At 39.0% G+C, this 72,089-nt stretch overlaps 2 protein-coding genes across 7 annotated transcripts; one reads left to right on the top strand and one right to left on the bottom strand.

Annotated features, from left to right (window-relative positions):
- Window positions 1–219: 219 nt before the first annotated feature.
- Window positions 220–39,576, top strand: LOC134537009 (ATPase family AAA domain-containing protein 2-like). Of its 3 annotated transcripts, none has more exons than XM_063377182.1 (13): window positions 220–339; window positions 3,796–3,965; window positions 5,392–5,540; window positions 8,530–8,778; window positions 17,568–17,786; window positions 20,049–20,239; window positions 22,231–22,411; window positions 24,440–24,625; window positions 26,240–26,387; window positions 29,134–29,217; window positions 34,025–34,225; window positions 37,735–37,898; window positions 39,419–39,576. In XM_063377182.1, the coding sequence occupies exons 2-13, from the start codon at window positions 3,797–3,799 to the stop codon at window positions 39,458–39,460; spliced, it is 1,983 nt and encodes a 660-aa protein (XP_063233252.1). In that variant the 5' UTR covers window positions 220–339; window position 3,796; the 3' UTR covers window positions 39,461–39,576. The 3 variants fall into 3 exon arrangements, with proteins under 3 accessions (XP_063233252.1, XP_063233253.1, XP_063233251.1); XM_063377183.1 differs by having other exon boundaries at window positions 37,738–37,898; XM_063377181.1 differs by lacking the exon at window positions 39,419–39,576 and having other exon boundaries at window positions 37,735–38,278.
- A 1,674-nt stretch (window positions 39,577–41,250) lies between these two features.
- LOC134537010 (uncharacterized) lies at window positions 41,251–63,060 on the bottom strand. 4 transcript variants are annotated; one of them, XM_063377185.1, is made up of 8 exons: window positions 62,948–63,031; window positions 60,981–61,242; window positions 59,285–59,531; window positions 56,888–57,260; window positions 54,779–55,164; window positions 53,911–54,326; window positions 50,682–50,777; window positions 41,251–47,629 (listed from the first exon to the last, which is right to left on the bottom strand). In XM_063377185.1, the coding sequence occupies exons 1-7, from the start codon at window positions 63,027–63,029 to the stop codon at window positions 50,729–50,731; spliced, it is 1,815 nt and encodes a 604-aa protein (XP_063233255.1). In that variant the 5' UTR covers window positions 63,030–63,031; the 3' UTR covers window positions 41,251–47,629; window positions 50,682–50,728. The 4 variants fall into 4 exon arrangements, with proteins under 4 accessions (XP_063233255.1, XP_063233257.1, XP_063233254.1 ...); XM_063377187.1 differs by lacking the exon at window positions 50,682–50,777 and having other exon boundaries at window positions 62,948–63,060; XM_063377184.1 differs by lacking the exon at window positions 62,948–63,031 and having other exon boundaries at window positions 60,981–62,886.
- Window positions 63,061–72,089: the final 9,029 nt, after the last annotated feature.

Genomic DNA, 72,089 nt, shown 5'->3' on the forward strand with positions numbered 1-72,089 from the left:
CTTAAAAAAATATTAGTATGATTCGGTTAGTTATATTTTAAAACGTATATAATTAATTGTTTAATAATATAAAATTTTACATCCGATTACAGTAAATCCGGAATAGGCGAAGAGCTATTTATGTGATAGATTAAAAAAAATGTATGCTTCCTTTGTACTGTTTGTTGATACCCACGTTAGTATTTATCTGTGGCTATTAACAACATAAAAAAATTGCTCATTTCTAGTAAATATACAAAGTTAAGCACAACTTTCGCTTGGAACTCGTCAAAATTCATTGATCATTTTCAACTTCGACTTAAATTTTCAGGTAGAAAGTCATCTTTCCACACACACACTGTAAGTACCTGCTATGGTAGATGTAATTTCGTCAATTATGTCAAGATATATCTTTTATTTGACACAATTATTACCTCAAACATCTTGTAGGGAGAGGTCCTGGATACAGAAGCTACCCTTTGATGATTTTCGACCCGTGGCTGTCCGCCTATTTATAATCTGTTTTCGGTAAAAAAATTCTTACGTCAATGCTTTTCCGCAAATAAAATAATAACATTCAGAGAATTGTGTCTTTCAGTACTACGGACGTTCGTTGTTCTACCCCGAAGACAGCGATAGTAAATCCCTTACTGGTTTCTGAGAAATTGTCTTTAAATATTAACATTACAAAGCCTATGCATTGACGTGGCCACCACCATTTTGTGCTTTAATTGCGTTGCCGATTCTGTGGTTCTCCGTATATAAAAACGTGTATATTTTGGATTTGGATTTTGTGACTCAGTGGAAGCTAAATAAAAACTATAACAAACACGTGGGTCCCTACCGTGCGTACAAACCCTAGTGTCAACCATTAACAGGGATTTTAGTACGTAACCTGTTGTAAAAAAGTATTTATTACGTTTGATACTAGTATGTAATGACAATTACTTTTTTTTACGTCAGGTTACGCGCCTCTATACTGCTAAAGAAAAAAATTGGTTGTCTGTAAAGTCGGTTTACAGACGATAGTTTTAACGTGACGTCATAACAAAACATTGATGAAATGATTGCATACTTTATGAATAAAATTGAATCATTTTATTTTAATAATAAAATAATAAATACTTGAAGTTATACTAGTAATCAGATTTTTAAAATGCAAGAATAATTAACCTTTATTGCCGAAATTGTTGTTGTAATAAGCAATGAAAACCACATTAACTTATCACTTCACTTTATAAACAGTCGAGTGGAAGAGAGATAGATGCGGCGCAAGCGTACAATGAGCGTAACGGGACACAGCGTAACGGAACAATGTGCGTACGGGACACTTTTTCGTGCGTGCAGCCGGCGTTCATCGATTTATTAGACGTTGTCGTGTCAAAAAAAATATTTCTGTCAAAGGTGACGCTTGTGTTTGGATGCACACTATGGACGGTAATTTTATTTTATTATACGGTTATTTTAATTTCCTTGTTCTGGTGTGCTTTGTTGCCAGATACACCCCACAGAGCACCAATTTTTTAGACACAAGTTTGTAATGTACAAAAAAAATGTATCTCAAACATTGTATTATTTAGAATAATATTTGTAATGAGAATTTTGGAAATACGCTAACTTTTTGTAGGTATTTCATCAAGAGTTTCATCTGAGCATCAATTTTTTATTTCTAGGGAAACGTAACTTGATGCAATCTTGGTTTCAACGGTTATTGTCATCTTTGTTCATATAATTTAACATTAAATTGTTTGGCAGTGTTTGAGAAAAGTAAATAGTTTGTTATTAATAGTGGCCGACTGCTACAAATAGTTTCTCCTGTGAAAAAATAATTTATTTTTAGCATTTGATAATTATTACTGTAAAAAGCACTGCAACTGTAATAATACTGTAAAGAGAAACTATATTATGGTTTTATAAAAATCAACAATTGAGCAAAATAAAAAAATGTATGTTTAAAATTATAATTTATCAACGATGTTCAAAATGATATTATTAATGTTATCAAGTTTTGTGTATAGCTCTGGCAACAATGGGGGCTATTCACTCTGTACTGCAATCCAAAGCTGGACTCAACGTCCATCCATGCCGACCTCCGTAGTGTAGTCGGATGCACACCGGCTCACGGTGCGAGGGGTCCTGGGTTCGAGTCCCGGGTAAGGCATGGGTGTTAATCTACGTACGGCAATTTTATCGATGATATGATAATGAAAAAAGGCTCCGAATAAGATAGAAATGAACCTATGGCCGTTGATGCACAGCTGTAGGCCACAGAGCACTAAAAAAAAAGTTCATCAGCATGTCTGTCAAATACTCTCTCATTTCATGCTGCTAAGAGACTAGAAGGCTTAAATAGTGGCGAAAATTTATCTTGTACAAATATATTAGACTGACGACCGTGAAAGTTACGCTGGATTATCAATGATCCGTTCGTCCGTCGTTATATTTTTATACTTGGAAGCTGCCAACAACTATTAAGGCTTATATGTATTTCCGAGGAAATTTCTCTTGTAAAGGTTTGCAAGCCTGACGATCAAAACAAACAATCAAACAAGCTCTAAATATGTATTTAAACATATTTTCGATTTACCGCGCATTATTAATTACATTCGTGTCTCAGACAATTATTATTGTTTCAAATATAAAACTCAGAACGTATTCACAGGCTAGTTACGGAAGCACCTTAACAAATAAATAAAATTAAAATTAATTAAAATAAAGATATGCCTTTCAGACATTTTAAGGTTATAATTTCATCCGTCTGTCCGTCGAAAGTTAAAGTTTAGCAAGGTTTTTACGAACAGAAAGGTTGAAATTTTTCGGGTCGTTTGATTGGCTACATTGCATGTAACGTGATTGACGTAAGGACCGGTGAGACGGGTCCTGCTTTAAGAACTTAATAAATCATTAAAATTAATTATTTTCGCTATGACATTTATTAAAATTATTTTAATTTGTTCAAAAATATGATTGAACGTAAATATATACCATTATTTAATGGAAGCAGCTAATCGAATAAACGTCTTTAAAAAATCTTGTTGAGATAGTACAGGTTGTTGACATGTTTGTGACGTTATTTCACTGTGCCGTATGACCGTCCGTTGAAAGTTAGAGCTCGCCAGTGTTTCGACTGGCGGACGGACGGAACTTCCCGTGCCATCCTACTGGCTCCTGGATCACGTGACGGACGGATGGGTAATGGACCGGTGGAAGGGTGGCGGACGGATGGACGGGTGACGGACGGGTGGGTGACGGGCGGGTGGACGGGTAGCGGATGGGTGGACGGGTGACGGACGGGTGGGTGACGGGCGGGTGGACGGGTGGCGGACGGGTGGACGGGTGGTGGACGGATGGATGGGTGACGGACGGATGGATGGGTGACGGACGGATGGACGGGTGACGGGCGGATGGACGGGTGACGGACGGGTGGGTGACGGGCGGGTGGACGGGTGGCGGACGGATGGACGGGTGACGGACGGGTGGGTGACGGGCGGGTGGACGGGTAGCGGACGGGTGGACGGGTGACGGACGGGTGGGTGACGGGCGGGTGGACGGGTGGCGGACGGGTGGACGGGTGACGGACGGGTGGACGGGTGGCGGACGGATGGATGGGTGATGGACGGATGGACGGGTGACGGGCGGATGGACGGGTGACGGGCGGATGGACGGGTGACGGACGGGTGGGTGACGGGAGGGTGGACGGGTAGCGGATGGGTGGACGGGTGACGGACGGGTGGCGGACGGATGGATGGGTGACGGACGGATGGACGGGTGACGGACGGATGGACGGGTGATGGGCGGATGGACGGGTGACTGCAGCATGTCGGAGGCGCGAAGCTGCGGCGGCCGCAGCTACCCGGCGGTGGGCGGGCTGGAGTGGCACCTGGACCGACTACACCAGATGGTGATGGTGCCCACGCTGTGCCGCGAGGTGTACGACCGCTTCCACGTCAAGCCTCCCAGGGGCATCCTCTTCTACGGCCCACCAGGTACCGCTTGTCACTCCACGGCGTGACCCCTTGTCACACCACGGCACGACCCCTTGTCACACCACGGCATGACCCCTTATCACACCACGGCGTAACCCCGTGTCACACCACGGCATGACCCTTTGTCCCTCCACGGCATGACCCCTTATCACACCACAGAGTAACCCCGTGTCACGCCACGGCACGACCCCTTGTCACACCACGGCGTGACCTCTTGTCACACCATGGCATGACCTCTTGTCACACCATGGCATGACCTCTTGTCACACCACAGTATAACACCTGGTCACACCATGGCATTACCCCATGTCACTCCACGGCATGACCTCTTGTCACACCACGGCACGACCCCATGTCACACCACGGCATAACCCCTTGTTACATCGTAAAATATTTGTATGCAATATATTTAACAATAGAGTTGTCTTACAATTATTTCCGTCAAAAAGAAAAGTGTTTTAAATAATGTCACACTATCAAAGTTTTATTTTTGGTCTGATTTATCTCATACCTTTCATTTTTAATCTAATTTTGAAATTGAATATAGCATCACAGTGCTGGATGTAATTTTGAACTAGGGATGCTATTTGTGTATTTAAAAAAAAAATTTTTTTTGAACATGTTTAAATTTAACTCACAATAATATTCGTGATTATTTTCGGGGCTGAGCAGAGGAAGTAGGGTAGTTTGAAAGTAAAACAAAATAGTAAATTGAAATTGTATTTATTTACTGTGAATCACTTTCGAATACAATACACGTCCGCTGCGGAGCTTGCTTCGAGGCTTGCTTGCTGCGCTGGCTGGCGGCCCCAGGCAGGGAGGCTCAACCCGTGGGGAAGGGTGGGAGGCGGGAGGACGAGCCTCGTGAAGGGACGGGGCAACCTCCCCCCCCCCCCCCTCCGGTGTGTGTGACCTTTGAAAATATATATATATACTGTATAGAAGTCGCCAGCCCAGGTTAAAATTTCTAATACGGTTTGAGGTAGTTGGTTAATTCACCGCCGCAATCGCCACCATCTCTAGGGCATCGACTTGCGGTGGTCCCTAGCGGACAAGTGTCGAACTCTTCAAACACCCCTTCCCCACCCTCCCACAAACATGCTTTGTCCTCCACCCACCCTCTACCCCTCCTCTCATCACTACAGTTTTTTGCGACGCACAAACTCCCGTTGAACGACCTTGAGCTGCAGTGAATGTTTGGGTTGGGGGGGGGGGTGTGCGGGGGGAATGACAGCGGGTGACAGTGCTGCGCTCTAACGTGTAAATAACAACCTAAGAGGATACAGGGCGTTATGGCAGCGCACTGCTGCAGCGGTGAAGTTCCCAAGCTGCTCGTCAGGCGCTCATGAAAAAACGTAGAGTAAATCCTATCCGCTCGCGACTTCTATGCGGTATATGTATTAAAAGGTGTGACGGGCCCCTGCAGGCACGGGCAAGACCCTGGTGGCGGGGGCGCTGGCCCGCGAGTGCAGCCTGGCCGCGCGCCGGGTGGAGTTCTTCTACCGCAAGAGCGCCGACATCCTCAGCATGTGGCTGGGCGAGTCGGAGAAGGCGCTCACCGAGCTCTTCGAGGAGGTCAGCCCCCCCCCCCCCTCTTCATTTCACAGACGAGAGAGACACACCCCGAGTTCCCCCAAGTTCCCCCAAGTTCATGCTCGCTTCCCGGGTTCTATCTCATTGTCTAAACCGGTGTGGCATTAAATTTCGCGGTCGATTAGGACAAGTTAGCTACATTATAAATACTTTTAAAACATTGTTGACGGTTGGCTATATTAGGTAACTAGCCTATAGCTACATTGAAAATACTGTAAAATCATTTTATGGTCGCTTAGCGAAATAACTTTTTTAACATGTAGCTATCCAGGGCTATGAAACCGTTTGCAATGATTTCACAGTATCTTTAACGTATAGCTATCCTACAACCAAATCAACCGTCCACAATGTTTTAAAGTATTTATAATGTATTTAACCTAACCTAATTGACCATTAGTTATCATGAGTTACAATGAACAAAAAAAAAACTCGAAGATGCACGATCGGACGTTTGGCAATCTCGTCTGTGAAAAGAAGGCTCCCCTCTTGAGAGTCACGCTCAGGTGACACCACGACGGGAATCCCTCTTTTCGCAGACGAGAGAGCCAAACGTCCGATCGTGCATCTTCGGATTTTTTTTTTGTTCATTGTAAATAAATATGTGCGGTGTTGTTGATAAAAGGATACTAATGGTCAATTAGGTTAGGTTACCTACGTTATAAATACTTTAAAAACATCGTGGACGGTTGATTTGGTTATAGGATAGCTACATAAAAGATACGGGGGATAAAAAGTGTGAACTTCGGGGAACTTCGGGTGTTTGGCTCTCTCGTCCGTGAAAAGAAGGCTTATCCCACCGCGATGCGGTGCGCCACGAACTGTGTCGTCCTGCCCTCGTGGTCTGCGCGCCAGAACCGAGGACCCGCTAGGAGTCCCAGGCCGCGAAATACGAGTTCGATGTGCGGATGTCTGTGATAAAAGATGACACCGGGTCACTTATACCTTTGAATATATATACTGTATAGAAGTCGCCAGCCCAGGTTAAAATTTCTAATACGGTTTTGAGGTAGTTGGTTAATTCACCGCCGCAATCGCCACCATCTCTAGGGGCATCGACTTGTGGTGATCCCTAGCGGACAAGTGTCGAACTCTTCAAACACCCCTTCCCCCTCCTGTTGAACGAAGTTGAGCTGCAGTGAATGATGGATGAGGGGTGCGGGGAATGACAGCGGGCGACAGAGCTGCGCTCTAACGTGTAAATAACAACTAAGACGATACAGGGCGTTACGGCAGCGCACTGCAGCGGTGAAGTTCCCAAGCTGCTCTTCATACGCTTCTGAAAAACGTAGAGTAAATCCTATCCACTCCCGACTTCTATACAGTATATATATTCAAAGCTTATACCAAGGTGGTGTTAAAATTTGCCTCATTAAGCGGGTTCGTTGGAGGGACTCGAACCCACGTGCTACTGAGGTGCAATGCGATGAATAAAGAATTGGAAGGAAATAAGTAAATGAGATTTGGTAACCAAAAAAAAAAACGGGTTTTGAATCCCAATGTGCCCAACCTCCTCATCCCCTTACCGCACAACTCCGAATAATTTTTAAATTTTCTCCTGATTCCTCATCACAGTTTACCAAACTTACTTAAAGTATTATATTTCTCCAGTGCTATAGATAGCAGGGTACTTATCTGTTGCCTTTACCACCTACCAACTCAATTATGATACATTGATATATTTAAGAGCTGCATAGGTTATCTAGGCCGTCGCTATGTTGTGCTTTAATTGCGTTACCGATTATGTGGTTTTCCATTTACGTTACATTGCGTTACTAAATCCAAATATATACGTTTTTACGCATGAAATTTGTAAAATTAACCTGTACATTATAGATTCATAACGATTATAAAATCATTGTATCAATATCGATACATCGTAATCGATTTGATAGGTGTGAAGATCGATTTTGTCGGTGGTAGATGGGAAGATAACAGATAAGTATCGATGACGGGATGTTTTTGAACCATAAATGTAATGTACTAAATATTTCAGTTCTAAATGTACTAAAATTGTATTAGAAAATTAAATCTGTCCCTCCCCTGACCATCATTCTGGATCCATCCAATGGGATAAATTTATTGCCCCCCCCCCCCCCACTCCTTCTCTGAAAACCCCAAAAAAAAAATCAATAAATATGTATAATTAACACACTGTAAAAAATATTCTCCTTGAATTAACAGAGAACCTTGGTTACAAATTATACCGGGATCTTTGTAAATGACCAGTTATCTTCGTTAAATTACATGTGCTATGATTACTTGATTTGAACATGAATCCACAAGAACAACAATCTTGGTATAGTATCAAAACATTTTAAAACTTTATAAGAATCCTACAAAAACAATCTTATTACTTCTACGAGTGTTATTACCACATTAACAGAACTCTGAAGTCTAAATACGGGAAAGTTTTTACAAAGATCCAGTTTTCTGAATCCTTCGCCGAAAGGTCCGTACATCTACTGTTATTTCTAACAGTGCACCAACAAAAGGAAAGAATTTGAATACAAACAGCAGGACCATGTGGTTGTTTCTCTCTCTCTTCCCCCCCCCCTCCCGCAGGCAGTTTCGGAACAGTTATGATGCAGTTCGTGCGCTAGTGTAGGCAGGGTGTCTTAAAAAAAAAAAAACAGTTAGGTTAAAGGATTCATAAATTTTTTTCCTCTGTGATATTCAGTCGTTTAAGCAAAACATTTTTTTATCAAAAACATATACTTAGTGTTATGATACGTGTTTTAAAAACGATTCAGGTGAATATTTAATAACAATTTATGTCCGAGTTTCGTATTATAATTGTATTTGGAACTTGAGAACACGTGAATTTGCTCGTTACCGAGATTAGTTGTTTACGCATCTCTGGCAAGTACCTACTGAAAGACTCGCCCACTTTTTTTTTTGTTGTTGTTGTTAATAATGAGGTTTCGCTGTTTTTCGTGTAATCGGATGGCGGACGGCTTTGCCCCCCGACAAGGCCCGCAGGCGGCGGCCGGCCATCATCTTCTTCGACGAGATCGACGGCCTGGCGCCGGTGCGCAGCGCGCGCGCCGACCACGTGCACGTGAGCATCGTGTCCACGCTGCTGGCGCTCATGGACGGGCTGGAGGACGCGGCGGAGGTGGTGGTCATCGGCGCCACCAACCGCCTGCACGCGCTGGACCCGGCGCTGCGGCGTCCCGGCCGCTTCGACGCCGAGCTCTTCTTCCCGCTGCCCGGCGCGCAGGTGAACCATCATGGGGGGACGCACCGCGACGGCCGAAATACCATAACGCCGATTGTCAAAATTGACCACAACGCCGACAGCTAGAAAACTGCTGTGTGGTACCACAACGCCGAAATAACAAATGAATGAATTTGTGGATTTTTCTTAAATGTACCTTAACGTCGAAATACCACAATCAAACCTAACCTTACCTAACCTAATTTAAACTAGTGTAATATAACCTAACCTAACTTAACCTAGCCTATCCTAGCCTAGCCCAGTGGCGTAGCCAGGATTTGTGTATGGGGGGTGTTAAGAAGCATGGTTCCCCCCCCTCACCCTCGTAATAAAGTGGGGGGTCCGGGGGTCCTCTCCTGGGAAAATTTGGATTTTAAGGTGTAAAGTAGTGCTATTTTAGCAGTTTTCGGTACTTAAATTGAAATATTGTAATGGTAAAAATTTTATTAATTTAAATATGAAATTTGTTTGAGTGATGAATAAGAAATTTATTAAAGTTTTGATGCTAAGGGGGGGGGCAGGTTTGAACCCCTAAACCTCCCCCCTGGCTATGCCCCTGGCCTAGCCTAACCTAATCTAACCTAACCTAGTCTTACCTAACCTAGTCTAACATAACCTAGTCTAACCTAACCTTTGTGGCAGTCCTGCAATGACATTTTTCGATGTTAGTGTATTTCGGAATTGTGGTAATTCAGCGTTGTGGTAACGACCCCATGCCAGGGATACAGATGGAGCATCAGCCGTTCAGACGTAAAGCCATTTTTTCCCAAATTTTTCCTGAATTTCACATCCCGACATGTCGAATGTGTGTTTATATTTGTATAAGCTGTTATGGCCTAAGCTTTTATTTAAGATTGTAGTTAAGCTGTACGGTAAGTCCAAAACGAATCTTCATATTACAAATGTGATGATAAGAGTTGACATTTTTCTCCAATTTAACCTCCAATACAGGCACAGCTGATACATTTGTATACACACGGACACTATATTGGTAGGTGAAGTACACTGAAATCCCCCTCTCCTTTTGGCTTCACTCACCTCGACCTTTATCGGACCTTATGCTCCATCTGTATAGTTCCCTGATCTATGGTGCACACAACCTCTCCTAGAGGTGGGTTGTTACAGCAATTTTCGGTATCTGTTCCAACCAGTTACTGTGCCGTCGTCCGGGGTCTCGGGCTCGAGTCCCGGTGTGGCTCCTAGTGGGAAAAGGCGGTTCTTGATCTGTGTTGTCCGGGTGGGCGCCAGACTAGCTCGTTTCTAGTCGTGAATTTGGGGTCGTGGATGTATGTGCCCCTGCGTGGCCCACTAGGGCCGGCGGCGGTGTTGCGTGAGATGATTTTAAATAAGAGACGTGGAGTTGAGGTGGTGGTGTCGTACCTTTTATTCAGAGGAGCGAGTCGTACACAATACAACACTCTACAGAGGTCCCCGGGGGGTTTTTACTTGTTATTCCGTGGCGCCTTATTGTTTGTGTTCCGCGTTACGTGGCCTCGGATGCTTTTATGTCTCAGACGTCTCACTGGGTACGCAGGTAACGTAATTTCATAACACAAAGGCGGGACACAAAATACACTGAATTAAGGGGGCGCGTACAGGTTACGTGGCACTCGTTACTCGGGTAACGTAAGTTAGCAATACAAAATACGGGATACAAAAATACACTGAATTAAGGGGGTGCGCACAAGTTACGTGGCACTCGTTACTCGGGTAACGTAAGTTAGCAATACAAAACACGGGATACAAAAATACACTGGATTAAGGGGGCGCGCACAAGTTACGTGGCACTCGTTACTCGGGTAACGTAAGTTAGCAGTACAAAATACGGGATACAAAAATACACTGAATTAAGGGGGCGGGCGATTGGAGACGGCCAATCCTGTATGCAAATGTCTCGGCGCGGGTGTTGTGCCCACTGTGGTGAAACACGCACCGCAATTAAGTTTGTCCAAGTTCCCTTGCGGGTTTGTGGTCAGCGCCGTGCGCGTGACCTTAAATAAAGTTCTGTACGTTGCGGGAGACGGCCCGTGCCGTATGCTGAAGAGCAGCCCCGCTGACCAAGTGTGGTGCGGGGTGTCCTTAAGTTGATGTGGCCGGATTAGGTCCTGGACCGAAAAAAGGGACCGGGTACTCACGGAGAGGTTAAGTAATAAAAGGGGTTTGGTTAATTAGTGACTATATTTACCGGACGTTACTTTCAATGTAGACAAAGGATGTTGCCTCTCCGTGGGACGTAGGTCCGCCCCGGTCCATGAGCTGCGCTGAACTGCCGAACTGGCATGGCGTCCGAGGGAGGCTCGGCTTCTCTCGCGCCAGGCGTGACCTCATTACGCTAGACTCCAAACGGATGTGTCTGGAAGAGATTTTATTGTCGCTAAAATCCTAATTTAATGTTTCAGGAGGAATGGGTACGGTTCTTCTCTTGTCTACTCAGGTTTCCGCAGTTTTGCCTTTAATTGCTGTTCGGCTCGCCTGACTCGGGTGGGCCATGGCCAGGGGTGTGTTCCGTTAGCGGGAGCGTATACTGGCGGGTGCAGGTCGGGCTCTGGGGTGGTCGTCGGCCAGACGACGTCAACTGATACAGTAATGTACTGGTTATAAGTAGCTGATACTTCTGTATCAGCTAAGCAGTAGCGGTCCCAGGAAGAAACAAGGTATCAGCATTCTCGTTACAGGTTACACATCCTCCGTGCCGTCACCACCAGCGTAAAAAGGTATCAGTTTTCTATTTCCACGTTCTTCGTAAAAAGGTATCAGTTTTCTCATTCTACATTCTTCGTAGTCGTAAAAAGGTATCGGTGTTCTCTTTCCACGCCTTTCGTAATCGGTGTCTTCAATCTTTGCAAGGAGCACGCACTGCGCACTGAGCATCTTAGGCTTCCCCCTCCCCTACATTATTTCCCCTCAACCCTTATTCGTCGTGTCGCTCCCTCCCCTTTCACAAGCTCCGCCCAAGTGACCGTCATCTGCGATCGGGTTCTGCGCACATTGGCCGTGGTGTTGTTCCAGGTGAATTCTAAACTGATACTAAAGTACTTGATACTTGAATAGTGTACTCGTTTGCAGTACTTGATACAGGCGAGCATCAGTTACAAAGTAGCAGATTGATACTCTGCAACCCACCTCTAACTTCTCCCCTTCCCCGCTGCTTCCGGGCCCGCACCAGGAAGGATGTAGCCAGGGGGGAATTCAGTGGGGTCTGGACCCCACCCTTCTAGGGTCTAAAAACTAACAAGCGAAGACATTAGAAAATTACAGCAAACTTAGTTAATTAACATTACAGAGAATACTTTTGAAGGATTATTGTAATCCATAGTGGGATACTATGATGTATTTCCTCCCCATCATAGCCACACATTGTGTTTTCAAGCAGGCTATATTTATTGCTGGTTCGCACGTGTGTTACTGTAAGCATATATTTAACACAAACCTCTCATGAATATAATAAAGTTAATACACAAGACATGTTTTAATGAAACCATCAAACAATGTACTTGATAACAAATTAATTAAAAATATATATACAATTCTAAACATGAAATGTTCAGTTTTAATTCCTCAAGCAAAATTATTACTTAAATTTCTGTTTAAAGCATTGGAGTTATAAAAGTTTATTATTCCCCTGTATTTTAGCATGACAATATTTTGAGATTAGATTATAAAAAAAATTACAAAATATAATGCCACGGTCATACCGGACCCACCAGGAGAAACCATTTCTCAAAGTGTTCTCGGCACGCCCGAATATTTACTTTAGTGTAACTTGGGATTTTGTTTATGCATCCTTGATGTGCATGCAAACAGCTCGCTACAGTAATGACAGGAAGCTTACAATCAAAACCTGTATATAGGTAATTTTTAAGGAAAACCATTTTTCTAGAAATAAATTTAAAAAGTTCTAAATGTTATCAGTTAACCTATTTATTGAGTGGTTATTTTAGGTTAGGTTAACTACATTCAAAACACTTTTAATATTGTGAATGGTTAGTTAGGTTTGGGTAGCTACATTTCTAAATACTTTAAAGGAGTGGATGGTTGGCTGGGTTCGGTTAGCTACATTAAAATACTGTGGTTGGGAATGTAAATTTAAATGTAAGTAACTTAACGTAATAAATTTCCCTAACCATTTATAACAAGTGCTACCGAAGTTGCACGAGCAAGCGGTATATTTCAGTAAACATCGTATCTATTCGGGCATCCAAGTTAAACGAAGACACCAAGGTTGATTTTTCAGCCCCTCCAACTCTTCTTACCTGGACCCTTCTTCCTCTTGTCCAGTAGTTACCTGCTTGCTTAATGCATGTTAATTGATCCCCGCATGACCCGGCCAAGGGTTTTCCCTGTGTCTATGCAGGTTTTACCTGGGTCACATTAGCTAGCTTTAAGCTAGGCGACCAATGGGGCGTCAGTCATGGCGCCAATTGCAGCCATGACTGGCCAGTAAACCCCAATAAGCACACGATGCACGCGCCCTTGTCCTGCATGGTTAAAAACCCGCATGGTAGAGTGTATAGGCTTCGGCCTGAGACACACTTAGGTCCTCTCCTAACCTGGACCCTCCCCTACACACTTAGAATTAACTTAGGCTAGGAAAAAAAAAATAATTTGACTTTTAAGAAAAAATCTGATTTAATTTTCGAAATCTACTACAGTTTACTTGTTTAAAATCATTCATGCTAAATAACTTATTTCTTTGACGTTTTGAATGTAGGAGTCGTAGTAATGACTTTGGGTTGGTGTCACTGTTCGTTTAAAAATTCGAACAGTTAAAAATAGTTCGAATTTGAAACGAATTGTTTGTCGACACTTTGAGTTCTTTAAACTTTTTGATATGGATAAAGTTAAGACGAAAACTTGTGGAAGAAGAATTTGGATGCTGCATTGTGAAAATTTGAAGCCTAAAACCGACGTGAAATATTTTACTTTCCCTAAAAAAATATCTTTGAAAGAAATATATGGGGATTTTAGGTTATATGTATTTGCTGAACTTACGAATAACTTACTACTTTGATGGATAGGTGATAACCTAAGTTTATCTACGAACGATTATATTATGAAAACCAAAAAAGGAGGGAGGGAATTAAAAATATCTCCAACAAACTGGAAAATATTAATCGCCTTAGATCCGATACGATATGAGGCCCTAGATTTTGTGGTATTGGGATAAAAAAAATCCTTAACTGTAACTGTGAATTTGATTTTCATACATACATTTAATAAATTAAAAACAGTTAAAAAAAATTTTTCAACCCATTATTTAACATTATATATGAGTAAAACTAAGTATTTGAAGTATATTATTGATAGGTTTATTTTATGCTGGTTGTTGATTTTTTTACACTACATTGTGGCGGTTATCCGAGAAAAAAATAGAGGTTCAACCTGGTAGTGAAATCTCTCTCTACTTCCATACTCCTTGCTCCTTAACATGCAAATAGAAAAAGTAAGAGAAAGTGGAACAGGTTGACTGGGTGTAATTTACTACCTAGAATACCTGATAGAGTGAAATACAAAATGGCTGAACACACTAAGGTACCATGTTAATTCCATCAAACTCAACAAGCAGTGTAGGAAAGTGGAGCAGATGCCATACTGTTATAGAGTAACTTTCTGCCGCTTGGCAGGCCCTCGTTGATGGTGTGCTAAAGTGCATTAATGAAGCCTTTTGCTACTCTTATCCAAGAATTTAAACTGTAAGTTACATAAAAAACTAAACCATTAAAATTCTTTCAGAATTAACCCTGTTTAATTGATGTCAGTTATGAAATTGTCTTTTATTCGGTGACATAATGCCACTAGATTTTTTGGTGGGTATTTGCTGATTACACAGTACTTAATAACAAAAGTAAGCCTACTGTGGTTGATTTAGAACATAGTTAAAACCACCAAAACACCCATAGACAGAAAACTGGTCTTGGTAGAGAAGCAGTCAGGTCCGCTGCTTTTGAACTTCGCGCGCCGCGGCGGGCGTTGGCGCTTCCTTCCTCGCTTTCCCCTCCCCCTAACTAGTATATTGTCGGTCTTGGCCTCCCCTCCTGGGGTTTGGCGCATGCGTGCAGGGCCGCCGAGAGGGGGGGGCAAAAGGGGCAAATGCCCAGGGGCCCGGTAGCCTTAGGGGCCCGGGCGCCCGGCTGGGAAGTGGAAAATAAATGGCTGGAAAAACATTTTCCCCCTGCTATTAAAACATCTTGTACTATATATATATATAATTGTTTTGTGTGTTCCTAAAACTACAGTCGATAACCAATAACCTAACCGAGCAGTAGGTACTTGTAACATTCAGTTCACACCAAAATACTTTAGTAGTAGAAGAAATGGGATCGTTACAGGGACGTCGGAACAGGGGGGGCAGCAGGGGCGAGTCGCCCCCGTGCTGTTATGCATGTGTGGGGGGGGGGGGGGGGGGGGGCGAGAGTAGCATTTCACCCCCTCCTTTTCCCTTTTCTCCTTTTGGTCCTAGTAGTATTTTTCTCAACCAGTAGTTACAAACGTTGCATTGGTGATCACATTGATTAGGAAATCAAATTTATGATTGTCAATATACTGTAAAATGATTGCAAATTCCTAGATGGTATTTTATTTAAATTCTACTACATCTACTGTCAGAGTAGTATTTAATACATACTACGTCATCAAATTCTTGGAATGATATATTTAATATTTTGGTTCGGAAACTCATTAAATAGCACAATTTTGCATCTAAAATTCCAAATTTTTCCGGGGGAGGGCCCCCCGACCCCCCACTCTATGACTGAGGTAAGTGTGATACATCTGTTCCTGTTCGCCCCCCCCCCCCCCCTTCCCACTAATGAAAACGTTCCGACGTCCCTGGAACGTTATAAATAATTAATATGTATTACAAATTTTTCAATGTAATCAACATGATTCAGTGTGTTTGATGTTTTCGAAGTAATAAAATTGATTATTACTTTACATTATTTTAATAATATTTACATTCAGAATAAATTATTATACTTATGTATTTTAAACACTCATATAATAATGCAATTTCTGATTATCATTTAAGATTTTTTGTTTTATTTTTTTAGTAATATACACATCAAAATTAATTATTATTTGTATTTTGATGGGATTAACAATGTAAAAGTGCACTGAGATAATACATGCAAATGCTCTCTCTTTTTTTTGCGTAACTAGGAAATCGTTATGTATGTTCAAATGAAGAATGCAATTTTACGATACCATATATATTTTTGGTATAGGCCTACGTAGTAGTGGTATGCAAAAAAAAGGAAGGGGGCCTACTACCCCAGCTGCCCAGGGGCCCACAAATTCTCTCAGCGGCCCTGCATGCGCGCTGCATCATGCCGATCATTTATAAGGCTTGGTTAGCCATTTGTAACGCTTGCTAGCACTTGTTGTTTCGTGTTCTTGTTTCTCGGTAATAATTTCCCCTTGCAGACTAACTATTTGAATGTGTTCATAAATTACTGAATCGCTGCGGCGATAGTTTGTTATAATGCTCTGTTATTTTGTGTACGCTTGGTGCGTTTGAAACTTAATAACGTGAAACATTACTACGTTGTTGATTAAATTAATTATATATAGTACTGATATTATTTGTAAAGTTGAGGTATACGTAAAGTATTATTTTTTTGATACTTATTAAAAATAAAAGGAATTGACTACCTGTTAAACTGGTTTCTCTCTGGATTTTTTTTTGGAACACATATAGCACCCAGTTATTCCAAATACTCTCTCTCTCTCTCTCTCTCTCCCTCTCTGTTAGGATGTGCCTTCATTGGAGAGGCCATCAGTAGGTTCACCTATTCAATTGTGCATAGCAGCAACCACAGGTAGCTATTGGTAAGGACCGGAAAAATTCGCGGGTTCAATGACCTGCAGGATGAACTCCATAGTTCTGCGTACTCTCGGTCAAATGCCACCCACTCATTGGCTGCTGTCTTGTGAGACGTCCGAACGTAGCAGCCTGTGATTCGATAAAAGCTTCGATCGGGTGTTTCTCATTGGCCCAGAGTCATCCAGTTGATTTGTGAGCCAATAACAGAGGCAGCGCTGAGGTATAACTATTTGCAGGGGCGTAGTCAGGGGAGGGGGTTTTAGGGGTTCAACCCCCCCCCCTCCCCCCTAGCACCAAATCTTTAATTAATTTCTTATTCATCACTCAAACAAATTTCATATTAAAATTAATAAAAATTTTACCATTACAATATTTAAATTTTAAGTACCGAAAACTGCTAAAATAGCACTATTTTACACCTTAAAATCCAAATTTTCCCCGTGGGAGGACCCCCCGGACCCCCCCCCCCCCCGCCTTTAATACGGGGGGGGGGGGCGTGCTTCATAAACCCCCCCCCCCCCCTCCCCCACCCCATACACAAATCCTGGCTACGCCACTGAACTATTTGTATTTTAACCTATCGCTAGAGACCGGAAAATTTCGCGAATTCATTTCGCGACAGGCTGAAATACAAATAGTTATACCTCAGCGCTGCCTCTGCCATTGGCTCGCAACTCACCCGGGGTGACTCTGGGCCAATTGAGAAACGCCCGACCGAAGCTTTTATCGAATCACAGGCCGCTACGTTGGGACGTCTCCACAAGACAGCAGCCAATGAGTGCGGGTGGCATCTGACCGGGTGTAGGTAGAACTACGGAGATCATCCTGCAGGTCATTGAACCCGCAAATTTTTTTCCGGTCCCTACGCTATCCGCGAAATGGAACTCCGCGAATATTTTTTCCCGGTCTCTTAGCTGTCGGACAGGTCTCGACAGGTGTGTGTCTGTACCGCGGACACTGGCTCCCGCAGGCGCGGCTGGAGATCCTGAAGCTGGTGCTGGGGTCGTGGCGGCACGCGGACCGGCCGGACGAGGACTTCCTGCAGGAGCTGGCCTCGTGCACGGCCGGGTACTGCGGCGCAGACCTGCACGCGCTCTGCCGGGACGCTGTGACCGTGGGGCTGTGCCGCCAGTTCCCGCACCTCGCCTCTCACCGCCGCTTCAGCCGGCCCTCCTCCTCGTCGCTGCGGGTGAGGCGCGACCGAGAACCGTCAGGGCATCCCCTCTTGCAGTGGCGTAGCCAGGATTTGTGTATGGGGGGGGGGGATTAAGAAGCATGGTTTTCCCCCCCCCCCCTTAATAAAGCGGGGGGTCCTGAAAAAATTTGGATTTTAAGGTGTAAAATAGTGCTATTTTAGCAGTTTTCGGTACTTAACTTTAAATATTTTAATGGTAAAAAATATTATTAATTTTTTAATAAAAAAAATTGTTTGAGTGATGAAGTAAGAAATTAATTAAAGATGTTTTTATCAATCCAAGTGCCTTGTCCACGTCCACTCAAAATCATAAATCAAGCTCGAAGCTCGACAATACAAAAAAAAAGAATAAAAAAAAAAGGGTTGGGTTTCGGCAGAACTCATCTATTCCTGGAAACAATTAGCTTTAGCTTGAAGAGTTACATGACACAATGTCGTTGTCTCAATTCTATACACACACAGCGATCCTTACACTTTCGGAAGCCCAGTCAACACCTGCTTATAATTACCGCGCTGGTTAAATACAGTAGGTGTAAGATATTTGAAAACTTGGGACCTGTCGAAGGGAAGGAGAATCGGTAGGGCTCGCTCACTCTTCCCCTCCATTGCAGTGGCCGGTGATAGCAGTAAGACACCCAGGCTTTTAGCTAACCTGCTTTCGGTTAAAAAAAAATATTTGCCGCTAAGGGGGGGGGGGGGTTTAGAACCCCTAAAACCCCTCCCTTGGCTACGCCCCTGCCCTCTTGAAATAAAATCTCCCAAATGGAGTTATAAATTTTGTGAGTAACTGGCTTGGTTTATCCAATGGAATTTGATGAAAACCACAGTTCGTATCTAACTATACCTCGGATTTACCAGCAGCAAGTGCAATTGCGGGGGAGGGAGAGGGTTGTATTTACTCTCCCCAAACCCCCGAAATGAAATCTTGAATATATTTCTGGCCAGCAGGGAAGTTCCAAAAAGCGTAGAGCAGTACTGGCAGTGCGACTGTATGGAGCGACAGCCAAGCGCAAAACATTATAACGATTAGTTGCCAAGAAAAGGAATGAGCACAAAGATATTGGGTTTAGGTTTTTTTTTAATATGCTACACATTTACCATAACTGTATGCTTAGTACACGATAGGCGACAGCCAGTCCCTTATTTTTAGGGTTATAGATTTTGGTGTCCTATCCATTGCCGATCCTTTGCCCGAATACTGAGCATGCGCAGGGCTCACTTTTTCGTTGATTTCGTCCAGTTAGCGGACCTGCATCAGGCACCATTAACTCAAATATAGTCACTTTGGTGATCATCAGGTTAAGTACCCAGCGTGTTGGTGTACACATGAAACTTTATGATGGTGAAACTCTCCTGGAATACATTTTGTACACTTTAAAGTACTTGAGAAAAATTTTTAATGCGGTTCTATCTTTGTCGATAGTAATGTTATCGCTTAGTATTTTTGCAATAACAATTGTATCGATGGTTGCAAAATGTCTGCTAGAATGTGTGGAAACGAGTTTCTAGCGTCACGCTGGGCACTGTTTGTTAAAACGGTTGCCAATTTGTTTCCTTACTGGGATTCAGTTTGTACACGTTTTGCAATACCACCCTAAGACTGAGTTTAAAGGGCACTCACTTTGCACTCTTCCATTCTACTAAGTTGCACAAGCGTCATGGTCAACTTTCATATATATACGGCTCACAACGTTTTAGTTAATATAGAGAAATGTTTTGTAAGAGTACCCAGAGGTGCCCCCCCCACCCCCCCTAACCTAATAATGCGCCCCCCCCCCCTCGAAATTTTTTTTGCCATTTTCTCAATGATTTACTCAATTATTTTATAATATAAACTTTTTTAGTATTATATTTTATCACATTTTGCATTAATTAAAACTAATTTTCTAATAATAATTTTGGTCATATCAGGTAATATTTCCATCCTGAACCGACAGATGCCAAACTGCTTTTGTTGAGGAAAGTGCGGGGTTGCCAATTTGATTCATTCACAAGATCCCTTTCAATTATCAAAGCACCAGAAACGTACTTTCACATTAGAAGCTATAATTATGTAAATAATTGATACATTTTTCTCGTCTTTTAACCTCCCCCCCCCCCCCCTGAAATTTTAATGACGCAGTCTGCGTCGTTACCCCCCCTTGTGGGCACCCCTGGAGTACCTGCCTCACAGCATCACTATTTTTTTTTTGTGAGTAAATTACAAGCGGCCGTAAACAGAAGTGAGTGACCGTCCGCGCGTTGTGTTCTGGCCAGCGAGTGCAGATCAAGAAGGGGGACTTCCTGGAGGCCAAGTCCCGCATCGTGCCGGCCACCCGGCGCGCCCGGGGCTGCGTGGCGAGGCAGCTGTCCCCTTCGGTGCAGCCCCTCTTCGCCGGCATGCTGGACCACGTGGTCCGCGCGCTGCAGTTGTTCTGCCCCTTCCAGTTCCTGCACCCCGAGCAGAGGTGCGCCTCCACCCCTAGCTCGCATCACCGTTTCCCCTGGACAGCGTACATCCACTCAGTGTCCGTACAGGCGAACCAGGCAACCGCCCAGGGCGCCAAGTAGCTGGGGGCGGCGCAGCACGACACATAACAGCTGATAAGAATTCAGTGGCGTAGCCAGGATTTGTGTATTGGGGGGGTGTTAAGAAGCATGCCCCCCCCCCCCTGTGTATTAAAGCTGGGTGGTCCGGGGGGTCCCCCCCTCCCGGAAAAATTTGGATTTTAAGGTGTAAAATAGTGCTATTTTTAGCAGTTTTCGGTACTTGAATTTGAATATTGTAATTATAAAAATTTTATTAATTTTAACATGAAATTTGTTTGAGTGATGAATAAGAAAAAATTAATGAAAGATTTGTAGCTAAGTGGGGGGGGGGGGGGGTTAACCCCTAAACCCCCCCCCCCCTGGCTACGCCCCTGGATATGATATGTTTAACGATTATTGAAACTAGATGAAAATGGATTTTTGTAACAGTTTGGAATGTTCATATTGATATAAGTAATTATTTAAAGTCCACGGTGACCTGTTTATGATTTGTAATAAGTAAAAAAAGTAAAAAAAAGACAAGCCTGCTTACATTTGATTGTTGACAAAATATTAGGCTTACGTGATGTATTTTGAGGCAAGGAAAAATTTTTTTTGGGTGTCCGGCCCGGGGGGGGGGGGGGGGGTGTTGTGGCAATTAAGGTTTTTCGCCTAGGGCGCCAATTTACCTTGCACCGGTCCTGCATCCACTCACTGCCAGTGGCGGATCCAGGATTTTGGTTCGGGAGGGGCTTGACCCAGCTGAGGCTAGGCTTTATCAAGGCAAACACTAAAAACAATTAGTGGACCCAGATGCTTTTGGAGGGGGCTTGAGCCCATTAGCCCCCCCACCCCCTCTGGATCCGCTACTGCTCACTGCACACAGTGTCTCAGAAATGTGTTCAGATCAAATTCAAATGGTTTTTTATTAATCACAAATTTTTTCAATTTTACAGATTTGGTATTTACAACGAGACATTCCAGCACTCAGTGCTCTTTTGCTTAATCTAATTGACATATATATATACACACAGTTTCTGTAAGGAATTATTTAAAAACATGATTTGGATAAAAGGAAAATTTAAAAAACCTTTCATACCTATTGTAGAAATGTGTTCTGAACTTGTAATGTTTTTTGCAACATCACAGAATTGTGACTGATACTTAAATGCTGTGTTGGGTTAAAGTACTAAAAGTAAATCCGTGATTTAACGCCGTAGGAGGTACAACATCAAGGCGAGCTCATGTCTTGAATCGAGTAGGACTGGCCATGCCAAAAAACTTGATTTAAACTTGTTCCAAGCCTAAATTAGACGAATAGGCTACAATCAAACAAAAAAAAATTGGTTGTCTGTAAAGTCGGTTTACGGACGATAGTTTAACGTGACGTCATAACAAAACATTGATGAAATGATTGCATACTTTTATGAATAAAATTTAATGATTTTTATTGAATGATCACTATTTTGTATGGATACAAAGAAAGAGTAAACTGAAATCTACAATTTAATTGATAAATTTACTTTTATTTGCACTCATTAATTCAAATATGTTTATTAATTTAACGAAGAGATTATTTTAACTATAACTTTTATACACGTTTGCCATTTTAACTTCTTCCAATCTGTGCTATTCTGTTAAGGATAGGACGATGATAGGAAAAGCTGGAAAACGAATGGTTAGTGTTTCAAGTTTAATGCGCCTCGTAAAAAGTCAAATCGATGGTTGTTCCAATCGAGTGGAAGGGAGATAGATGCGGCGCAAGCGTACAATGAGCGTAACTGGACACAGCGTAACGGGACAATGTGCGTAATTGGACACCTTTTTCGTGCGTGCAGCCGGCGTTCATCAATTTATTAGACGTCACGTCAAAAAAAATATATATTTTTAAATCCAGAACCAGTGTTATAGAATTGGCTGCGTCTTCCAGACAGATGCAGACGCCCACGCACAGCAGCCGGCTGCTTCTGGCGGGGAAGCCGTCCCAAGGGCACACGCAGCATCTCGCCCCTGCAGTGCTGGACCGCCTGCAGCATCTGCCCGTCTTCCCTCTGGACACGGTCACTCTCTGCGAGAACTCTGCGCCTCAGCCGGAGGGAGCCTGCGTACAGGTGCGCTGTCAGTGCTTTGATCTGACCCGCAATGCACTCGCGCTGATCAAATAGTGTTTGTTTAGAAAAAAAAGTGTCACCCCCATGGTCTTTTTAGACCGTGGGTGTATTTTTTGTCATTAGACGGCACAATAAGCTTAAAAATGAGAGGTAAATCATGGCATTTGATAAAGGAATAAGGAAGATCTTGCATGCCTACAGAAAAAACATGCTAGAGAAATAATATATAAGATGACGATATGGTTTCCACGGCAAAACTATGCAATTAAAATCTGAGTTCGTGGTGGAATGCAAACAATTATTACACAATCAGAATAACTTAACTATAGTTAACTAAGAGATTCGATGTCCCAAAACTGGTATTCTTGTCAACCTACCCGTGTCTGAGATATTTTGTATCTAGAAATCATTAACTGAATTGAATTCTGTTACCAATACACATTACACCAACTTTGAAATTAAATGTGACATACAATATCACTTAGTGAAAATAAAAGTCTACATTTTCTAATTTAACTAACTTCCTGAATCCAAGGCACTACTTGGTTAACTGCCAGTTAAAATTGTCTATTTTCATACAGTGATTAGTAAGAAGATTAATGTAAAATTTTATAAAAAACATATTTAAATGGAAAAATTGCTAACCCTACAAAATTTGTGAGTTTATTCATTTTAGGTGCCTTATAAATGTGAATTTTAAGACATATAGAGTAGTATTAAACAATTAGACATCCAATAGTAAAATTATCATTATTAAGGCCCCTGCCCACCCGGGCACACATACGATGCGCAGAGCTTCAGGAAAAACAACGCGATTTCAAAACTATTTGAAATATCCGAGTGGGGTCTGCTTACGAAAAGCATTTAAGAGTTCGTTGAGGACCGAAAAGGACTTTTGATTTCGCATTAAGTTTTTAAACTGTAGTTTTAGAAGAGTTAAAATAGCTAAAACCCTAAAAACATGTTTTGAGAGTAATTTTTAGGCGTAATACAACCAGTACAGATTCTTGAAAGCACTTAAGGGACCTGCATTACACCTTTATCTTAATTTCCCCGCAATATAATGTTAAGGTCACCGCTCAAATTTCACAGTTATCCTGTGACAATGACGCATTGCTAATGGCGATGTGTTACACGCTAGTGTTTCGGTATTAATCCACTTTAAAATCTCTGGATTTTCTTGGGATTGGATTTTGACTGTTGTTCCCGGCTTGTCATTCAGCCTGATATTAGGATTAGATTTCCTTGGTAAAACTCGTGTCTTAGACGTGAGTTGGCACGAGTTACGTTTTGGATTCGCCCCGTCAGTAAGGGTATTGCTTACCCATAAATCCGATTTGCCGATTGTCTTAGCAGGTAAAGAAATTTCTGTTGACAGGAATGGAGCGATTGCGGATTTAGTTAACAAATTTCCTGATGTTGTTACCAAGAAGTTAGGCCGTTGTGACGTCCTTCCCTATAGGTTTTATCTCAAGGACGAAACACCTGTGCGGGCTAAGTATCACAAGGTCTCGCCACCAAAAATGCAAATTATGCAGGATATCATTAATAAATTATTAAAAGCTGAAGTCATAACCCCTTCCACATCAGATTTTAGCACGCCTACGTTTCTTGTCGCTAAAAAGGACACTTCAGTAATGCGCTTAGTTCATAATTTCCAACCGCTTGATTCCAAAATTTACGATGATGTTTGGCCACTTCCGACAGTAGAGAGTGCCCTCCAACACCTTGGTAGTTCTAGAGTTTATTCTATTATTGACCTTAACTCATAAGAAGACTGCGCGCCAGTCCAGAGGAGACACCGCGCTAGAAGCACCAGCGAGCGTCGCGCTTATCACACATGCGCCCCTGATGAGAGGCGGGTCCCTTGAGCTAAACTTTTTTGGTTCGGCTTTGAATCTCCCACTCATGTTGTCCTCTTTTTTTTTTAATTAGATTAGTTATGTGCCCGTTCAACAGATAGCATTGCACTCCGTGCAGATGAAGGTTTCAGTTCGAGTCGCACCTTGCATGAGAAGGACACTGCAGGTGGTGAAGGACGCGCGCGGGAACGCCCCCAGCATCCTGTACCTGCCCGACGTGGGCGGCTGGTGGGGGGAGGTGGGCGAGATGACGCGGACGGTGTTCCTGACGCTGCTGCGGGACCTGGACCCGGGGGAGACGGTGCTGGTGCTGGCCACCGCCGACTGCCCCTACGAGAGCCTGCCCGACCACGTGAGCCCCTGGCAGCCCTGCCCCCTCGCCATGCACCCTCGCAAGGATGTATTTTTTTTTTTTGGGGGGGGGGGGGGGACACTTCAATTTATTTAGTTGTTTGAGGAATATCCATCCCCTGGGGGAAAAAAAGCGGTGGGTTGGGGGGGGGGAGGTTGTCCTCCACCCGGGAAAATTTGGGGTTTGAAGGTGCAAAAAGGTGGTTTTTAGGCATTTTTCTTTCCTAAATATTCTAATTATAGTCGGTTGCAATACATAGTTTATTTTTTTATAAAAAAAAAATATTTTTCAGAGAACAAATTTGTAAAAAAACACAGTTAACCATTATCTGCTGGTGCTATATCCACACGAAATCATTAAATTAAAAACAATCAGGAGAAACTACGAAACTAAATATATTATTGGAGTGGACGAAATTGAAGACTTTTATTATTGGGGGGGGGGGGGGGAGTGTCCCCCCCCCCGTACCCCCCCGGTTGCGGCGCCTATGCCCTCGCGCCCACTGTTGGATGCCGCCATATTGAATTCTCTTGTCGTGTGTCAGAGATCGTCAATTTGCCCAGTTTGTCATCCGCTAGAGTGCACTTGTGTCAACCGTGAGATAGTCAGGCAACGGAGCGTTCGTTATTTTGTCCGCCATATTGAAAAATCTTTAAAATTCGCCCAAAAATCAGAATAAATTCCAAAGAGTAAAAAAATAAATAATAATTTCCAATATTTAATGAATCTATCGACTATTAGTTGAGTGTAAATGTTTTTTCACCCCTGTGCCAAGTTCAAGGTAGTGGAGCCTGTGGCCCCAACTTCAATCTTGGATGGTGGCATTACAGTGGCCATCTAGGTGTCAAATTTCCTAAAAATTTCTCAAAAATGATTCCAAAATCTTTAAAAATTCCTATAAGTTTCCTTATTTCTTGGGAAAATTCAAATTTTTTTTTTAGGGAAAATCTCCGATTGTTTCCTCAAAAAAATCTGAAGAGGCCAAATTTCCTCGGCATGGGGCAGTTATCGTCAAAAAGAAAATTTGTCCCTCTTTGAGGAAAATTACCCTACCCCTCTTTGAAATAAAACGTCCCCTCTCCGAGGAAATTTGGCTGTACAGTTTTTTTTTTTTGAGCAAAAAGGAAAGCGAATTTTTTTTAAGGCGTTTTTTGAGGATTTAAAATAATTTTTGATGAAATTTTGACACAAATACGGCCGCCATTACGACACAATACAAGACGACGGCTGGCTCCACAGACTCCTGGTGCAGGAGAAACGTTTGGACGGTCTCAGGGTAAAAGGTAACAAGTCACATTTTGGTGATTTTTATAGAACAAGTCACTTAAATTTTAAGTATACTCAGAATATGTAATGCATTTTTAATCATTGGCAACTATGTCGGTGAATGAAAGAATAATGCAAGAAAAATTTAAGTATTTAAATTCAATTTTTTATCTAAGAGTTTTTTTTTTGTTTCTCCTGCAAAAAGTGAATTCTTGACTTGTTACGTTTTACCCGGAGACCGTCCATTTATATTCTTCATAAATTTGAGTAAAACGGTTTGGACAGCGTGAAGGAATGTGTCGTGTCTCCCGGCGTGCCCGCAAGGGGAGGGGGGATTGCGTGTCGCAGCTGCGCGAGTTGTTCCGCGAGGAGCTGGGGCGCGTGGTGCGGGTGAGGAACCCCACGGCCGAGGAGAGGGACGCCTACTTCAGGCCTCTGAGGGACTCCGCCCTGCGCCCCCCCGCGCCCCCCTCCAGCCAGGCCAGCAAGCTGCACGGTGAGCCACCCCCGGCGACCAGAACAAAGTCCACTGCAGTCCTTGACCCGTTCTGGAACGGTCTTCCCCGGCAGTTGACCGAAACGAAATATCGCACCGCCCAAAGTAATAAGAGCCATATCTCAACCAGAGGCGTAGCCAGGGGGGAGGTTTTAGGGGTTCGAACACCCCCCCCCCCCCCCTTAGCACCAAATCTTTAATGAAATTTCTTATTCGTCACTCAAACAAATTTTCATATTAAAAAATTAATAAAAATTTTACCATTACAATATTTAAATTTAAGTACCGAAAACTGCTAAAATAGCACTATTTTACAACTTAAAAATCAAAATTTTCCCGGGGGAGGACCCCCCGCTTTAATACGGGGGGGGGGGGGGGGCGGGCATGCTTCTTAACACCCCCCCCCCCCCATACACAAAGCCTGGCTACGCCACTGAATAATCTTACCAATATAATAAGGCCATACCTGAATTTTGAAAAAAAAAATAACGGTCGAAACTCCGATGTTGCGACGGACCCAAGTCTGAAATTTAACCATCATGTTATTGCAAATAATATAGCCTCTTGTTTAATTGTTTTAAAAGTTTCTACTTTTGACATGTGGCCGTATTACTTTGACAGTACGATATTTGTACATGCACTTTTTTAGGTTTACTTCCTTCGCACAGTCTCCTTCGTTTTATCTCTTGAGGTTTGAATAAGGTTAGATAAGAAAATGTCTCCCTCATTCTTCGTGCCCATATCGTACAAACTTTAGATGATTTAAATTTGTTGTTCTTCAGAAACCTTACTGGAGCAATCACATCTACATGTGCTCAAAAAATGTAACATAAATAATAACACAGAGTAGTGTGTGACAAAGGTAATCTACCTGCCTGTCTGAACTATTCATCTTTCTGGAACAGTATTACCTAAAGCCCTTATCATCAGTAGTCAAAAATACTTATGAATGTATATTAACATACTGACACGAATTGACTTAATTTATATTTGGTTTTGTTCCACAAACTAACAAGCAAGGTAATAAAAAGTGATGAACAATTAATCTTGCTGAAACAGCTTTCCTTTTTTTAGTTCTAGTGTTACAACCCTTTATCTTTAGCCTTTTTAATCACATTTCATTTACGTGTTTCATCCATTTCATATTCTTCTTCTTTTTGCTGGACTGAGCAAGGCACCTGTTGTATTACCATTATATATATATATATATATATATATATATATATATATATATATATATATATATATATATATATATATATATATATATATATATATATATAAAAAAAGACGCCAAGCCATAACAAACATTTCATTGCACTTTTCATCACTAGCAGGGCTACCCGAAATGAGATGGTATTGTAATCGCTTTCTTCAAGTGGTGTTGCCACTGTGCAGTGAGCCGGGGAGTTACTTAGTAATATCACTACGGAAGCCTAAGATGCCCATCAAGTTCTGTCCCGAACACGCCCGAATATTCACCGTCGGCCAACCTCGGGATTGGTTTTTTTTTTGCGCAGGAAAAATGAATTCAAATATTAAAAGTGGTCGGTTAGGTTAGCTACATTAAAAAACACTTTAAAACACTGTGGACGGTTAGTTAGGTTACTATAGCTACATTGAAATGAACAGAAAAATATATAATAATATATATATAAATAAACCCGAGGTTGGCCGAAAGTGAATATTCGGGGCGTGTTCGGGCAGGGGCAGAACTTGATGGACATCTTAGGCTTCCCATATCGCTATTTTCCTGCCTAAACAGCATGTATCATGTGCTCATGACACCCGGTATAACGGGTACAAGACGACTCATTTCCATCAAGAAGGGTGAACCACAAGCGTTAAAGACAATCATAGAACTGGTTCCGGGGCCGCCTGGTGTCTCCCGGCCCGGGCGACTGCCCTGGCAAAGGGGAACGACACCGGGGCGTGTCGGCCAGTGGCGTAGCCAGGATTTGTGTATGGGGGGGGGGGGGGGTTAAGAAGCATGGGCCCCCCCCCCCCCCTATTAAAACAGGGGAGTCCGGGGGGTCTGCCCTTGAAAAAAATTTGTATTTTTAAGATGTAAATTAGTGCTATTTTAGCAGTTTTCGGTACTTAACTTTAAATATTGTAATGGCAAAAATATTATCATTTTTTAATAAAAAAATGTTTCAGTGATAAAGTAAGAAATTTACTAACGATATATTAATCAATCCAAGTGCCTTGTTTACGTCCACTCAAAATCATAAATCATGCTCGAAGGTCGACAATACAAAAAAAAAAAAAAAGGAATAAAAAGGGTTGGTTTCGGCTTTACCTTCAGTTACATGACACCATGTCGTCGTCTCAATTCTATACACACACAGCGATCCTTACACTTTTGGAAGCCCAGTCAACACCTGCTTATAATTACCGCGCTGGTTAAATACAGTAGGTGTAAGATATTTGAAAGCTTGGGACCCACCACGACGTCACAACCTTGTAGCTTCTGCTCTGCGACAGGGGTGGGGGGAAGGGAAGGAGAATCGGCAGGGCTCGCTCACTCTTCCCCCTCCAGTGCAGTGGCCGGTGATAGCAGTAAGACACCCAGGCTTTTAGCTAACATGCTTTCAGATAAGGTAATATAATTGTGGTTAAGTTTTGGGGGGGGGGGGGGGGTGGTTAGAACCCCTAAACCCTCCTGGCTACGCCCCTGGTGTCGGCGGTGCCTCACGTGGTGACGTGTTGACGTGGTGACGTGGTGACGTGGTGACGGTTGCAGAGCACCCTGCGAGTGACCAGGAGGCAGCCACCGACTCGGACTGCGAGCACCCCTGCCTCAGGAGCCGCACCGTGTTCCGCATCGGTGAGGAATTGTGTCCACTCTCTGGTAGAGCAGTTCCTCGGGCTTAACGTCTGCTCAGAAACATTGATCGCACACTATTTTTTTTTTTGACGTGACAACGTCTAATAAATCGATGCAACGCCGGCTGCACGCACGAAAAAAAGTGTCCCGTTACGCACATTGTCCCGTTACGCTCATTGTACGCTTGCGCCGCATCTATCTCTCTTCCACTCGATTGGAACCAACCGTCGATTTGACTTTTTCCGAGGCGCATCAAACTTGAAACGCTCCCCATTCGTTTCCTACTTTTCCTGTCATCGTCCCTATCCTTAACGGAACAACACAGATTGGAAGAAGTTAAGTAGCAAACATGTATAAAAGTTATAGTTAAAATAATCTCTTCGTTAAAGTAATGAACATATTTGAATTAATGAGTGCAAATAAAAGTAAATTTATCAATTAAATTGTAGATTTCATTTCACTCCTTCTTTGTATCCATACAAAATAGTGATAATTCAATAAAAATGATTCAATTTTATTCATTTCATCAATGTTTTGTTATGACGTTGTCACGTTAAAATATCGTCCGTAAACTGACTTTACAGGCAACCAATTTTTTTGGCAAGATTTTTGAGCTTCATACTTGTTGGCTTTTAGACTGAAGCAAATTCTGAGGAAAACGAAGTATCTGCTCGCCTTGCTGCGGCAGTCTTCAAGGTAAACTAACAGTTAAGGGGCGTGCTCTGGCAAGACTTCAGTTGAAGATGGATGTACGCGGTGGTTGGGTCTGTGCAGGGAACAAGGAGCCAGATATCTAAGTGTGACTTTTAGATTTATAATGTAAATCTAACTAGGTACTTGATATCTAATTGCTTAGTGATGGGTAGAGACCTGTAAAATTCGCGATTTCAAATACCTACAGGATAGACTCCATGATCCTCTATGCACTCGTGCAAATTACATCTGCTGATTGGTTACCGCCTCGTAACACCTGTGGACTGGAATGATCGTGATTCGCTAATTCTTCTGTTAAAGATTTTTCATTGGCCCAGAGTCCTTCAGATAAATTGTGGCCCAATCACTGAAGCAAAATAATGTCAAAAGTATTTGGACTCTATCCTATCGCGAAATGAATCCACGAATTTTACAGGTCTCTAGTAATGGGTCTTAAACTATTAACAACTTTTTTTTTTAATATAAAAAAGCATATTCTATATAAATGAGTAGGCGATGCAAAAATTCTGGTATGCCACACCACAAAAACATGTGGCTGCTAAAATGAAGTAATTTTTTTTTTCCAACAGGTTTGTTTGCCTGGTTTTATCTTATGCATTACTTCTCACAATCAAAGTAGCTGTGTTAGTAACGTATTTTGAATGCTACATATCTAGTGGGTAGGTCCAGAACTATATACTTCAAAAACTAAGGCCGATATTCAAAGACACTAAAATAAGGGTTTAGGTGATGAATATGCTACATCTGTATCCTAACCGTATTCCAAGAGCACGATAAGACACGGTCAGTACCTTTTTTTTAGGCAACTGATTTTGGTGTTCTATCCATTGCTGTTCTGTTGCCCAAATAAGCACATGCGCAGAGCTGACTTTTTTCGTTGATTTTTGTCCAGATAGCTGAACAGCATCTGACGCCGTCAACTCATGCATAGTCATTTTTGTGATCATGGGATAGACTTATCAAGCGTTTTGGTGTGCCAAATGAAACTTTATGATAGCGAAACTTTCGTAGAATACATTTTGTACACTTTAATGGTCATAGAAACAAAAATTTGTGATTTTAAAAGTACTTGAGAAAATTAAAATGACACAAATTAATTTAGCGTGGAAGTGCTGCTGTCTGTAGGATATTTGGCATGGCAAGTGTATCGATGGCTGCGAAACTTCTGATAGAAAGCATTGAAATCAGTTTGAAACCTAGTGCAGGGCACAGTTTATTAAAAAAAAACAGTTGCTTTATCGTTTCCGTACAGGGATCGGGTTTAGACATGGTTCTGAAATACAGTCTGCAAGTTAGGTTGCAGTTGTAACCCAACGAGGTATTGCTTATTCGCCGCCCTACCAGAATGTCTCGGAACGTCACCCTGTGTCTCAGCCTCGGCAGTTAAAGGTGGGTTTACGATTGAAAATTAAGAATTAAGACTTAAGACTTAGTCGTGTACTTACCATATGACTATGTAAACTAGTGGAATGGTTTATGATTGTCGTGTGTGAATTTTGACGGGTCGTGTGCGAACCATATGATGACTTAAGACTTAACAGAAATGGTTATATTTTATATTTTTCGTTAAGACTAGCGACCAATCACAACAAACCGGAACCTTTCAACCGGAAGTTTATGTCTTATTATTGGACCGAGCGAGGTAGTATTTTGGGTTGGAATTCGTACATTTGTCATTTGTAATCATCATCCATTTCGAAAAGCAGATATCCCATTTGTCAATAACCTATTTCAAACCTGCTTCTCCGTTTCGAACAATGGCCGACCATGTGTTTTTGTGCTGTGATTGGTTAGAATCAACGACTTCTATGCAGAGGTGCCCCCCCCCCCCCCCCAAACACTATGACTCCCCCCCCCCCTAACCTAATGATGCGTTCCCCCCCCCCCCCCCCCCCCCGAAATTTTTTATGCCATTTTCTCAATGATTTACTCAATTATTTTATAATATTATACTTTTTTAGTATTATATTTTATCACATTTTGCATTAATTAAAACTGATTTTCTAATAATAATTTTGGTCATATCAGGTAATATTTCCATCCTGAACCGACAGATGCCAAACTGCTTTTGTTGAGGAAAGTGCGGGGTTGCCAATTTGATTTACAAGATCCCTTTCAATTATCAAAGCACCAGAAACGTATTTTCACATTGGAAGCTATAATTATGTAAATAATATATACATTTTTCTCGTCTTTTAACCACAAACCCCCCCTCCCCCCCAGAAATTTTAATGACGCAGTCTGCGTCGTTTCCCCCCCCCCCCCCCCCCCTTGTGGGCACCCCTGTTCTATGTCAATCATAAACTGGAAAACTGTAGTTTTGACTTAATCGTGTGCTCGATGTTAAGTTATGATTCTTCAGAGGCCACTCCAGTGTTTCAGGGGCACTACGCAACCCGCGTTAACCTCATAAGATTCAATGCTATTTTCATTTTTCTTATAACTAATTAACTAGTATAGATTTCGAAATGATGCTTGCTTGATATGTAAGACAACGATGCTCTTATCAAAGCCCCTTTCTTCAAAAACGTGCATAAATTATGGTTTTATACTAATCTTTACTAATATGCATAAGTGTATTGTCTAGGTTTGAACCATAATTTATGCACGTTTTTCGAAGAAAGGGGCTTTGATGAGAGCATCATTGTCTTACATATCAAGCAAGCATCATTTCGAAATCTATACTAGTTAATTAGTTATAAGCAAAATGAAAATAGCATTGAATCTTATGAGGTTAACGCGGGTTGCGTAGTGCCCCTGAAACACTGGAGTGGCCTCTGAAGAATCATAACTTAACATCGAGCACACGATTAAGTCAAAACTACAGTTTTCCAGTTTATGATTGACATAGAACAGGGGTGCCCACAAGGGGGGGGGGGTGGTTAAAAGACGAGAAAAATGTATCTATATATTATTTACATAATTATAGCTTCTAATGTGAAAATACGTTTCTGGTGCTTTGATAATTGAAAGGGATCTTGTAAATCAAATTGGCAACCCCGCACTTTCCTCAACAAGAGCAGTTTGGCATCCGTCGGTTCAGGATGGAAACGTTACCTGATACCAAAAATTATTATTAGAAAATCAGTTTTAATTAATGAAAAATGTGATAAAATATAATAACACTAAAAAAAGTATAATATTATAAAATAATTGATGTAAATCATTGAGAAAATGGCATAAAAAAATTTGGGGTGGGGGGCACATCATTAGGTTAGTGGGGGGGGGGGTGAGTCATAGTGTTTGGGGGTTGGGGGGGGGGGGGGTGGGCACCTCTGACTGCAGGAATTATCTCACTTTGTAAAAAAAAGCCGGACATTTTGGAGCATTAAGGTAAATCCGGCCGGACGTCTGGTGACCCTACTCGCGGTGGGGGGCTGTGCCAGTGTTGCCAGACGTACGATCATTCTCGTATTTGTATGAGAAATTAGAACCTGTGTACGTTGTACGAGGTAAAGTTGGATCTCGCACGCTTTTGTACGAGAATTTTGAAGATTACTATCAATGTTGGTTTTTTTTTTACCCGGGTTCTAGTAAGATGTATTAGTTTTATTGTATCGTTTTGTCAAAACAAGTGTATAACATTTCTTTTGTAACTTGATACCATTAAGTGAAGTTCCTGCCCGACAGCGTTGACTTTTTTTTTTTTTGGCTGGCAACACAGACGACGACGCCGACTAAAATATAGTGTTTGTTTTTTATTATTTTATTATTCTTAAATGCACAACCCCTAACACACAATTTAGAGTATTTTTGGTATGTTAAATTAAGGAAAAAAACAAAAGAAAAAACTGGATATTTTTTACGGAAAAAAAATGCAAAAAGAGTGAATGGCAGGAATAATTTTATTGTTGTGAAAACTGTTGTTAATGATGTTTTACTTATGTAATCATAGGATTGTGAAAATTGTTTAGTTTAGATTTGTTAGGCTTGTAACTCAAATGTCAAGTATATAAAAATATTGTAGAAACACATTTAAACTTTTGCTTTTACAATACCATTGTGTATGAGATTTTTTGTGTATCATACGAGAATTTTCGCTCCTTGGTACGAGACATTGACATTTACAATCTGGCAACACTGGGCGGTGCAGGCAGGAGACCCGACGCCCCGGAGACTGCCTCGCGCAGGCACGCGAGGAAGCGGGGCAGCGGGGCTGGTCCGCCGCCAGCCAAGAGGTGCCGGGCCCAGACACGGGACTCCCCCGGCGCCGGCGAGCCGGACCCGGAGGGCTGGGTGCCGCCAGACTTCCCCGGAGACACGGAGGACGAGCGCCAGGAGCCGGCCGGCGGCGGTGAGTGTTGCCGCTGCCTCCGCAGTGTTGCCACACCTCCCGGGGCAGACGAGCGTAATCTTAAGGGGCCCGCCTACCCGGGCACACACACGGTGCGCAGAGCTTCAGGAAAAACAACGCGATTTGAAAACTACTCAACATATCCGAGCGAGGCCTATTTAGGAATAGCATTTAAGAGTTCGCTGAGGGCCGAAAAGTACTTTTTAATTTCGGATTAAGTTTTTAAACTGTATTTTTAGAAGCGTTAAAATGCCTAAAACGCGTGTTTCCAGAGAAATTTTTAGGCATAAAACAATCAGTACAGATTTTTGAAAGCGCTTAAGGGACTTGAATTACACCTTTATCTTCATTTCTCCGCCATATAATGTTACGGTCGCCGCTCAGATCTCGCAGTTGTCCTGTGACGACGAGAAGACTGCGCGCCAGTCCAGAGGAGACACCGCGCTAGAAGCACCAGCGAGCGTCGCGCTTATCATCCCGCCTCACTAACACACATACACCCCTGACGAGGCGGGCCCCTTAATATACGAGGGTTATTTTTTTTTTCAACCTCCGATCGGCTGTAATAAAAAAAAAACGGGAATGAATTGGGAAATTTATTTTTAATGTCAAAAGAAACGTACATCTTTACTCTATTTTTCCACATAACCACCGTGCAGATTGAGGCATTTGTCGTACCGATGCACCAGCTTTCCAATACCCTCTGCATAAAATGATGCCTCCTGCCTATTCAGCCACGTTTTAACAGTGCCCTGCAGTGTGATTACAGTTTCATTTCTCCATGGCATGCCCATTAATCGATACCCTAATCGCTCGTACACGAATCGACACGTCTCGTAGTGTTCACCTCCTTCCACCAACCATGTGGAGCGGCCAACTCACACCTCAGTTGAAGCTTGGTTATGGGAATGTCAACATGGCTGCCACGATAAACTGTACGGCGAAATGCGAGCTGCGTGGAGTCATCCGTTTCTTACAGGCAGGAGGACACACCAATGATGAACTGCAGAGCACTGTTAAAACGTGGCTGAATAGGCAGGAGGCATCATTTTATGCAGAGGGTATTGGAAAGCTGGTGCATCGGTACGACAAATGCCTCAATCTGCACGGTGATTATGTGGAAAAATAGAGTAAAGATGTACGTTTCTTTTGACATTAAAATAATTTCCCAATTCATTCCCGTTTTTTTATTACAGCCGATCGGAGGTTGAAAAAAAAATAACCCTCGTATATAAATCCAGTGTCCTGATGTTTGTTTCCAGTGAACTCTTCACCAATTCGACCGATTTCGATGAAAATTGCCATTTATGTGTAATTTTTTTTCCAACTTGAGAGACGGGATAGTTTTTATTTTGATTAATGGTCTTAATAATTTATAATTAATAATAAACTGATTATCAATGTTGATTGGTGTTATTAATCGTAAGTTTTCAAAGGTCTCAAACAGATAGCGCCTTAAGTCAGTTTTTTTTTTTTTTTTTTACAGACAACTGTTGTACTGTCTGACATAAATATCTCATAGATGGTGCTACGTTTCAATTCAAATTTTATTTTTCTCCATGTTGTGCACATTTTCGTTGATCAATGTACTACGTGACCTCGCTTTTTTTGTATTATTTTTTTTTATTCTCACGTGTTTACAATTATTGATATTTATCTTCAGCTGTCAATCTACAGATATAATAATAAAACAAATAATATTAGCTAGAGAATCAGAGTTCATCACATTTTTCTTGTTAAAAAATTTGTAAGTATTAATTAATTCTACCTTTCCTGCAAATTTTATAATCTAAGTTTATAAAAATTACAAAAATATCTATGTATTAAGTGCTTGCTTTTTATTTTCTCATTTTGATTGAACTTTTATTATTTTCAGTAACGCGTGGGCGGGTCTGCTAGTGTAGATATACAAATGGCACATGTGTAAACCCTTACCCTAACTCTATTGTGCGCAACTCGAGCATTCTGAGCCTGGTATTATGAATTTTAAAGTTTCAAAATCTATTCCATATTTTTGTTACATTCCACGTACTCTAGTAATAAATGCTTCATTTCTGCGGTTCGTGTTGGAGTAGCCGTCATGTTGCAAATAGCCCACCAGTCACCTGTATCGTATACCTACATTACTGGAGTGACTCCACAATATATAAGTATCTTCTCTTCTTCCGATACTTAAAGACATATTTAACCATTGAACGATTTCACAGTGCAAAGATTACAAATGACAGCAGACCAATGACAGCAGACCGGCATGCTGTTTGGGCCAGCAATGTTACCAATGTTCCGAGCTAAAACTGGAAAAAAAAAAAATTATTGGGGGGTTGAAGTTGGATTGTCGGGTCAGAAAATTTCCATGAGACTACTGCCATATGCAAAATCCAAATTTTTTTCCTAAGCAAACTAAAATTTAAGTGTATTTGTTTGTCTGGGTTAGGGAAGACTCTTGGTGCGTTCCAGGCCGAAGCCTGTGATTGTCGTGCAGGAATTTTGACGTTTCGTGTGTGAACCATATGATGACTTAAGGTGGTTTACGATTGAAAATCTTAAGAATTATTACTTAACCTGTACGCCGACAGTACAAACACAAGTAATATCCAGTTTATGATAGAAATAAAGATTTTAGAGTTTGTTTAATCATTTATAAAAGCTTAGCGCACATGGTCATCAAACTGGTAAACCTTTACAAGAGAAATATTATGACGGACATGCGGATCATTGTGAACTTCTTGGTTTGTTGATTGATGGACGGACAGACGCGACGGATAATTGTGAGTCCAGCTTTAGAAACCAATTCATGTGTGATGATGATGCCGGTATAGTGAGTAGAGTTCAATAGTAATATTGAGTGAAATTGAATGTTGGGGGATTGGCCAGCCATGGCAGTAACTGATGCAATGTCTTAACTCCCCTATTTTAGATCTAGACTATAACTAGTTAAGTTTGGACCCAGGAAACCTGCATAGACACAGGGAAAAACCCTTGGGTTCATCAACGCGGGGATAATTTATCGCAAGTACTAAGCAGGCAGGTTCAGTACAAGGTTGGTCCGGGATAGTGGCGGATCCAAGGGGCAAGTGTTCCCCCCCGAAAAACCAGTTGTCTGCTACATTAATATTGTCTACAAAAATGATTGTTTTCTGAAACGAATAAAATATTTTAATATAATTAATGAATTTCTTGTAGAATCATAAAATCTGGTGGTTGGATGTTATGTGTAGTGTGAGTAGGTAGATTAAATACAAACTTAGTAATTTTAAGACTTTTTTTTCTCTGGCTACTCTGGAATCCTGGAGTGGCCCCCTCCGAGGTGAGCCTCTGGATCCGCCACTGGTCCAGGAAGAAGAGTTGGTTAGGGGCAGAAAGTTTGAACCGTGATGGGGTCGGCTCGGACAACCGTGTCAGTGGGGGCCACGGCGTGTCAGTGGGGGCCACAGCGTGTCGGTGGGGGCCAGAGCGTGTCAGTGGGGGCCACAGCGTGTCAGTGGCATGAGCCCCCGTGGCTGTTACAGCAGAGCGAGTAGACGTGGACGTCGCGGCCCTGGACGCCTTCTTCGAGCATGCGGTGGCGGCGACCGACGACTGCCCCTTCCAGACGCTGGAGGCCCTCCACAGCGGCCTCAGCATCATTATCCACAAGTACAGCTCGCAGCTCGAGCGTCGCCAGCTGCTCCTGGTGAGTTCCCCCCCCTCCCCCCCCCCCCCCCACCATCCTTCATCCACGCCGAGGGTACCGTGGGTCCTCTTTTTCAACCAGCACAATTAAACATGAGCTGCATCCGAATACCAGCCTAACGAATCCACTAGATGCATTGCTATCCTTCTCACAAGGGATGCATCATCGTCCCTACACGCGTCCACTAAAGTCGAGGTTACCTAGACTGCGACACTCCCATCCGCTGATCTGTCCCTCTACATCCATTATCTTCGGGATTGTGTTTTATTTTGTTTTTATATAATATTACTTTAGATTTTTGGCATAAGAAATGTTTAAAAAGTTACAACTATGTAATAACAAAAAAAAATTGAGATAAATAAACATGTTAATAAAAATTACAGAAAGGCGAACTTTAACTTACAGAAGTATATGATGCTGATTGTTAAGTATTTTAAATAATTTGAGATTCATAACAAAATCATTATTTTGATTGCTGACATTTATAACGTTCGCGATAAATTAAATTTTTTTTAATTCGTCTTTTTTTTTTTTTTTTTTTTTTTTTTTTTTTTTTTTTTTTTGCTGAATATTCGTAGATAATACAGCTCAAAATGGCTACGTGCACATCGGTACAACTGTAAATAGGTGGTGTGCTAGCAGTAAAAGTACCTGCACACTGGCCACATTTGCGAAGGGATGTAGGTGTGTGTGTGTGTGCTGTGGATACATCCCCATGTATTCGGACACAGCTCTGGTTTGTTCCCCCTTGCGGATGAGTAGTTCTGTTTCAATAATCAGTTTTTAAAGGATATTAAAAAAGAGCGTTGATTGATCCACGTAGTCAAAGCTTAGCACAGGCCTACAAACTACAAACACTAAGGAATTTCCATTTCGTCGAGTAAATTTCCCTGATTTCCAACTTCCCCGACCACAGAATCTAGACACACATCCACGTCCCGGGGATCTGCATTTGGCCGCAGTTGACTTCCAATCCGATCTCGTTCGCGCAGATCTGGAGACATTGCAGGCCACGAGCGAGTGAGTGACTGACCACCGTTTCTGTTTTACGGTTTAAAGTGACTCTTCAAAACTAATCAAATTCTATACCTCCAATCACTTCGCAGTGAAAACATTTTTTTTTTCTTTGCAGACCTACAGCGAACTTCCAAGCACTCCTTTAAATAATTAGTAGTGTTACATTTAGTTCAGATGAATTTGTAATAAGCCTGCTGGCGTAGTCTTGGTCGGTAGTGTGAAACCTTACGACTCGTCACCGGCTCATTGATTCCATCAAACCACAGCGACATCTGAATGGTCCACAGTGTGACCAACCAGCCTAGAGCAAACCCCAAAATGTGAATGCATCAAACTGCACTAACCACTAGCCGGTAATGCCGTCAGGCATACACTGTGTTGACAGTGTGACCAACAGGACGCACGCAATACAATGTGGGCAGTACTGCTTGAAAAGTAATTTCCGGTGTCAAACTAGCAATTCTGTTCCCAATTTTTTTTTTAAATTTATTATTATTTTACAGGAAATGCAAATATTCATGAAGCATTTTGAAGAGATGAAATAAACCGATCCCGTGCAGTTCACTCAGGTTGGGCAACTGTGTTTGTAACCGTTTGATTTCTGTATATTGTGGTGTAGATGAATACACACCGACCCACCCAATAAACTATTTACCTCGTTTCCGTCCACGTTTCATTTTTCAATTCAATGCAAACTGAGACAAAGTAATGCCCAAATGTAAACTGAAAATATATTCATGCTATATCAACTGTCCAAAGCTTGAAAAACTAAATGGTAGACTGCACTCTGCCCATTAGCAGATGGTATGACAAAGTATCATTGTGGAAAAATCATTTATTTCAGAAAATAAATTTATTATTCTCTCGTGTGCAACCTTAAATAATATTTAGGCCGTTGCTGTAATACGTTGTGCACTTCCTTACAGTTTTGCTACCAAAATAAGTTGCAAAAATTGTTGCTTCTGCAGTATTTTTTTTTTCTTGTGATGGCCAGATTTCAGTTTGCAGAGTACAAATTTGGAAGTACTTTTTGTTGATTGAAAACTAACAAAATTTGGGTGGAAATTCTAAAAGTGCCACACTCCCTAGGCATTGAATGGATACACAATGGTAAATGTCTCTCATCAGACAGTATTATACAAAATGTATATTATTGATAGAATATTAGTAGAGACATGGAAATTTCGCACATTCATTTAGTCGCACGTCAGAATGCAAACCTTCACACACACGCACCGTGTTCTTGATTGGACCGTAGTTACTTGGACACGCCCCTCTACGACCGTGAGCCAACAACGCCCCGCTAGTAGAGAAGTAGGCGAATCGGGTAGTGCCAATTAACGAGGATAAACATGCCCTCGCTAAGAAATCAACCAATGGGAAAGCGAACATGGGTTGGGCACACCTGTTACCTTAAATTAAACTCTGAAGCCAGACGAATCTGCGAAATTTCCGGGTCTCTAAATATTAGGTACTTGAATAGCTATTAAAGAAAGTGTAAACTTTTTTGGAATCATATTATTAATTTGTTGCATTATGTTAATGTTAAAAATGTTTCGTTGCATTATGCGAGCATGGAAATTAAAAATCCAATAAAAATTTGTTTCCTTTATTGGGCATGTATCTTAACATTTTACTCTAATGTAAAAATTAAACTTTTTGAAAAAGTGTGACAGTTGAACAATTATTTTATGAATCTAGAAATTTCAGCATTGCTCTAAATTTGATGAGAAAAAAAAATTTCTTAGCCTGCACCTGCAAACTGCTTTTCTCAAAGAGAAGAATAAGTTGAAACTAAGGAATCAGTTGACTGATGTCTGTGTAAAGTTTGCTTCAAATGGCTTCATCTGGCACTAAAATGTTGAAACTGCTAAATAAATTAGGAACATAAGTGTTAAAAAAAAACATTAAATTATTAGAAATAATTCAAACATGTCATAGTTTTACTATACATATTGAACTTCTTGACATCAGAGAATTTCTTTTTATAAACTTTGATAAATTCTTATACATCCAATTAAAAAAATTAATATAAAACATGTTTTATTTACATGTAAGTAGTTTGATGTTACTCTTGTCATCTCGCATAATTCAAACAAATCCCCATTGGAAAAAAAAAAAAATAATTATGGTTATAACTTTTTTTTCTGTTACACAGGGCAGTCCACAACCTTAAACAAAAAAAACTAACTCACTGGCTTAAGGCTTTCCATTCCTTGCAAACACAGATATTGTAGTTGAATAATAGTTAAATAAACAATAAATGGTTTTAGGTTCACATAAATTAATTGACTTGCAGTGTTTTCACAAAATTAAGTGCTGAAAACATAAGAAATAAATAGTACGTAATTATTTATTTTTTTCTATACAAACACGGGACTAAATTCATTTCATAACTGTGCATTTATTTAGAGTACGTGCACAATCATTAGTACATGATGATGCGAAATCAGTACATAAGACGATGGACAGTTCATCTAGTGGTTAAGTATCTAAAATCTAGACTAGGGAACTGCAACACATTTCTCCATCAGAATCCACAACATAAAAAATATCAACTACAACACATTTGTAAAAGATGGCACAAAAAACTGTTTTCTCGGTACATAGAATAGTACAGACTGTGATTCAATCAGCAACCACAAGTTTATAAAACTGCACATTGCTGTATGTACAAGTTCATATTGAATGTCTCCGATGACAAACTCTTCGTACACTAAACAACACACCGCCACCGGGGCAATTCGTAACCCCATTTGAACAAGTTCATATTCGCACAAGACACGCTAGACAAATGTTCGCTACGTATTTCTTGACATAAACAGGACAATCAATATCTACCTGTGAATAGCTTACACATTAAAAAAAGAATTTTTCTTTACAAATTTTTACAACTGGTTTTATGATACATAAAAAAAAAGGATGCATATAACATGCCAAAAGTGCTTGAAATTTTGCACACATTTAAATCCTGCATACAATACTGTAATCAATAATCATCCTTACCAACAGTATATAAAACAGTCACATTCAAAATAGTCAAAATGGTTAACATATTCATAAAAGCTGGAGGGTCCGATGTTACAGAAAACCAAGTACAATCCTTATATGTTGGCAAATTGATTTACAACACAAATTATTTCATAATATAAAAATATTGTTGGAAGTAACTTATACAATGTGAAACTTTTAATTCATTTTGAATGGAAGCTCAATTTTTAACATTCAATAATTTACACTCTGTTTACTATGGCATCATATCACTGATGAAATCATAAAAAATAAATTTGATGAAAAGCACTTGAGTGGTACAATCACTGTAAAATATGTTTGAGCTATAAAACTTTTGGTGGTATAATTTTGCAGCTGCAACAAAGGTTGATTTGAAATTTCTATCCGATGTTTTCTCAGTCAATAGGCATTGATAACGGCTCAATAAACAAAGCTGCATGTGTCATGCCTGACATTCTAGCATATGTTCACATAATATACACTGCGCACCTGTTTCAGTCTTTCTCAACTTAGTTAATTTTTAAATATAAAATAATAGAACATTAATATTCCATCTATACAAAAACTGTGATAGTATAATGATGCTCATCACCCTGACAAATCACCAGTAGTGGGTACAAGAGTTTATTTCCGGTGGAAAATTAAAAAAAAAAAATAACATGAGAATTATTTACTCAAAGAACATATTATGTACGTAAACAACAAGTTTGGAACAGTTACATTATCATTCTCAACACGCATCACTGCCTTTGGCAGCACCCAAGCTGACTAGAGACAAGATTTTTTGGTGTTACTGTCTTTATTTTTATAAAAGCTATGTTTTAATACTTACTCCACCAAAATAGCAGTAAAATTTATGTGCTGTATTTTTACAGTGCAATCATTTATCAAATTATTTTTTTCGAATCATGAAAATTTGTTCAATTTCTTTTGTCAGGAAATAATGACATTCCTTGAATTTCAAACATTTAAAAATTCTTTTTTTTATAACTTTTTTTTATTCGAATTAAGTTTTGGGTGCATGCTACTTAATTACATGATAGAACTAGCGTTTTGGCGTTATTTCGGTTTTTTCGCAATTCACCATATAATCTTGTTCCTAGAGATAACATACCGTAAAATGAGGTTAATAGAAAAAGCGGGGTGAATATAAACAGTCCAACCCAAAGAATCGTGTGAAATCAATTGTTAAAATATTTATGTTTTGTTAGTTATTTAACAGTATTATTAAGACTGAATTTCATTGATGAATTTGTACTAAATGATTCCAAGAGCAGGCTGTTTCTATTCACCCTACTGTTTATACTCACACCGTTTTACGGTACTGCCTTCAATGAGATCTCACATATTTTTTTAACAGCTTCAAGGAAAAAAATGGGGTGGAGGTGGTAATACATATCCCCCCCCCCCCCTTTTGCAAACAACCCCTGTGGATTACCACATGGATCCATCCATCGGCCATAACTTTGACATGTAATGAATTGCTACCAAAATTTTGAAAATAGGACAAAAAATTTCAGTTTAATACACATTCCCTTAATGGTTTAAAACATCTCTTGGCAAATTATATATTATATTAAAAAAATTATTTCTTAATTTAACATTTAATACAGCACATTGTAAATGTTCAAAACTATTGTCAATATCTGTTGATTAAAAAAAATAGTAGCTACAACATACAAAACTTTACAAATACGTAATATTTTTCTAGGAGCTAGTTTAATATGTATATATTTTTAAGATAACATTCTTCACATTGAATAAGTGTGTAAAAACACATTAATCAAAACAAAATAATAAAGGTATACACAAACTGCTGAAAACTAAATTAACTATTTACTAGACCTGTGAAAATGTTAGTTTATATTTTAGTTCATATAAAATTTAAGAAAAAAATCAAACTGAAATAATTAAGGAAAACGGGATAACACATTTTAACTTGTTACCACATCTTCCAGCATTAGACGTCAAATGAAAGCATTTTCCAAGAGCTTAACACACTTATTACATGTCAGGTCATGTTATGTCACTGTTGCATGAAGTCTGCACATCACGCAATACTTATGCTGCTGTTTCAGAAACGAAGATGGGGAAGAACTATTTTGGTAAATTATTACTATGTACAGGGTTGCCACACTTTCACTTCAGCCAAATTCCTAGAGTTTTCCCGACCCATCCAAAATATTTTACACCTCAATGGTGAATTTGGCAATCTAACATATAACAATACACATCATACAAAACACACTTCAAAAAAAATACGGCGAAGAATTGACTTCGAAATAATTTTCTGCACCGTATACAGTTTACACTTTCTTTAAAACTACATAACCCATAAATGCCAGTCTGAAAAGTAAAAATTTAAGATACAAATAATTAACAGTGGACAAATTTATGGTAAATACATATACAGTTTTAAGACATTAAGATGCTAGTAAATAATATTAATGATACTTTTTTTTTAAAACAAAATGAAGAGTAAATTTTGATGACGATGCAAAAGCACCATGCAACAAAATTTTGACAGGATGAAAATAAGGTTACATACAAATAAAAATTATATAATATGTGCCTTTAAATCATATAACTTCGTGATTGTTAATGAATACTAGTCAATATCGTTAAAAAAATTATTTATTGTGAATATTAGTAATAAAAATTGTGTTTATAATATCTTGAAGTGTAATAATATATTTAATATGTAATTAAAATTAATCTCTGTTTTACTAAATAAAATAATTAATTTTACACATGTTTATATTAATCTAAAATACTTTATTTATAAATTATTTTTTAATAAGATTGAATTTATATCATTGCAATGTCACCATATTTATAATATCACTCCAGTACTTATATTATTTGCCTGCAAAATCAAAGTAAGTATTTTATTACGTCAAGTAAGTATAACTTATAACACGCGCACATAAGAAAAAGCACCCCCATGTATTTTAAAGACATCTTCTTCAATTCCCCGAGTTCTCCCGGTTTTCCTGTCTGTGGGAACTCTGATCTAGTATGAGCCTGTGCCTTCCTTCGCTTACAACCTCCGGCCCAGATTGGTGTTCTGTGTCATGCTGCAAAACTCGGAGGCGAGGCAGGTAAATGATCTCCTTACGTAACTGCTGGTGGACAAGATATCGGCAACGACCGTCGTGTTGCTGGGGGCCCAGTCGGCCAAAAGAAGAACCATCCCGCCTTCTGCGAATCCTGTTTCTTTTATTCAAATCAAATATTGAATTGAATATCAAATTACTAGGGACAAGATTACACAGTGAATTGCGATAAAACCGAAATAACACCGAAAACGCAAGTAAAAAGTAAATACACCATAAATCACCAAAATCGCAATAAAAATAATGAAACTAATTAGCATATTTAATCAAAACTCCACTACTGAATACAAAAATGTAATCTTTTAATACATTTAATTCAATTAATGTAAATTATTTAGCGTGGAGTTAGTAACTAATTTTTACGTAACAACATTGGTACATTTTTCAAACGCACATATACTTGCTGGTTTATTTGAATTTTTCCCAGTAGTTTTACATTTTTTTTTATACAAATTATTATATTGTAAAAGTTCATCTCAGTCATAATGACACTGTTTTGGTAAATTCAATATCATTGAAGAACTATCTGCTGTATTTGTTGAAAATAATCCTATCATTATGAATAAACAATAGTTCATAAAAAATAAAAACAACAATGTATCCAATGTATCCAAAATGCAGTAAAATGAAAAAGAAATATGCATGGAACAATAATAGAGAGGTGTACGATGAAAGATAAAAAAAAAACTGGCAATGCATTTTTTTAATACCACCAGCAAAATTTCAAGTTTAAAATTTATTTTTTAATATAATTGATTAAATGAAAGGATCGGATCAATCAAATTCTCGAATACCATAAAATTCTTAGTATTTAATGGATTCAATATGTAATTGAGGAAAAATATCTGAAGAAAAATAATATAAGAAATAATGTACATTAAAAAATTTAACACACAAATAACCTCTGAAATTTACTAGGGCAATTAATTTCCTCATACCTATCCTGACACCATTCCCAACTATAGTATAGTTTTTACATGTAATATAAAAATAAAATAACAATGTGTGTTGATTCTGGAAACTTATTTTGAGGAACAGATATTTAAAGGGTTGAATGTTTCAACACCATAGTTAATATTTTTCATTTCTTGTACACCCTTTTATTTTCAACCCTTGATACCTAGATTCGGATCCAAGTGGTATACTCGAGATACTCTTTGGGATTCAAATTTGAGAATTGGATTCGAGAAAATTGGGATTTGTACCGTCAGTAATAAAATTTAATTTTATTAATTTTATTTGTTACAAATAAAAAACAATATTCGTAAAGTGTTTTAGAAAAAGATCAAAATTTCTAAACAAATTATCTTATTTCCAATCATATATTTATATATATTTTTTTCAATTTAATTTTTTGTATCAATGATTTCCACTTGGTGTATTTATTCATAGCAAATAACTAAAAGCTATACATATATATTAGATTTATATATAATATCGAATCAAGTACCAAATTATTAGTATCAGACCCCTATCATTCTCTCTTTACAGCCATCACAATCAAGTCAATGAAACAAATTCTAAACTTCAGTTTTTTTTCACTGTAACCTTCTTAATGATCACTTGTTCTGAACTTGTCAAAAAATTTCCAGATTGCAGATTGTACCCGCTATTTGAACTTCAGCCTTTCTGCCGTTCACTGTCCACGATTAAAATAAACTATGGCCGATTATATCGGGCACATTAGAATATTCAAACTATGAATGTATACATTCTTACTGTACAAACTGACAAACTCAGGGATGTACTACAGTTTTACTGCATTTTGAATACTAATGAATATTCATAATGTTTAAATGTCATTTGAAATTTTTAACATTCCACAGGCCTACTATTTAGGCTACCTAAATAAACTGAATTATTAGTAAAGATGTATATAACATTACAAACAAAATTAGAATTTAAAAAAAAACATACAGGTTGAGTTTGCATTTTACTGATAAACCAAACGCAGGTTCGACATGAAAAAATTAGTTGAAACCGCAGCCACATTTGTCACGGTCATAAAATGATTTTATTGAAATAATTCAAGGTAAAAAAAGTGTCACAAAAAACTCCTAAAAGCATTGGAAATAAAAATTATTCCAATGAACTTATTTTACAATAGCAAATATTTTTGCGGTGGTTGTAGAGTTTTGTTGAATAAATCTTTATGCAGTAAGTTGGTGTTCCAACTGAAACACCTTTTTAATGGCTCCCTTCCTCGCAAAAATCCAGTTGACAAATGGCACTTTGCTTGATCTGTGCTTACACGAGAGAGCTATCACAACCTATTTCATTAAGCAAGTCAAAAAATACAGGAATCAAAACATATTCAGTATAGTTGTGATCTACATTGTTCGCCTATTGTGAACTGGCCAACTTCAAAACTTCACAGACTTAGAATTAGTCTCTTCGAATAATTGCAAGGACTACACTGAGCACCAGTGCTGCCTTGACAGTGGATACAAAAATCACAATAAAAATAAGACTGATACTAATATAAAACTTACTTTCAAATAACGTAACAAAACAGTCAAATATCTCGTAAAGCTCCAAGGCAAATCTTTATCCGTGGCATCCGATCACATTAAAGATGGTGCAACTCTGAAACAAAACAAAAAAAAAAATTGTTAAGTTTATTCACTTTTAACTATTCCATACTAACCTACGTTATTAAAGTTACTGTAACAATAATGTGAAAGATAAAGCACAAAAAAAAAAATGAACACTTCATATTTATTTCTATTTCTAAATACATAACCACTTTTCCAGAAACACATCAGCTATTTCACCAACCACTTTCTAAACTGAACCCACAAAAGTTTTTAATGATTTACATTTATAATTATTTATTTAAAGAAATTTATATATTTAATAATTATTTAAATTTATATTTTAAAATGCCTGAACAACAGAACTAGGGCCAACAAATTAATACTAATCACTTGATCACATTTTTCTAACAGCTCTTTGAAGTAAAATCAGGGGTTACTTCATTAGTACATACAGAGCTACGTATCTCAGAAGATACCAATTCATTGAAGTTTAAACAATTTAACCTATATTATTTTAATAAACTAATTTTTTAAGGGTTGTGCAAACACTTTACCTTAAACTAAATGATTAAAATGTTTATGAACTGCACAAAAACTAAAACTTTGTTAAGGTTTATTTCTTAATGGAAATAATTTCTAGAATCACAAAACGTTCCTTGTTCTTTTGCAATATATGGAAAATATGATATGTAATAAATTTATCTTGTATACACTATTTAGTACTTAAAAGAAGTTAACATTAATACATATTTTCTTTAAAATTGAAAAATAAATAGGTTTATTTAAAATGTAACTTTTTTCAGACATAATTAAAAATATGAACTTTTCAAGGCTAAATTGAAAGTTAATTTTTTTTACGAGTGAGCTGGGCAACATTGAACTATTTCTGCCATTGTGAATTATTTTGTCAAACACAACCCTTTTTACTTAAGATCATCTTACAAACTAAGTCCTTGTATTTTAGTGTCTCTTACATTCAATTTATTATTATATTTGAAATAATCATTTAAAAATAAGTCTTATAGTTTACGTTATATAATGTCATATTCAAGGACCTATTATATCAGTTCGATGCTGTCATATTCGAAACCAACTTGTGTTAAAACTCTACTTACGCTGAAAATTAATACATCCTAAACTTAGAAAATGTTATATTAAAGTCATCCTACATAAAACTGTACAAATATGTTGATTGACATTTAGTTTATACATTATATATTTTTACACAAGTATATAATTAATTTCCAACTAAAACTAGACCTACTTGAAAATTCATTAATCCAAACATGTTCTTTTATTATTATTTTTTCATCAAGAGAATTTCTTATTCAAATAAGATTAATTAATGACAATTGTTTCAAAATTTTTTGACATCAATATCACCACAAAAAATTTGCACAACCCTAATTTTTTTAACATATGGCCTTTAGGCCTATGCAATTATTCAAATTTGAATACCAATAATAAACTTTTACTTTACCTTAAACCCTTTTATGATTTTTAATGGGAATTCATAATAAAAAAAAAACAATAAGGGACGTTTTAAACTTGCAACAAGTATTCAAAGTTTTGTCGCTACTGTCTCGCTAAACATTAATGGAAAAAATCAAGTAAATAATTCAAAATGCAGCATATTTGTTTTCAAACTTGAAAAAAAATATTATTTCATTATTTGTATTCTTTTCGTCACACGTACCAGAAGTTAGAAAAAAAAATGTAAACAATCATGGACTACAAAACCACAAAACACTGACATTCCATTGACACTGAAACAAAAAGACGTAATTGTCATAGTTTCAACAACATATAAATCAATAGTCACAATCAATCTAACACCATGTGATGCAGTAGCAACTTACTCGTCCTGTATATGTATTAATAAACAGACAATGTGAAATTAAATTAGCAAAAAATTGTGTTTGTATAATATTACTAAACTAAAATAAATTTACCTGGTTGCAGTTAACAACAAAAATTTGCGAATAACTGGGGTTTAAATATGTAAATATTAGCTCATTCAATCACTAATTTAGCAATACATAATTTTAAAAAAATATATATATTAATGTTTTTCGTAAAATAGATTTCATAGTATTTGACATTTTGCAAAAATTTTCTGGATTAATATGTATAGTAGCAGGTTGTGGAAAAAAAGGCAAATAGAAACTAAAATGAAAGGTTGGTTTGTTGGGTTAAGTTATTAGGTTAACTGAATGATTAAAAAAAAAATTATTTCATAATTCAAATATTTTAACAAACATTTTCGATATAAATATTGTAGCTGACTAAACTTAGCCAAACTTTCATTTCAGTATTATATGTCAAATTTTCCAGAAGTTGTTACATGAGTTGAAAAAAATATATATTTTATTTGTTGAATTCTAATTCTCATTCTTACTATTCAAATTTGATATTAGCATTCGTGAATAATTTGATATTCGAATTTGATTCGAACTAAAAACAGCTAATCGCACAGGCCTAATGGCTGCATGAAAAAAAAAAAATCTTTATTTTTTACCATTATAGGCATTTATTAAATAAGGTAGCAAAACCCAAAAAAAGAATTAATTCCTTTACTTCAAGGTTTCACAATGTTTTCTTGAGCAAAAAAAAACTGTGTGTATACCAAACCCTAAATACTCACGCTTCCTATTAAAAAAAAAAAAAAAAAAAAAGTCAAAAGTGATGTTTCTTACATCAACCTGAAGTGCCACATTCACCATAAAAGTAAAAGAATAAAGTTCTACTCTACTACAGCAGAATTGTAACACTTAAAATATCAACCAAAATACAATATGCAAAGCACAGTGATGGGTGGGTGACAGTGGACAACGAATACTAACCTTTTAATTTGATTCCATGACCTAACATGCTACATTTCACCAATAATTACTTAATTTCCACGTTTAATTATTTCAAAGAATTAATCTCCCAGCCACCCTGATCATGCAGCAAGCATCCGAAAAATTACGATTTAAAAGCCTTTTACCATCTCAAGATATAGATTGATTTTTTTTAAATTGTTTAAACTTTAAAAAAAAAAAAAACTGAAAGACCTGCTTATGATGCCATCTACTTTCTTGTGTTTTTTTTTACTACACCTGTTTCAGCAAATTTTCAGCGGCCTGCCAACTTTGGTAGACTATTTTCACAGGCTTGCCTGCGGCACCATTTGTATAACGGAACAGTCAAAAGGCCTGCAACACATGATAATACGAAGGACAATAATGCTACGTTTAGAAGATTGAGATGAAATCAACATGTGTTAATGGGCAAGATAATCAGACGAGAGGTAAGGCATGAGATGCAGGATAGGCACATAAGAAAAGGCAAAATGGGAGATAAAAATAAAAGAGCAATGAGACAGAAAAACACGAAGAAGGATACGAGATGATGAGATACGTGATGAAAGGAGCCGAGAGAAGCACAGTATTTACATGAACAGAAGGCGACCTCAATTGCAAGCTGACCCCTACAATTTTATTTCCCTGGAAAAATAATAATTAACTATTACCCTTTTTCCACATGCGAATCACTGTCACCCACTTTTGAGTATTATTTTTTATACATCCTTCACCGCTGCATGTTCTTCTCCGGGAACTCGCATTACCGTTCTCTTTGCAGTTGTCTATCTGCTTGACAGCGTACAACTTTAGGTTGTCATTACAAAAAAAAAAACGAGTTTTTTTCTTGTTTTGAAACCTATCCTACAGATATGCCAAGTTTTTCGAAACGATAATCCGTAACAGGTACACAATTGTAAAAATTCTGAAAAACTGCAGTGTTTTTATCACATAATCATTACACATTTTATGCTAAAATCAAGCTTGTTAAGTCGGGGTGCCATTTTTATGCGAGAAAAGCATTTTTGTAGAGGTTAAGTTTTTGATAAAAACAAAGCATGTTGCATAAAAAGTACGTTTAGTTAAGAAACAGTATTAAAAATGTACGCTAAACAATTTAAATTAATTAGTCATGCTACAACAATTATATCATTCAACTTAAAATAGAATAACAATAACAGTGACCTGAACATGAGCTCAAATTAACGTAGTATACTCGTAATTATTGTAGTAGTGCACAATAACCACGACAGAATGCGGCACGAGACAGAACGCGTGTGTTGCATGCAATATGTGAGCTATCAATATTGATATTCGACTACGTGCACGCATTCTATAAGGGCATCAATGTAACCAAACACGAATGATGCCAACTAGCGCTGGCTACAATGTTAAAAACTGTACACATTGGCAACAAAGCCGAACCGATAATTCTTATGTTTTAAAATGTCTTTAAAAGAAAATTTACACATCTGACAACTTTGTACATATTTCTGTTAATTAAATACTTAAGTAGTTAAAAACCTAACAAATACTGGACTTAAACATTAAAATACACAATTTTATACCAGAAAAGAAGATTATGAGCAAAATCTTGCACAGGGAAAAATAATGTATGTTTCATGAAGAAAATGGAGGGACCGAAAATTTTACTTTTTTGGACGGTAAATCATATAGTGCAGGTAAATCTTTAATGATTTTTACTTTAATTATAATGACTATATATGCCCATTATAACTACCACACTACCTGAAAGCAATTTTTTAAAAATTGATTGCTGTTGCCCAGTGCTCTGGCCTGTGATCTTTGGCAAGGTCATGTTTACTAGCTGTACAAAGCGCTCGGAATCTAACAGCGGGACCAAAAACATCATGCGATTTTTATGTGAGAATATATTTATTTTTTCTAATATTTATGCCCTAAAATAACAGTGTGATAATTATGTGATAAAACACGGTATAATTTAGAATTCCAATGTTTTTGGGAACAGTGTTTCTAGGAAAACCTCTGCCTCTATTCGGGTAAATATGATAAGACACAAGGAAAAAATAAAAATAAATAATAAATAAGAAATAATAGATGGTACAGTTGAGATGGAGATTACAGAATATAGATGAAGATAAAAGGGTGGGATCAAACTGACCGAGGGCTCCACAGGGGAAGCAGGATGTAGACGGTAGAAAGGGGCAGCAAGGTGTAGAAGGGAAAGAAGGAAAAAAAGGATACAGTGTAGTGGAAGAAGGGTGCGGTTAGGTTTAGAGGAAGGAAGGGGAACATGATGTAGAGGGGCAAGGTGGAGCAGAGTATTTGTGGAGCAGGGTGTAGAGGGGGAATAATATAGAGTGGCATGGTGTAGAGGGGGGAATAATATAGAGTGGCAGGGTGCAGAGGGGGGAATAATATAGAGTAGCAGGGTGTAGGGGGGGTAATAATATAGAGTTGCGGGGAATTGGGGGGAATAATATAGAGTAGCAGGGTGTAGGGGGAATAATATAGAGTAGCAGGGTGTAGGGGGAATAATATAGAGTAGCAGGGTGTAGGGGAGAATAATATAGAGTAGCGGGGTGTAGGGGGGAATAATATAGAGTAGCAGGGTGTGGGGGGGATGATATAGAGTAGCCGGGTGTAGATGGGGAATGATATAGAGTAGCATGATGTAGAGGGGGGTAATAATACAGAGTGGCAGGGTGTAGGGGGGTAATAATATAGAGTTGCAGGGAGTTGGGGGGAATAATATAGAGTAGCAGGGTGTAGGGGGAATAATATAGAGTAGCAGGGTGTAGGGGGGGAATAATATAGTGTGGCAGGGTGTAGAGGGGGGAATAATATAGTGTGGCCTGGTGTAGAGGGGGGAATAATATAGTGTGGCCTGGTGTAGAGGGGGATAATATAGAGTGGAGTGGTGTAGAGGGGGGTAATAATATAGAGTTGCAGGGTGTAGGGGGTAATAATATAGAGTTGAAGGGGGGAGGTAAAAATTTAGTTGCAGGGTGTTGGGGGGAATAATATAGTGGCAGGGTGTAGATGGGGGAATAATATAGAGTGGCCAGGGGTATATGGGGAATGATATAGAGTGGCAGGGTGTAGAGGGGGATAACATAGAGGCAGGGTGCAGAGGGGGGAATAATATAGTGTGGCAGGGTGTAGATGGGGGAATGATATAGAGTGGCCAGGTGTAGATGGGGAATTATATAGAGTAGCATGGTGTAGAGGGGGGTAATAATATAGAGTGGCTGGGCATAAGGGAGGGGGATAATAATATAGAGTGGCAGGGTATAGGAGGGTAATAATATAGAGTGGCAGGGTGTAGGGGGTAATAATATAGAGTGGCAGGGTGTAGGGGGTAATAATATAGAGTAGCATGGTGTATATGGAGGAATAATACAGAGTGGCAGGGTGTAGAGGGCAACAGGATAAAGGTGGCAAGGTGTAGAGAGGGGGAAGGAAAGCAGGGGTTAGATGAGGAGAGAGAAAGAGAGCTGCTCACTGGTAGAAGGCGGCAGAGTTGACATTCATGTAGCTGCAGGAGTTCTGGGCCAGGCTCATGGTGGCGACCTGGGCGGGCACGGCCACCGTGGTGGCCTGGGCGCTGACGAGCGGGCTCAGCACGCCCTGCTGCGCGGAGAAGGTGTGCAGGTTCAGCTGCATGGCGTGGTGCGGCTGCTGGCCCAGCATGTCCGAGGCCTGCTGCGGCAGCTGCGCCAGCTCGTGCAGCCCCACCGGCAGGATGTACATGTCCGTCGTCGCGGGTGCCGCCACCTGCTGCTGCTGCTGCTGCCGTTGCTGCTGTTGTTGTTGTTGTTGCTGCTGCTGCTGCTGCTGTTGCTGCTGCTGCTGCTGTTGCTGTTGTTGTTGCCCCGAGCCTACGCTTCCCGCCGACTGGTTTGTGTTCGCCGACACCGCCTGCGCACAGCATACAGACCCACCCTAGAGAGGATAAAGTTTGCCTTGACGCAGTCCCGACGTGCTGCGAGAGACAATATCGACCCTAACAATTTCAGCAAACTATATCTCAAGATAAGATGTACGATTCGAGTCACACATTTGTGCACACAAAGAGACATTCAAAGAAGAATCAAAAACATACTCCAAACATATCTCTATTAAATTTTTTGTTTCTATCTACAATTCTGTGAATTATTTGTCCTTATAATGTAAAATAATAAACATACTAAACAATATTTAAAAGTGTCAAAGCTGTTCTTTACTTAGAGTCCATGTAGAACTACCGAGTGTTAAAACTAATTATTAAAAAATGTAACAGGTAAACATACGAGACTCGGGGGATCAGATCAAGAGTTCGCCTCACTGATTACAGTAAGCAAACGAGGGCTGGTTGAAAACGAGGCCCGTACCTGCATCTGCAGCTCCCGCTCGCGCGAGATCTTCTTGGGCGACTTCTGCTTGCGCTCCGTCTTGATCTGCGCGTTGGCCGCCGTCTTCTCCTCCTTCAGCATCCACAGCTTCTTCTTGAGCGACAGGAAGTCCTGGAACTTGAACTCGTCGTGGAACGTCTTGCTGTAGAGCCAGTGCTTCACGATGGGCTTGGGCCCCTTGGTCTTCTCCAGCTTCACTTGGAGCGGCGGCGGGGGAGGCGGAGGCGGGGGTGGTGGTGGGGGCGGGGGTGGCTGCTGTTGCTGCTGCTGCTGCTGCTGCTGCTGACCGTCCGCTTCCCGGGGCCCGGGGTGGGGGTTGTGGTTGTGGACAGCGTGGGTCCCGTAATGGGTCTGCTGCTGGTGGTCTACAAAAAAAATTTTAAATCGACATTAAGAGAGAAAGCGGGTTGGAAGAAAAACAAATTTAATAATCAAAAAGCCTAAACAACACATGCTTCTTAGCAGTAAAGAAAAATTATATCAAGCCGTTAAATTTTTTTTTTTTTTCAGTTTTAATCACTTTTCTTTTTGATCTATAAACATGCCTAAATGTCCCAATTAGCAAGTTACAATTTTTAAGCACCTAAGAAACATCCTAACAGAATAGGTAAAAAACTCTACATGTAGTTAATAATTAAAAGTTTTCAATTATTTTTGTGAATAATACATATATGTATACTTTTATTTTATTTCAATTACGCAAAAAAAATTTCTTTGGATTGTAACTCGCTATTAATTAAAACAAAAGCTTTTATGATCAAATGCAGATGTGATTAACCAAAGAAATACCCTAATTAAGAAACAATATAAGTAGGAGTATTATTTGTGTATTGGGACACCGGATTGCGGGTTGGGATTCAGGATTCGTGGCCAGCTTGGATGACCTTGACTGTTGAACTGAACGACCATGATCTTGGTAATCTTCATAGATGACCTTGACCTCTCGCAGTTAACTAACTCAAGCACCCCTGAACATTTAGCATCCCGTTACGGTCATCACCATATGCTATTACCTGCTAGGCCACCACATCATTAGCAAATACATAACACTTTTAGAAGTATATATAAAATAAGAACATCTCAGAAATTATAAAATTCATATGAGTCCTTTATCAAATATGTTTGAATAAAAATGATTATATTTAACCTTAACACATAGCTATGTCTTTTGACCAAAGTCCCTAGTAAAAAATGGTATAAAATCCTCTTGCATTCGTAAGTCTTTCACATATATCCCTTTCATTCCTATCACACATATTAAGTATTAAAATACATATTTTAAAATAAAGATAATGTAAATATGAGCTTGACATACATATGTCTTTAGACTACACCCCTTTATCCATGCCCATAGATAACGCTTGCTTTTAAAATGAAATTTTTTATATAATTACAATATTTTGATATTGGTGCACTTCACAACTGTAAGGGATTTGGGTTCGTTTCCTGTCTGGCAGTCCTCGCATTTGGTGTGTTTTATTAGGAACGAATGAAAAGGGCCTAGGTTAAAGACATACCTATGTCAAAGGATTATAATTACATAAAACTTTAAATTAAAAAATAAAAAACACTTTAAATGTGTATTAACAGCGTATGTTCTAGCTTTGAATATATATATATATATATATATATACACACATATACTGTATAGAAGTCGCCAGGCGCAATCGCCACCATTTCTAGGGCATCGACTCGTGGTGGTCCCTAGCGGACAAGTGTCGAACTCTTCAAACACCCCCTTCCCCACCCTCCCTCAAACACACGTTGTCCTCCACCCACCCTCTACCCCACCTCTCATCCCTACAGTTTTTTGCGACGCACAAACTCCCGTTGAACGACCTTGAGCTGCAGTGAATGTTGGGTTGGTGGGGGGGTGCGGGGGGAATGACAGCGGGCGACAGTGCTGCGCTCTTAACGTGCAAACAACAACCTAAGACGATACAGGGCGTTACGGCAGCGGTGAAGTTCCCAAGCTGCTCCTCATACGCTCCTGAAAAACGTAGAGTAAATCCTATCCACTCGCGACTTCTACACAGTATAATATATAATATTCAAAGGTTCTAGCGAGCGAAGGGAGGAGAGGCTGACCCACGAGGCCCAGGCTGGTGGCCATGACCTGCATGGTCTGGTACTGGGCGAGGTCGGGGTAGGCCACGGCGTGGTGCTGGTGCGTGTGGTGCTGGTGCATGTGGTGGCCCAGGTGCTGGGACTGGTGCCCAGCGGCGAAGCCCTGTTGCTGCTGCTGCTGCTGCTGCTGCTGCTGCTGGTACTGCGTCTGTGCCTGCGTCTGCAGCTGCAGGTGGTGGTGGTGGTGCGGGGGGTGGGCGTGGTGGTGGGGCTTCTCGCTGGTGAACTGCAGGCTGTAGAAGTTGGGGTCGTGCTTCTCCAGGTAGTCCTTCCACATCTTGGTGATGTTCAGGTCCGGCCCGTTGTGCTTCTCCTCCTTCAGGAACTCCCGCACCTGCGGCAGCCCACGTCGTCAGGGACGCTCACGCAACTGAATCTTAGTTTTAATTTTCGAACACTTTACACTATGTATTGGAGTTTCAGAAAATTCAACATTACTTTTAAATAACTGTACCGATTGTGCTGAAAATCGGTGGACGATCGTTAAATTACATAATATTAATAATTCAAAACGACGAAAACATGATTGAAAAGTCAAATTGATGGTTGTTCCAATCAAGTGGAAGAGAGATGTGGTGCAAGCGTACAATGAGCGTAACGGGACACATCGTAGTGGGACAATGTGCGTTACGGGACACTTTTTCCTGCGTACAGCCGGCGTTCAATCGTGGGTTTTCGCAACTGCCACGAGAGGTGGGTTTTCTTCGGGTACTGCCGTTTCCCACCATCCAATCATTCATTCGATGCTCCGAACGGCATCTCACCTCCTTCCATCGCCTCAAGAGGCCCTGACGTAGACAAAATCCATTCCAAAATATCGCGCACATGAAAAATCTTTAAATTTCCCATCCAAATCATTCCCGCTGTGCCAACCAATTCTTCATTCTAGTCCTTGCATTTCCAGCAACTCGAGCTCTCTTACAAAACACGACTTCGTAACGGGAGGGTTGTGCAGTTTGTGGAGACATGTTTTCCTATTAATTCTGCTGGAATGCCACTAGCAATGCTCCAACAGAACCGGCGAAGCTTGTACGCGGCTTCCAGTACACTTGACCTGAAGTCAGCGCCACGCCAAAGACGAGCTTGGTTAATATCTTTATGGGCCTAAAAGGTCGTTGGCACGAGGGGGATATGAACCCCTGCCTGGGAGTCAAGCGGGAGAAACAGCTCTACCCCACCTTAAGTACAACCTCATGTCGCTGCTGCGGCCGTCAGTAGTTACGCCCAAGGACTTTGCAGTCAATAGTGATAAGCCCAGTGATCCTCAAGGATTAGTAATAAAACTACAGTATTAAGCCTCGAAACTGGTGTTATTATTTATTATCATACTATTTATACCTGGCCATAATGACACCATTTCTTTGACTGCTCCTTAAACGAAAAAAATGTAAAAGTTTTAGTAATAACGCTGGAGCCCCATTTTTATTTTTACATTATTTTGCATGGGCTATAAACTTTTAACGTCAGCATTATGCTGTTGTCTTAAACGAGCCGGTATTTTAATATTAATTGAATTTGGAACACATAATGTTTTGCCATGGATCATTTGTTTTAATTATCAGCCCATAATATTCTTTTAGTAATTGTTAGCATCGATAAGATATTTGCTCGAGACTTAATCCCGACGGTTTGTGTGTTCGCCCGCAGCTTAAGCAAGTGATTGATTTCAAGACTCGAACCCAAGTTATAATGCTCGGATCATGCGTCATTTTTGGAATCCTGTAATGAAAATGTGTATTAAATATTGTTAATAAATCACTGGCTATAATCCACCTCGCTATTTTATATGACCATTACATTCCTTAACCATAAACATATATATACAAAATCAATAGTTCAATGTGGTAAAAAACTCAATTACGAAATAAAATGTTGGATAAAATTTTGAAATGAATTCCGTTTAAGTTTGATAAAAAAAAGTTTTTAATTGTGTGCATTGGTATATTAACAAATGCACAAAAACTTTATACGAATTACAATTTTGTTTCTCCAATAACAGCAAACATAACAATAACATACAGCACAATACACTTAAATATTATTCAAATGATTACTTAAATACACTCTAATTGCATTTAGATGTATGTATAATTAATAATTTGATTTGATCTTGATGGGAGCAGTGTCTTGATCAAAAAAATAGTCAACAAGCACAATTCCGTTGTTGGAAAGCAAATAATTTGATTAACATACATTCTTATGAGAAAAAAATTGATAAGCGCTGTTTTAATTAACGTTCAGTTTTCCTGGAACAAATTAGGGTGTTACTTCAAGTGACTAGCGCAACTATATTTGAACAAATCTTTGTACAAGAGCACGACTCGAATGTGGACACGCACGGGCCGAAGGACGACTCACCCGGTCAGACCTGATGATGGAGTATATGTGGCTGCGGACTTGCTGCAGCGTCTCCTCCGAGATCTTGCGCGGCCGGTTCTCGTGCCGGCCCCGCCCGTCCCGCGGGAACATGATGTTCTGGTCCTGCTTCTGGCACAGGATGCGGATCTTGTGAGGGGAGATGCCGTGGATGTGCGCGAACGCCAGCCGGCAGATCTGCACCTCCTTGCCGCGTATCCGCACAAAGTACTTGTACGAACATGTTCGCCTGTTCACGGAACAGAAAAACATTCAGTGTCTTGTATAGCTTTGGCCATCAACTGGCTTTTGAAAAGAGCATCGCCAAAACTAGTGCGATCCTTAACCTCTCGGTTCCTAATTATGTCCATAAATTTTTTAAACTTAAGCCGAGCTACACGTTAGTCTAGTATCATTGCAAATATGGCACATCAGTTGATACCTTAGTGGAAAGGACCAGCAACATAACTCCCGAAAAACAACTGTTTCGTGTTTCCAAACCAAACATGAAAACCCAAACAATTTCTTCTTTAGACCTACAATCACTTCACGAAACAGCCAGAATAATAAATAATTTAACATTTGTATTTTAAAATTTCGATACAAACTGGAAATTATATTCATCTAACACATTCCGAAATTGTTTTGCATCATTTTTACAAGTACACGCTGATTATGTGTTACTTGATGCTTGCTACTTTAATTGTACATCGAAAGATCCTGAATAAAAATCAACTCTATCACAATACAAACAACAATTAATACCACGTCTTTTGGAAGTTATTTTAATCCATATTCAACTTATGATCATAATTCCTTGTTATATAACAAGTTTCTGCTATGTCAAGGATATTTCGACGTACTGAATTAAAACCACAAGCATCATGTACCACTAGATCAATATATTCTGGATCATGCAAGTTTTATAAGTGATATAGAACTTTCAGTACACATTTGAATGATAGCCACATACAGTATTTACTAATAATGATTATAATATGGCTAGTTTTGGCACAATTATAGACTGAATGTATTAAGTATATAAAAATCAAGAATTTGAAGTACTGCCAGAAACAAAATGAATTTATACAATAGAATACAATACAATACAATACAATAGAAATGAATTGAAAAGATCCCAAATGTAATGAAATAAATGAATTGTAGTAAAATTACATTAAAAGAACCAAAAGAAACCAATTCTTATGAAATAAAACTATTTTAATTCAATCAAACTTTATTTGAATTAAATGTTTGAATTGTACCGATATAAATCAACGAAAAGAACTGAAAAGTAATGAAATGTTACCTTAGCTACATATGAACGCGAAACTAACGAAATAATCTGAAATGAGACAAATGTAAATTAAATAAAACCACATAAACATAGATGAATCGAAACCTTATTAGTCAAACATAATGAATTTATACAACTGACGCAGTGTACGCTTTAGACATCTGCGAATTGTGATTTTTCAGTTCAAATCTAATTTGAATTGAATTAAAAAAAAATCACGAGTTTCAAATTTTTTTCGAATCGAATTTAGGAATATTTATTCAAATAACATAGATTAAAAAATTTTAACATACCACCTTTGAAAAACTTGTCACATAATATGATAAAACTATCACACTTGCGTTAGGAAGTATACAAGTGTGATAGTGATTATGTTTAGTGGAATTGAGCGACGGCCCGCACCTGTCCGAATCCTTGTGCCGCTTGCGGGCGATGTCGTGCTTGCGGATGAGCCCGAACAGGTACGCGTTCTGCTCGTCGTGCGAGTTGAGGGAGTAGTAGCCGTCGAACAGCTTGTGGCGGTGCTCCTCCGACACGACCGTGTAGCACTTGCGCCGGCACCGGCAGTCCTCCCCGATCTTCCGCTCCTGCACCAGGTCGCCCTTGCTGTTGATGTACGACTTGCCCGCGACGCGCAGCCGCTTCCGCTTCTCTCGCTTCCACTCTGCGCAAGGGGGGCCCCCCGCCCCGCCCCCGTCAGCCGGCTGCCGAGGCTTCCGACACGGGGAACGACAGCAACATGCGCGGGAATACATTTGCATGCTTGTTTCATTACGAAAGTAATTTTCAAGTACTACTTGTACCACACCTGCTACTATCGCTCCAAAATTCACTCTCTCATTACTAGTTGTTACCACACTATTAAGTCTCTCACTGTGACCAATATAATGTGAACTTGATTTTTTTTTAATTTTGTTTATGGCCAGAGTTCTATTAAGGAGTTTAAATTAACAGTATACAAAGTTATCTTTAGTCAAAGAAGCAAACTATCAGTACCACACAACTGAGTCCCACAAACTTTCATCAACATGTTAAGATTGTTCAAGTTGAAACTTCTATGCTGTCTATGTAGGACCCTTACGCAGCATAACCTATTCCCAAAGAGATCAATACCTCAATGCTGCTTAACAGCTCAGCTAGTTTCGCAACAGCATACGTACAGCACAGATACACTTAAGTTAAATGAACACACAGATAGCAGCTGCTACACTGTAAAAATACATCATGCACAGAGAAAAACCGAACGCACACTGTGCACAAACTGACGAACTTCTAACTTTTCTCTGTGCTGGCCCCCGGCCACTGTGTATGCTACTTCAGTAGTGACAGTTGTTTTGATATGTGCATTCAAAAGATAAATAGTAAAACTACTTTGCATATGTACTTATTTGCTCTGAATTTTTGGTACCTTATTATTCCTTAACACTAAAACCAAAATAGTGGAATCAAACACTTGGAATTAGGTGAACAACTGCTGCCGTAAATAATATAACAAAATTCAAATTTTCACTCTGAAAATTTAGACAGGCGTATATACTGAAAAAATTTGAATGATTCAAACTGCTCTGCATGCGTGTGTGTGTGTGTGTGTGTGTGTGCATATGTGCTATTTATATGCCGTTTGCATGTTATCGTGAATGTAGCCTAGACTTAGTTAAAAATCCCACGAGTTCAAAACAACTATAAAAATGTAATGTTTATTTTTTTTTTCAGTCCTGAGTTTTGAAAAATAACAAAATCACAATTCTAAAATCCAAAACTTTACTTTTAAAAATGCGTTACTCTTTTTCTGAAGCTCTCAGCACTCTTTAAAAACGTTTTCTTCAGAAAAATAAACACCAACACCAAAATATGCACATATCTTATATAAACTATATATTTGCTTATTTCTTTGAGCAACCTAACAAAGACTGTTATTAAACTTATAAATATACACGATCTTAATCCCTAATAAAGCACTTCACACATGAACGCATGCCCGCAAATTAAAAATACATTTGGTAATCTTTTGAACAGCGGGCATTTTGTGCGCAGAAGGGTCTAAAACGCAGAAATTTTCTTCGTAGCAACACACAATATCTTCATCAATTATTCAAAAACACGGCATTAATATACACAAATAATTTAATAGGCGCTCTCGCACTGCCAGGCTGTAACTAGTATGTTAAAAACACAAACGTAATAAGCTCAATATTACATAATTTCATTTAAAAAAATCATTACACAAAACGTCAACGAAGGTTCTGCCATCCAAACATTTAAATAAAAATAATCACATTTCTCTTTGAAATACGTAATAAAATAATATAAAAAAATAAACCTTATGAGCTGTTTGTGCATCGGTTTGCATAAGCTACTGTCAAACACACCTGATGGATTTCTGGTTCGCTTTTTCGTTTCCTTGGCTTGTGCACCTTCGCCTTCTGCCATTCTGCTTCGAGAACGGGGCATTTTCAGCAAACCCCAATCATTTCTTTTGTAGAAACAACAACAAAAAAAATCTCATAGACAGAGATCGATTAATAGTGTGCGTTCAGAACTACTTTTAATATTAACAATTCTAAAGAATTAAAATTTCTGACAGAACGGAAAGCCACAGAAACAATAATTAAAAACATAAAATAACGCAAATTAACTTATTAATCTTTCAACAATTAAAAATTAATAAGTTGGAAAGTGTGTCTTAAATTTATCTGCAAACATATACACTATAGACAACAAATATGTTATGAAATTTTTATAGGAAATTCTTAAAATCATCCTTAAAACGAAAATTATGGCTGTATCCGAATACTGGCCTAATGGATCCCTTAGCTAAGGGATCCATTAGGCCAGTATTCGGATACAGCCATAATTTTCGTTTTAAGGATGATTTTAAGAATTTCCTATAAAAATTTCATAACATATTTGTTGTCTATAGTGTATATGTTTGCAGATAAATTTAAGACACACTTTCCAACTTATTAATTTTTAATTGTTGAAAGATTAATAAGTTAATTTGCGTTATTTTATGTTTTTAATTATTGTTTCTGTGGCACTAAAAGTGCATCGTAGTGGACGCGGCCATCTTTGTGTTGAATCCGAATTCTCACAAGGGATGCCGATGCATCCCTTCACGCATCCACTAATTCGAGATTTCTAGGGATGCGACACTCGCATCCACTAACGCGTCCCTACATCCATTAGCTTCGGAATCGGGTTTTATTTTGTTTGTGTATAATATTACTTCAGATTTTCAGCATAAGATTTATTTAAAACATTATAAGCGAAAGTGATAACTTAAACAGAGACAAATGAAGACGTTAATAAATATAATAAAAATACGAATTTAAACTTAAAGGAAACTTCAAAACTCATAAGTATTTTTAAAGTTTACAATTTATAAAATGTATTTTAATTGGATCGCTAACATGTATAACATACACGTTACATTATTTTTTAATTGGTAGGTATTTATTATTTACGTTTTGCTGAATATTCGTAGATATCCCTACACAAAATGGCTGCGTAAACATTAGTACGACTGACAGTCAACAGGTGGTGCTAGCAGTAAAAGTATTCAGATACTATCCATCCATTAGAAATGTGTCCTCTACATTGTGGCTGCATTTGCTAAGGGATGTAGGGATGTGTGTGCTAAGGACGCATCCCTATGTATTCGGATACAGCCTATATTTTTATCCCCTTTAGTAAATTCCCAGTGGAAAATATATTTAACAATAAAACGTTATAAACTTTAAGTATTACTTGAAATAATATAAACTTTTAAACTGTTACTGTACCTAAAATCATTCCGTAAAATATAATAGCCTTAAAAAATTATTGAATCCAAGATGGCTACTTTCTATTTGAGTGTAGAGGTGGGTCGAAAAGTATCATCTTGATACTTTGTCACTGATACGCGCCTATATCAGGAACGGCAAACGAGTACACTTGAAAAGTATCAAGTACTTTAGTATCAGTTCAGAATTCGCCTGGAACAACACCACGGCCAATGTGCGCAGAACCAAATCGCAGATGACGGTCACTTGGGTGGAGCTTGTGAAAGGGGAGGGGGCAGGAACGACGAATAAGGGATAAAGAAGGGAAATAATGTAGGGGAGGAAGCGCAGGGGAAGGCGTTGAAGGAGAGGAGCAAAGCGAAATTGTTACGAGTCGTTTGGTTATTGTCCCACATTGACGTCGACCCAAGTGTCTCCTCGGCTCCTTCAGGCCGTTATGCCTCGTCAACGTCCTCCCTTTTCCCCCCCAGTGAACCCCAGTGTGTGCATCGGCTAGGGACGCACCCGCGTGCGCCCTAGCACGCCAGTGTTATTATGTAAATATTTCTATGTGTATATATTTCTTTCTCAATGACAGTGACTTCGTTTAAGTGTGTAAATAGTGTAACTGTTATGTATGTATTAACTATCGGCAACTATCGTGTAATTCTTGTAAACGTATCGCAGTGTCTGTATGTAAGCGCGGCCTGGCGCTCATCCGCGTCGCGAGGGGTGGCGCTCTCCCACGCCGGCCGATTTCCCCTCCACTCCCCCGCCGCCCGCGCGCGACGGTCCGCGGACGAGCGGGGGAGAGCAGTAGTTGAACTCAGGACTCGAGCAGCGGCGGACGTGCGCTCCGCTCCGCGCTGATCGCGAGACGGGTGTCGAGCTCACGGTCCGGCGACTCAGCCGTAGGACGAGCATCTTTCGCAGCAGCCGTGCTGCCCACGACGAGCCGCCCACGCGAGTGGGTGCCTGAGTTGCGAGTACGTAAGTTATGACGCGCATCACGCATTACGGGACGCGTAAGCTTCGTTACGCGTCGCAGGACTTCCGCAGACGTTACGAGTCAGTACGTAAGAACCGCGCACGCATCACGTGTCTTAGTGTGGGGCGTAGTTACCCTTTGCCGAACCATCGCCGACGTTACGAGTCAGTACGTAGGGACCGCGCACGCGTCACGTGCCATTACAACACAGTTGTCTATCAGGAACTTTGTTACGTGGATAAAAGCCAGTACGCGTCGGGACGAGTGGGCCGTACGAGACGGTCACCGGGAGTCCGGGTCATCGTGGAAGAGGCGCGCAACCCGCGACGGATCCGCCAGGCCGCGGCAAGCTCTCTGAACGCAATAAAAGAGCTCGTGAACCGATTAACAGCGAGTGGTCCTTTCACTCTACCTGTCACTCTACCTCACCATCCCTCCAGGTCCCGCATTTCCAGGTCCCGGCCACGTCGGCCTGGACCCACACCTCTCCGACGAGAGCAGCACGGGCATAACGGACATTACAAGCAAACAGGGAAATAGGGACCAGAAGCCGAGGGACGTCAACATCAAAGTACGCTCAGTGCGCAGTGCGTGCAGTCTCGTTCAATAATCAAACTAATGAAATTTTAATATTAAAAAGTACATTAATACAAGATATAATATTTATATTTGTGCACCTAACAGCTATGAAAATGCAAATAAATTCTCAGTTGACACTAATAACAGATGTAATAAACATATGGACTTTTTTTTCCGAAAACAATTAGTAACTAGTGTTTTCATACATTAAAAGATTAAGATTTTATCAAAAATTAAAAATAAAAAAAAACAGATACGTACATTAGTGAGCATACTATATCAACGTTTACATTTCAAATGTTTCTTCAGATTAGTCGATGATGATTTATAACTCAGTTTTTGTTTACACAAATTACAATTAGCAAACTCATTATTTTCCGTAAAAAAATCTGGGGCGAAAACATTAAATGTTACGGTACATTAAAATTTAATTAGAGACGTTCGTTATTTGCTTACACGTACATTATGCGAAGCCAGAATTGCCTATAAATTGAATACGGTACCTTTAAATATTTCACCACTACAAAATATTAGTTAGAGAAGGATTTTATCAAGATTAAACTTATTTTAATTCAGAGTATAATTTCAAAGGAGTTTCTTGGTATGCTCTACATCATGATACTCTGTGACCAGGGGCGCAACAACTAAATTTCCAAAAAAAAGGGGGGGGGGGGGAGTCCTCCCCCGGGAAAATTTGTATTTCAAGGTGGGAAATGGTGCTATTTAAGACGTTTTATTATCTAAAAATACACTGAGGTTTAGTTAGAAATCCCAGTAGTCATGGATGTGAAAGACTGCCACATTGAGTTAGCCATACCAAAAACTATTTTAATTGAATAAAAATTGATTTTCTTTTTAAACTCAACTAATACATTATATCACACTCTTGTGCCAATTTTAGGTTTCATTTAGACTTACTGCTACAGCATGTAAGTACTTAATTTGTAAAATGTTTTATTTTAAGTCTCATTCAATGATTCCTTGTATGTTAAATAATTAGGTAGGGCCTACAGATTTCACTTTGTCATGCTGGATATAAGTGTGAAATGTTGTGCCACCATGTTAACAAATTTGAGTCACCCGATTATTGGTTATCCACCATAACTAGTTACTTTTTCAATGTTACATATAATTTGAAGGGTACTGTGTCAGCATTTTGGTAAATTGACACATAATCAACTAGATTTTAGTAAACGCACATCTCAGGTTCTCAAATGCAACAAAAACTTAAGTATTTGCTTTAAACTTTTTATTCATGGAATTACACACCTATTCACCACCAAACAGGAGATCTTTTTTATTTATTTTATTATTTATTTGTTCGGAGTTTTTAATTTGATAAAATTCTGCAGATATTATACACTACACATGCTTTCTGTGGAATCAAAAAGTTTTTCTCAATCTCAGTCTCCATGCTAGGTCTGATATAAAATTTTGCATTTAAGTTCATAAAAACCTTTAATTAAGGGCTTGTTTAGTAGAAAAAAGTCATTTTTACAAACAACTATGGCTATATTAATTATTAATTTAAAATCATGTGCAAAAAAAAACAACACAAAATATCAGAAACAAAATAGTTTATTAAACTACCGCCTTAAAATCCAGCTTTTGCAGATCACGGACAAAAGTTATTGCAAGCAACAGAACTGCGGTCGTAAGTCGCAAAAAGTCAAGATAGACTTGGTGAAAGCATGAGCCATTCTTTCCCAGTACAAGGTCACATTATTTTCATACAAATGTTTTGTATCCAAGGACAGTCGCTAACTGGTAAAAATGCAGTGGTTAACCACACACACCCATGTGCGTGAATGGGTGTGCATGTGAGCATGCACGTGCCAATAAGGTGGAGTGTGATTACAGCACAAGCAACACAAATGATTTGCTTTTGTCTTCGGGTTAAATAATGATTAAAAAACTAGCCGCTCGATTTCCACAAACTTTATTCATGTTGAATGACACACAGCAAAAATTTTCATATCACTCTGTGTTACAAATAAAACTATAAACTGCAATATTTATAAATTATTTCTGATAGCAAAAGTTCAAGAATCACACAATTTCATCACTAATAAAATTTTTTTACAATCCTCTGCTTTCAAACATAATACATAAATATCCTATTGAAACTAATAGCTTCCTTTTTTAAAATTAGTTTCTCCACAGAAACAACCCCTTGTTTGAAAAATGTGAGTACAATCTGCACAAAAATAGATCTAAATAAAATTTAATTTTTTTTTAAAACATTTACTTTTGGGTGCACAAAAATATTCAAGAGTTGAGTAACTTTTAAAACTGACTTAACAAAATGAAATTTCATCTACAAGTATTTCCCAATGTTAAAAAACCTCACACACTAAAACAAAAGAGCATTTGTATGAGAATGTTTATTATGAGCCCTAATATTCGGGAGCATGACTTCACCAAAAGCTCCCCTCCTTATTTTGGTGGTTATTAAAGCCCCCAAAAAAGAAGGGGGATGCCAAAAAACATTTGAAAAATAAACTCTTTAAATCAACATTTTTAAGCCACCCATGAACTTAAATGTTCAAAGATGGTTTTCGCAAATTATTTATATGTCAAAAGTACGAAAATTAATAACAACAATAATAATAATAGAGATGAATTTAGCATTATTAATATCCAAATAAATGATGTTTTCTTAATGTCATGAACATGATTCTATAATTTAATGATGAAACATTTTTTACTTTGCAGGTGCGTTGGGTGGCTGTAGTAAGAGACCCAGTCGCTCGGCTAGCCCCGGTTGAGACATGCCCCTGCTCAATACGTCGTACGTGAGTTTGTTTACTGTACACAGTAAGCTAAAAACTTAAATTTCATTTCATTTTCTACATTGTTCGTACCTTTTTTTTACATTAATGAAAATCAAGTGTGTTTAAGGAGCCCTTTTAAGGATTAAATGTCATCAGATATACGTAAATATCAATAGATTCCTTTTTCTACTCATAGTTTACCATAAGTAAAATCTATTATTATTATTATTATTTTAAAAATTCAGCTGCTTCACCATTGAAAAAAAAAAAAGTAGACACAAAGAGTATTTGAAACACTCACAAAGTGCATATGCAAACACTACACACAAAACAATGTGTTTTTTTTTTAAATTTTTTTTAATGTTTATGTGACTTCGATAACATATTTATTAAGGAGTTTAATAGGACCCATGGTGAAATTTAAGGAAATTTAAGGGTTCTTAAGCAACAGAAATGAAATTAAGAATTCTTAAAGGAAACTAAGGCGGCATACGAACCCTGTTCCAAGACTGAATCTTTCGTACATGAACGAGACACTAATGCAGCATGCAAAGAAATGAGCCAGCGCGAGTTAACGGTGTTCAGAGTTGGCCAAACTTCAAAATATTGTATTCTTGTATGAAGGCAGAGGATTGCTTGTATACCTTGCAACACCAGCGCAGAGGACATGAAACATCATATGATCTGTCCTCTCGCAAAGAGAAAATTTGGAGTCTGCATGAAAAGACAGAAATAGTTTATTAGTTCTCTGAAGCACACGACTTACCAAAAAAAAAAGTACAACCAATAATAAATTTTATCACAGAGTATACAGCCAATCATAGAACTGGTTGCAAACAAAACCGTAGATCTCAACTATAACTGTGAAAAAAAAAAAAAATTAAGCATTAGATACACACATGGTTTCACATGGTAACTTTCAATACGGGCACAAAAAATTAATTTTAATCTGTTAGGTACATCACATAGTAAGTTGGTTCTAGCCCCAGGCATTAAAATGCTACGAGGTATTCAATTTGAAAGAATAACTACCTGAAATTATTTTTTTTTTTTTTTTTAAAGTTTCACTGCAGAACAGTAGTAACAAGAGGTACTCAAGTGCAAGGAAATCTCCCAGTTTTCCCCCAATGCTGTGAATATTCAATGAAACACAAATATATGATCTTTAATTCATTTTTTCTGCAAGTTTTTTTTTTAACTCTTAGAGACAGTCTTATTTATACCAAGACCAACACAACCTCTAAACAAAAAAAAAAAACCTTTTATCTGAAAATTCAAGCAACAAAAGTCTCACCGGGCAAGCATGTTTAGTCGAAAAACAGGTCAGAAAACCTAGTCATCTGGGCCTCAATGCGATTGGTTGTGCAGTGTCATTAACAACCCACCTTCAAGTAAACTTACAGAGCGCTCACCACACAAACACCAACACAAAAAAACTGTACTCTGTGAATAGTTCCATCGGGCGTTCATCAGAACTGTCTCTCTAAACACACACACCATATGCCATGTGGAGGTACGAAACTGGAGATCGTATTAACACGAGCAAGGAAAAACATTATCACTACGTACCTGCCTGGCCCACTTTAAACAAAATGCAACTGAATAAATATACCCGCTCATTTGCACACAGGTCATGGTCAAAAAATTAAAAATTAACTTGGAAACAGGACACAAATATATTTAAGAAAAAAAAAAAAAAACATTTAACACATGAAACTCTGAATAACTTAAATTTGAAGTTAAAGGCAAAAAAAAAAGTACACAGTCAAAGAGATGTTACTACATTCTCTGAATTCAAAAAATGGTGTACATACAAAAGAATTATTAAAAAATTTCATTACTTCATTATTAAATCAATAAATACATTTTACAATGTTTATGGGGAAAAAAAAAACATTTCATCAAATACTAATATGGCACATTTGCTACTACAGATTTTAACCTTATTGTTTGCAGACACCAAGTTTTCTTTAAAGTACAGTATATGAAACTATGAAAATAAAACTCTATAACATGGCTGCCAATGTGCAAAAGGGGAGATCTTAATTAATTATGTACAAAACATCTTATAAATACAGCTACATGAGCAGACTACAATAGTAGCATTTAGTACAACTCTGTGATGTGGCATCAAACTCACACTCTCAATTAATATGATCAACATATTATTTATTGACTGTGCTTATTCAGGTATCCTTCATCTAAAAAATTTGTACAGTGCACTAGATACCTTTGATTACTTTGTTAACACATACTATGAAACTAACTTCTAAACTAGCAGCCAATACTGCAAAGAATTTAATTCAATCACATGGTTTTAGCAAATAATATTTTTTTTCCCCTAAAGAATAAAAAATCTTAGCTAAAATCAAAACAAATGGTTCAGTTTAAAGATGTCAATTATAAAAATCAGATGTTACAGTTTTTAAATCACACAAGTGGAAATATATTTAAAAAAAAATACTTTTACATTTTATAGTATGAAAAAAATTAAATTACGTACACGAACAAGACACAGAATCATTTTTTGTACTAGCTGATAAGTTGCATAGTCTGAAAAATAAAGGAAAAACAATACATGTTGCTGCCTAATTTTTCATTACAACCCTCTAGACGAGGCACAGACTAACACAACCAAGATGATACATCCTGGGGAAAATAAACATAACACATGTACAAGAAAAATTGAATTAGTTTAAGGAATTACCGCTATTATCGGTAACGCCTCTCCGACATCCTAATGATGTTGAGACACACGCTGCGATTAAAAAAATGTAAAACGGCTCACACAGTTCAACTCACCTTTCTTTATAAAAGATACAAGACACAATAATCTTACATTCTCGCTCAATACAAACTGCGCTTCGCGGACACCACTCGCAAAACACTTCAAATATTTACATATGAGTATAAGAATACTTTTTAGCACACATTTATGGTTGCTCTTAAGTCTTTAAATAGAAAATTTATATTATTATTGCCAATTTTTTGGCATCCTTAACTTACGAGAGAAATGTCAATTTCACGTGGCTTCAAATCAATCAAAAAATGTGACCGGTTTCAGTATGCAACAAAACATTCCAAAATAACATAAATTAGCACTAAGAGTCACAACAAAATTGAAGGAAAGGATATTTAATTACATTGTATAGTGGGCATCATTACCAACGAATGTTCTCAAAACATTTCCTGTAATTAAATATACAAGAAATTTATGAAAAAGTAGCTGCCACAAAAATTTATATATACTATTGCAAAAGCAATACAATAACATTAATCCTTAAACTAAAAACAAAGTAGGTATTATTATTTTCTTAAATACTTCAAAAATTAATAATACTTTCGTATATACTTTAAATAAATTGTCTAACAGTTCACATCATCAAACAAACATTGAACTAAAATACTG

This window comes from Bacillus rossius, chromosome 11 (assembly GCF_032445375.1).
Source record: "Bacillus rossius redtenbacheri isolate Brsri chromosome 11, Brsri_v3, whole genome shotgun sequence".
Lineage (NCBI taxonomy): Eukaryota > Metazoa > Arthropoda > Insecta > Phasmatodea > Bacillidae > Bacillus > Bacillus rossius.

Excerpts from the sequence above, each read along its gene's own strand:
- LOC134537010 (XM_063377184.1), bottom strand. The coding sequence starts at position 61,339 with ATGCAAATGTATTCCCGCGCATGTTGCTGTCGTTCCCCGTGTCGGAAG. Across the intron at positions 55,165-56,887 it reads CACCAGCCTGGGCCTCGTGG|ACCACCAGCAGCAGACCCAT; the intron begins GTCAGCCTCTCC and ends TTTTTTTTGTAG. Across the intron at positions 54,327-54,778 it reads AGCGGGAGCTGCAGATGCAG|GCGGTGTCGGCGAACACAAA; the intron begins GTACGGGCCTCG and ends TGCTGTGCGCAG.
- LOC134537009 (XM_063377181.1), top strand. The coding sequence starts at position 3,797 with ATGTCGGAGGCGCGAAGCTGCGGCGGCCGCAGCTACCCGGCGGTGGGC. Across the intron at positions 17,787-20,048 it reads CCTCCTCCTCGTCGCTGCGG|CGAGTGCAGATCAAGAAGGG; the intron begins GTGAGGCGCGAC and ends TGTTCTGGCCAG. Across the intron at positions 24,626-26,239 it reads ACGAGAGCCTGCCCGACCAC|CTGCGCGAGTTGTTCCGCGA; the intron begins GTGAGCCCCTGG and ends TGCGTGTCGCAG.